The sequence below is a fragment of the Eurosta solidaginis genome, chromosome X (genome assembly GCF_040869045.1).
Source record: "Eurosta solidaginis isolate ZX-2024a chromosome X, ASM4086904v1, whole genome shotgun sequence".
NCBI lineage: Eukaryota > Metazoa > Arthropoda > Insecta > Diptera > Tephritidae > Eurosta > Eurosta solidaginis.
In genome coordinates this window covers 175,984,301-176,056,389 of record NC_090324.1, presented here as the reverse complement: position 1 = coordinate 176,056,389, position 72,089 = coordinate 175,984,301, and positions in this window count along the sequence as shown.

The following is a 72,089-nucleotide window of genomic DNA, read 5'->3' as shown; positions in this document are numbered from 1 at the left end:
CTAAACGACGTCCACCTATAGAACTATGGCCCACTCCCTTTTAAAATATACTCATTAGCAACTTTCATTTGATACCCATATCGTACAAACAAATTCTAGAGTCAGCCCTGGTCCACCTTTATGGCGATATCCCTAAACGGCGTCCACCTATAGAACTTAGGCCCACTCCCTTTTAAAATATACTCATTAGCACCTTTCATTTGACATCTATATCGTATTGGAGATTTCCTGGCGTGAATGTATTACTGCTGCCAAATAGTAACACATTAAGGCGATGTAGGGACTGAAATTCGCGAAGTCCTATATAAATAAATTTGTTTTTTCAAAAGAAATTTTTGTCCAGAAAAAAGATGTGGTGTGGCAACCGTGATCATGAAATAGTGACCAAGGCTGCCAAAATTTCGCCAAAAATTACGCATTTCCTTCTTCAAATACCAGAATGGTACACACTTTCATAATTTTCATAAGTTCCGGAGACAGAGCGGGGGGGGGGGGGAAGGCGGACGATCGCCCCCCTTGCCCTACCTCTCCCCTGAATCCGCCACTGCCCGGAGGCTCTATCCGCTGAACGCGCCGATGGCGGGGACGATGGCTGAGTAATTGTCGCAGTCGTCCTCAGCCAACCATATTATTCTTCCTTAAAAATGAATTTAAATGAATTTGTATTGAATTGTTGAATTTATATATATAACGTAGTTATAACTAGGCTATATACATGTAAATATGTATCCTACAATATGTATACTTGAAATCTTTATGCATCAAATTTGTATAGCAATTATAATACGTAAGAGTCATGACTTATATTCATCAGTTGGGGCAAGTCTTTTATATTTCGCCTCTCTGGCAACCCCAACGATGAGTTGATAGCTGATATGTACGTATGTACATATATATATATTCTCTTGTTTGTTGACATTTTGCAATCTTATTATTATTCGAAGAATTTAACCACCCCGGTTGTGACTTTGTTTTTATCTTCTTAAATTTTGTATATAAAGAAATTGAAATTATAAAAGAATACAATTTATCGAATACTTGCCAAATTTGTGAAATCGTCTTACTTAATTCGTTGGCATATAAGTAAGTTCCAATCGTGCCCACTTAAGCGAAATTTATAGAAACTCCGTTTCACATAAAGTGCCAAGGATTATAAAATCCGTGCATACCCATATAAGAGGTGAACGTTACATGATCCACCAAAAGATCGAGTGCCACCGCCATCACCACCATAGCCATCACCGCCGCATCCACAGCAGCCGTATCCGCAGCAGCCAACCACATTCAAAAAAGGAAGGTGGGGTATTTGCATCCGAAGCCCCTAAACAATACCTTTACCATTGTATGACCTTTGCGGATTTTCTTCGTTATCCTCTTGATTTAAGATGTCTCTATGTGCGTATTATTTCCCAAAAACAATTTATTATCAAGAATTCCTCCTTTACAAGCATTTTTAGAGCTGCGCGCAGGCGCGCAATTATACAACGTTATATACCAAATTTATATTAAATACGAAAAATAATCTAAAGCTATTTTCGGTGCACTCTATTAATACATACACACGCTTATATGCTAACATACATTTCCCTTTGTCCATTGCCATTCCTTCCGTTTGCGTGTATATACATATGCATAATTTCAGCGATTGCCGCGAATTTTGGATCGCTTGCTTTGCTGATCTCCGTGCATACAATTGTTGTTATTGTTGTAACAATAGAATTTACCATGATTGCATTCTTTGTATGATGACTCTTTTTTTAAACGGTTTTATTTAGCTTGACTTGACAGGCTTGGTGGGTTGGATGGCTGGCTGGCACGAATTTTGTAATTGAAATTTAAGTAACTTCCCGATACGCTACAAGGTTGAAACTTAGAATATGGTTCAGAACCCGACGACAATGCAATAATAAGAAAAAAATTGCCGCTAGGTGGCGCAAGGATCGAGATATTTACAAAAATCGTATTTGTGATGGGATCTGGCTCATATTTGGAACACATAATACATATAAGGATAGAAAGCGACCTATAAAAAAATCGCCGATAGGTGGCGCGAGGATCGATATATTCACAAAAATCCTTTTTGTGGTCCGATTTGGCTCATATTTGGAACACATAATACATACAAGAATAGAAAGCGACCTATGAAAAAAAATCGCCGCTAGGTGGCGCAAAGATCGAGATATTCAAAAAAATCGTATTTGTGGTCCTTATGTGGAACACAAAATACATGCACGAATAGAAAGCGACCTATGATGTCCGATTTGGCTCATATTTGGAACAAATATTACATACTGTCCAGTAGAAGTGACATCAAAATATTTTGGAGGAGGGACAAGCATACGTGGCGCAGAGTCGAGTAAAGTCTTTGGAAGGATTATGTATTGAGGAATTATATTGTAACAAATTGTCAGGAAAGAGTCCTTGTAATAATGAGTCACTAAATGGAATAAGAAATAATAGGCAATTAAATAAAGACTAAAAACTTGAAAATAATTAGGTAGGTCCTAGGTACTAGTCATCACACTCCTCATCAACCTAGGGCGTTGATCAGACAATTAAATAAAAGCGTTGGACGTGTCAAATTTCTATTGATAGTCATATATAAGACCAACTGAACCCTAATCAGATTATGCTACGCCTCACATTTTTAGAAATACGCCCAACACTTTTATTTAATTGTCTGATCAACGTCCTAAAATGATGAGGAATGTGATGACTAGTACCTACGACCTACCTAATTATTTTCTAGCTTTTAGTATTACTATTACTTCATGTAAGTATTGTTTTCAATAAAACCGTTTAACTTAAATTTTTTTAAATTATTTTATTAAGTTCTTTGACTTCAGTGTACTTATATATGATCCCACTAGTCTTTAAATCAGTGGTCACCAAAATTGAAACTGGGTTAGTAAGACTAAAATCATCATAGTGGTATATAAAAAATATTGCGGCTGAACGTATGCACGCATGTTTGTTAGCATAAAAAATATAATTCGTAAATATGTCATACAAATGCTACGATATTGCTTGAGTCTAACGAAAAATTTAAACAAACTAATTTGTTAACATTAAACCCATAAGACATTCTGCGCATGAGTAATTGTTTGCAAAATATATTTTTTGAAATGTGCAAATAAACAATAGGGTCCTCCGATATTGCTACTCTGCTTGTTCAGCGACGACTAAACGAAATAATAGTGGAGTTCAGTGTTTTGTGCAAATGGTCTAGCATCATTGTATTTGCAAACTGGTGTAGTATTTTTACACAAAATGCCAAAAAATTATACGGATATGCATTTGCTAAATCATGGCAAATATGCAACATCAAAAACTGTAGTTTATTTTTTCAATTTTGAATAGCAAATTAAAAACTGTCCAAACAAACCAAAATATGCAAAGAAAAAATTTAAAACGAAAAAAAGTTGCTCACGATCCGTAGCTTTTATTTGTTATAGCAACGTTTCCAACAACAAATACACAACATTCTGGACTCCCTTAATATGTGTGAAGTGAGCGCGAATAATTATTTCACTAGCTGGCGATCACTGCTTTAAATCAATGCTACATGAGGGTGTACCTGATTTTCATATGTATAATATATTGATAGCGAAATGAAAATATTTCATTTGAGTGTAACTATTATAAATTCAATTTGCATACATGTTTATAGGTAAATATGTGTGTATATATGTTTTTATCATTCATTATTCAGTTTATATGCAATTATCAAAATAATTCATCGTTATGAGGAAAAATATGTATACAAAAGTCCTCAATTTTGGGCCCTCAAAATGTGCATCACAGTATCGTTATAGTTGACAACCAGCAACAACTGTTAGTGCTGCTCCAAAACAATCCAATTTATTGCCAGATGAATAGCTGCGTAGTTTTTGATATTGTGCACGATCCTTGTAACTGCTTCTTATTAGTGAATGCCATATTACATCTAAAACTTTTTGATGATCTCGTGGTTGATGCCGTAATCCCAGCAGACTGCTAATATAACTGCAGTTTGTAGCATTTATGCATTATGCAATACATTTGCGGAATTATGCATTATGCACTTCTATGCCAATGCATTTTTTATGAACCTGCCACACTCAGTCATAGTGCAGTCATATTACAATATTGATCCACATAAATTATATTGACCCGACACAGCGGGAAGTCAAAATCAATTGAGTGCCGAATACGAAACCCATATCATTTCACGCAATCACAGTTTTGCTCAATTAGTCACACTGATCAATGCACGTGCCGATCGAAATCTCTAATTGTCAGTGTTAGTTTGTCAGTGTGAACCACCAAAATATTTACACACAACTATTTTATATTGTTTCCATAAATATGTCAATGAAGAAATCTGCTGACTTTGCATATCAGTATTAGAAATGTACATATTTTTAGTTTGTTAGTGTTAGCATAATTATGTATGTGTAGGTTAGGAAATTATGTATAAAAAGAGAAAGAATTTCTTCAATAAAATCAATTATTGTCAGACGCTCAAACTCGTTTATCTTTTCTATTAGTTCGAATATTTCATGGCGATCCTGCCAGTTCGATAATAAGCAAAAACATTTGCTGAACAAGCAAATATTGCTAAGACGATCTGAATGGAAGATCCTGCCAAGTTTTTATTTTTTTGCCGAAATTAAAATTAAATAGATCTCGCCAGATCCTGCTAAACATCTTGCGGATCCTGCAATAGTAAAAAGTAAAATTAACCAACATAAACCAGTTCTGAGAAAAAGGTGGTACAACTTTATAAACGGATCGAAGGCTAGAGGAGATTAGACGAGCACATCAATGCATCCACAAATAACCTTGGCACAATTTTATACACGGGTCGAAGACTAGAGGAGATTAGACGAGCGCATGCTGCTACAAATTCAGATATCAAAACAAAATCTTGAGGTCGTACAAAATTATTACGAGTATAAGGCGAAGTGGAATAAGCGGAATTAAATGACATGTTATAAACAGCAATATTCTGAAGGATCATCCAACTGGCAGCATGATTGGCGGAGAACAAGTCTTATAAGTATATTTAGAAACAAATTCGGCGGCCTTTGTGGACGCTAAACCATTAGCAAAAACGAAAGTCAGTATAATTAGTTACAGATTTTGTTTATTAATAGGTTTAATCTTCCAAATGAATGAATTAACAATGAAAATCCTTGTTTAATAGAAATAGCAAGGAAATTTAAATCATTTATTAGTTGCTAGAAACGATATATAAAAGAGATCACTACAAGTTTGCCTGGATCTCACCTAAGAAACCCTCACTATTAAAGAGGTCATAATTTTATATAATAGGAAAAACATGTTTACTTTAACCCCCGGTGGAATAGAAAATATTAATAGGAAAATATTTTTACTCTAACCCTCGGTAGAATAGGAAACTTAACTAATTAAGGAAAAAACCTGTCGTAAGATAAACAATAAGAATTTTTACCTTAACTTATATCCATAGAAAAAATTTCGATAGGAAAAATAGTTTTGCATTATTTTCTAAATACTGATAGGAACAATAAAATTAAGGAAATAGTAGTACATAAGAATAGGTCTAAAGAAATTTACGGCATCTTCTGATAACTTAAATCACTTAACACAAAGCAAATAATCTTAAAATAAGCAATCCAATTTATTCATCACACATTAGATATTTAAGCAATGAAAAAAAAAGAAGAAAATTTTTCTTTTCTCAGTTTCATGTTAGTATAAAATTATCATAAATACATAAACGTTTAAGAATAATTACTAAAGGCAAGCGGATTTTAGGCGGGTCGGCACATCTAAAATCCGGCTGTGTAAAATGAATATTAAATAAGAACTTATACAAAACATTATTCAAAGACAAAATGTAAATATAACAAAAGTATCAAGGTCAGCATATTAGAAACAAAGTACACAAACTCTTTCACTTTCATATCAAGAATGTCAAAATCATTCAAGATTCAAACAAATAGTCATATACAATTGTCCAGAATTATATACGCCTCTTTTTTCTGGTGTAGAATTTATGCATTATGCCCTCCTATGCAATATATTTGCGGCATTATGCATTATGAACTTCTATACCAATGCATTTTTTATGAACCTGCCACACACAGTCATAGTGCAGTCATATTACAATATTGATCCACATAAATTATATTGACCCGACACAGCGGGAAGTCAACATCAATTGAATTCCGAATACGAAACCCATATCATTTCACACATTTATAGTTTTGCTCAATTAGTCCCACTGATCAATTCACGTGCCGATCGGAATGTCTAATTGTCAGTGTTAGTTTGTCAGTGTGAACCACCAAAATATTTACACACAACTATTTTATATTGTTTCTATAAATAGGTCAATGAAGTAATCTGCTGACTTTGCATACCAGTATTAGAAATGTACATATTTTTCGTTTGTTAGTGTTAGCGTAATTATGCATGTGTAGGTTAGGAAATTATGTATAAAAAGAGAAAGAATTTCTTCAATAAAATCAATTATTGTCAGACGCTCAAACTCTACTATCTTTTCTATTAGTTCGAATTTTCAAGTGAGCTAATTTCGATCGATACAGGATCTGCATGTAATATGAAAAGAAATAACAAATAACTTTGTGGTCTGGCTACCATGAGCGATTGAATTATTGATCGATTTATTGAAAAAATTGGTTCTTATTTATACAGAATTATTCTAAACAATTCTTATATACTACAATACATATTTACACTAAATCTAAGCATAAACAAAATAGTGTGGGCAAAACCATAAGTATGTAGCGCAATGTATAAGCAATTAGTTGGGTCGAGTTGAGTGTTCTCTCGGCTAGAGCTGCATATATTACAAGCAAGTGGAGTTTATGTATATATGTATGTTGATACATTTCACCATTATTCGGGAGGATCCCAACAGCACCTGCACCACCAAATTAATGCTGACGGACTTCGAACGTACCCCAAGGACTTCGACATCAAAATTTTAGAAATAAGTTTTTAGAAAAAAAATTTTCTAAGCGGGATCGCCCCTCGACAGGGTTTGGCAAGCGCTCCGGGTGTATTTCTGCCATGAAAAGCTTTCAGTGAAAAGTCATCTGCCTTACAGATGCCGTTCGGAGTCGGCATAAAACATGTAGGTCCCGTCCGGCCAATTTGTAGGGAAAATCAAGAGGAGCACGACGCAAATTGGAAAAGAAGCTCGGCATTAGATTTCTGCGCCTTACATTTATTTTTAATTTTTTTATTTTTATATATTTTAATAATAAGCCACTATAAATTATTGTTTGTTATGTAAGCTAACACCAATATTCTGGCTTGCATTGACTGACAATTGTAATAAAAATGCTTTCTATAATTTTTAATGTTTCCATTAAAACTTAACTATTGCAATTGTCAGTCACTTCAAGCCAGCATATTAGTCTAACATAAAATTAATTAATATATAAGTACTTACATATGTTTGTGTTGAATTGTTGATATATTGTTTTATATTGTAAATTCAATCTTCCTCTTTCCTGACTTTGCGAATCGTTTTATAAATTTATCATTATCAACCGCGATGTCAATATGCGAATTTAAAAGAGCTAGGCCTGTTAATCGCTTCTCTTTTATTACACTAGCCAAACAGGTTTTAAGACGCCGAAGATTTGAAAAACTCCTTTCTGCGGTTGCGTTACTAACTGGAAGTGCAGCCAGAATACAGAGCAATTTGTGAACTAGTGGTAAACTAAGACCGATTTACAAAATTATAGATTTCTCTCCAAGATATCACATTGCAATTCATATTCAGGCGGCTTTTTGGCCGAAGTGTCAGCCGATATCAAAACTATGAAATAAAAGATTTATTTTTATGTGTGTATATCTTTTTTCATAGTAGGGCAATAGGATCACTTAACACACGTACTCAGATTTTTTAGCACAAAGAATTAATTATAACAGCATTTTAAGACGGAGCCAGACATTGCTAAATTGACAAATATCCGATTGAATGAGCAGGCCTGAACCGTGATAAAAAATAAATACAAACAAATATATACTTGGCACGATTTATCTCAGAAAATATTTTGGGCTGTGCTTCTCTTCAAGTTTGCATTTAGCCTCTTTTTAGTTTTTCCTACAAATATACGGGACAGGTCTTTAATTTTTTATGCCGACTCCGAACGGCACCTGGAAGGCAGATGAATTTTCACTTTTCGGAGTGTTTGCTAAACCACTGTCGAGGGGCGACCCCGCTTAGAAATGCTTTTTTGTAATTGAATTAATTTTTTTCTTAAATTTTTATGTTGCTTTTGCGCGGTTCTTGAATCCAGCACCCTCGGTGTGGTAGGCGGAGTACGCTACCACTACACCACGTCGCCGCCAGAGTCTTGAACCAGCAAAAGCAATAAATAAAGCTTAAATACTGGTTAAATAATTATAAGATGAAAATAACAAGTGTTCATTTTTTTGGGAAAACCTTAGTTTTTATTGATCTTAATGAGAAAGTTTATGTTTCATGACAAATTTACGCTTATTGTGAACCCTAAACAACCTGTTGTAAAGGATATCTTATTATTCCGTTTTCTCGGATCGTGTACTGAAAGCTCTTATATAGGTTTTGAAACATTATAAATGTGTCAATTAGGCTAATTCACGACCATTTTTATACTCAGTTGAGCAGAGCTCACAGAGTATATTAACTTTGATTGGATAACGGTTGGGTGTACAGGTATAAAGGAATCTAGATAGATATAGACTGCCATATATCAAAATCATCAGTATCGAAAAAAAATTTGATTGAGCCATGTCCGTCCGTCCGTCCGTCCGTTAACACGATAACTTGAGTAAATTTTGGAGTAAGGGCTCCGCCCTTTTTCATTTAATTTGTCTAGGATACTTTTAATGCCATAAGTCGAAGAAAAATTTACCAATTCTTGTGAAATTTGTTAGGGGCTCAAACTCTAGGACGGTAACTGTTCTCTGTGAAAAAGGGCGAAATCGGTTGAATCCACTCCCAGTTTTTATACACAGTCGACCGTCTGTTTTCCGCTCTGCCATTAACACGATAACTTGAGCAAAAATCGATATATCTTTACTAAACTCAGTTCACGTACTTATCTGAACTCACTTTGTATTGGTATAAAAATCCGACTATGACCACGCACACTTTTTCGATATTGAAAATTACGAAAAATGAAAAAAATGCCATAATTCTATACCAAATACGAAAAAAGGGATGAAACATGGTAATTGTATTGGTTTATTGACGCAGAATATAACTTTAGAAAAAACTATGTAAAACGGGTGTGAATCTTACCATATTAAGTAGAAGAAAATGAAAAAGTTCTGCAGGGCGAAATCAAAAGCCCTTGGAATCTCGGCAGGAATACTGTTCGTGGTATTACATATATAAATAAATTGACGGTACCCGGCAGATGATGTTCTGGGTCACCCTAGTCCACATATTGGTCGATATCTCGAAAACGCCTTCACATATACAACTACCAACACTCCCTTTTAAAACCCTCATTAATACCTTTAATTTGATACCCATATCGTACAAAACACATTATAGAGTCACCCATGGTCCACCTTTATGGCATCCACCTATAAAACTAAGCCCCACTCACTTTTAAAATACTCACTATCACCTTTCGTTTGATACCCATATTGTATAAACGCATTCTACAGTCAACCTTGTTCCACCTTTATAACGATATCACGAAAAGGCGTACACCTATAGAACTAAGGCCCACTCCCTTTTAAAATACTCATTAACACTTTTCATTTGATACCCATATCGTACAAACAAATTCTAAAGTCACCCCTGGTCCACCTTTATGGCGATATCTCGAAAAGGCGTCCACCTATAGAACTAAGGCCCACTCCCTTTTAAAATACTCATTAACACCTGTCATATGATACCCATGTCGTACAAGCAAATTCTAGAGTCACCCCTGGTCCACCTTTATGGCGATATCTCCAAAAGGCGTCCACCTATAGAACTTAGGCACACTCCCTTTTAAAATACTCATTAACACCTTTCATTTGATACCCATATCGTACAAACAAATTCTAGAGTCCTTTCTGGCGATATTTGGAAAAGGTGTCCACCTAAAGAACTAAGCCCATGCCCTTTTAAAATATACTCATTAACACCTTTCATTTGATACCTATATCGTACAAACAAATTCTAGAGTCCGCCCTGGTCCACCTTTATGGCGATATCCCTAAACGGCGTCCACCTATAGAACTATGGCCCACTCCCTCTTAAAATACTCTTGTATACCTTCCATTTGATACACATGCCATATAAACACATTCAAGGGTTACCCTAAGTTCATTTTCCTTCATGGTGATTTTCCCTTATTTGGTCTCCATAGCTCTCAGCTGAGTATGTAATGTTCGGTTACACTCGAACTTAGCCTTCCTTACTTGTTACTAGTTATCTCGGCTGAAAAATGCTAAAAGTTTATCCAATTAAGCAACTCTCCACATTGTTCATAAAGTGCGAGCCCTCGACTTTCCAAGAATTTCTGCTGCAATAACCGAATTTCGCACCAGAGGAAGATAGGTTCCATCAACTACTAAGAGCTGCCCAAAGAACTATAGGTTGATTTAATTTGACTAGTTTTTTATCTTTATGTAGAATTATGTATAGTATAGGTCAGAGCGTGCCACAATTCCCAAAATAATGGAGATTTCCTGGCGTGAATGTATTACTGCTGCCAAATAGTAACACATTAACGCGATGTAGGGACTGAAATTCGCGAAGGCCTATATAAATAATTTTTTTGTGACATTTTAAAAATATTGGTCCATTTGTTTTTTCAAAAGTAATTTTTGTACAGAAGAAAGATGTGGTGTGGCAACCGTGATCATGAAATAGTGACCAAGGCTGCCAAAAATTACGCATTTCCTTCCTCAAATACCAGAATGGTACACACTTTCATAATTTTCATAAGTTCCTGATCAGAGGGGGGGACGATCGCCACTGCCAGGAGGCTCTATCCGCTGAACGCGCCGAGGGCGGGACGATGGCTAAGTAACTGTCGCAGTCGTCCTCAGCCAACCATATTATTCTTTCTTAAAAATGAATTTAAAAGAATTTGTATCGAATTGTTGAATTTATATATATAACGTAGTTATAACTAGGCTATATACATGTAAATATGTATCCTACGATATGTATACTTGTAATCTTTATGCATCAAATATGTATAGCAATTATAATACGTAAGAGTCATGACTTATATACATCATTAAGGGGGCAAGTATTTTATATTGCATTTATATGCATTTTTTTATATGCATAATTTCAGCGATTGCCGCGAATTTTGGATCGCTTGCTTTGCTGAACTCCGTGCATACAATTGTTGTTATTGTTGTAACAATAGAATTTACCATGATTGCATTCTTTGTGTGATAGCTCTTTTTTAAACCGTTTTATTTAGCTTGACTTGGCAGGCTTGGTAGGTTGGATGGCTGGTTGGCACGAATTTTGTAATTGAAATTTAAGTAACTTCCGGATAAGCAAGGTTGAAACTTGGAATATGGTTCAGAACCCGACGACAATGCAATAATAAGAAAAAAATCGCCGCTAGGTGGCGCAAGGATCGAGATATTTACAAAAATCGTATTTGTGATGGGATCTGGCTCATATTTGGAACACATAATACATATAAGGATAGAAAGCGACCTATAAAAAATCGCCGGTAGGTGGCGCGAGGATCGAGATAAAATCCTTTCTGTGGTCCGATTTGGCTCATATTTGGAACACATAATACATACAAGAATAGAAAGGACCTATGAAGAAAACGCCGCTAGGTGGCGCAAAGATCAAGATATTAAAAAAAATCGTATTTGTGGTCCATATGTGGAACACATAATACATGCATGAATAGAAAGCGACCTATGATGTCCGATTTGGCTCATATTTGGAACAAATATTACATACAGTCAAGTAGAAGTGACATCAAAATATTTTGGAGGAGGGACAAGCATACGTGGCGCAGAGTCGAGTAAAGTCTTTGGAAGGAGTATGTATTGAGGACTTATAATGTAACAAATTGTCAGGAAAGAGTCCTTGTAATACTGAGTCACTAAATGAACTAAATGGAATAAGAAATAATAAAAAAAAAAAAAAATAAATAAGTGTAAGGCGCGATAACCTCCGAAGAGATCTAAGGCCGAGCTTCTCTTCCAATTTGCGTCGTGCTCCTCTTGATTTTTCCCTACAAATTGGCCGGACGGGACCTACATGTTTTATGCCGACTCCGAACGGCATCTGCAAGGCAGATGAGTTTTCACTGAGAGTTTTTCATGGCAGAAATACAATCGGAGCGCTTGCCAGACACTGCCGAGGGGCGACCCCGCTTAGAAAAATTTTCTTCTAATTGAAAAATCTTATTTCTAAAATTTTGATGTTGCTTTGCCCGGGAGTTGAACCCAGGGCATACGTTGTGATAGGCGGAGCACGCTACCATCACACCACGGTGGCCGCCACAATAAGAAATAATAGGCAATTAAATAAAGACTAAAAACTTGAATATAATTAGGTAGGTCCTAGGTACTAATCATCACACTAGGGCGTTGATCAGACAATTAAATAAAAGCGTTGGACGTGTCAAATTTCTATTGATAGTCCTATATAATACCAACTGAACCCTAATCAGATTATGCTAATCCTCTCATTTTTAGAAATTTCATGCGCCTAACGCTTTTATTTAATTGTCTGATCAACGCCCTAGATTGATGAGGAGTGCGATGACTAGTACCTAGGACCTACCTAATTATTTTCTAGCTTTTAGTATTACTATTACTTCGTGTAAGTATTGTTTTCAATAAAAGCGTTTAACTTAAATTTTTTTTAAATTATTTTATTAAGCTCTTTGACTTCAGTGTACTTATATATGATCCCACTAGTCTTTAAATCAGTGGTCACCAAATTGAAACTGTGACTGGGTTAGTAAGACTAAAATCATCATAGTGGTATATAAAAAATATTGCGGTACGACGTATGCACGCATGTTTGTTAGCACTCAAAAAATAATTCGTAAATATGTCATACAAATGCTACGTTATTGCTTGAGTCTAACGAAAAATTTAAACAAATTAATTTGTTAACAGTAAACCCATAAGTCATTCTGCGCATGAGTAATTGTTTGCAATTTTGAATAGCAAATTAAAAACTGTCCAAACAAACCAAAATATGCAAAGAAACAATTTAAAACGAAAAAAGTTTGCTCACGATCCGTAGCTTTCATTTGCTTTAGCAACGTTTCCAACACCAATACACAACATTCTGGACTCCCTTAATATGTGTGAAGTGAGCGCGAATAATTATTTCACTAGCTGGCGATCACTGCTTTAAATCAATGCTACATGAGGTTGTATCTGATTTTCATATGTATAATATATTGATAGCGAAATGAAAATATTTCATTTGAGTGTAACTATTATAAATTCAATTTGCATACATGTTTATAGGTAAATATCTGTATATATATGTTTTTATCATTCATTATTCAGTTTATATGCAATTATCAAAATAATTCATCGTTATGAAGAAAAATATGTATTCAAAAAGTCCTCAATTTTGGGCCCTCAAAATGTGCATCACAGTATCGTTATAGTTGACAACCAGCAATAACTGTTAGTGCTGCTCCAAAACAATCCAGTTTATTGCCAGATGAATAGCTGCGTAGTTTTTGATATTGTGCACGATCCTTGTAACTGCTTCTCATTAGTGAATGCCATATTACATCCAAAACTTTTTGATGATATCGTGGTTGATGCCATAATCCCAGCAGACTGCTAATATAACAGCAGTTTGTAGCATTTATGCATTATGCAATACATTTGCGGAATTATGCATTATGAACTTCTATGTCAATGCATTTTATATGAACCTGCCACACACAGTCATAGTGCAGTCATATTACAATATTGATCCACATAAATTATATTGACCCGACACAGCGGGAAGTCAACATCAATTGAGTGCCGAATACGAAACCCATATCATTTCACACATTCATAGTTTTGCTCAATTAGTCACACTGATCAATGCACGTGCCGATCGGAATGTCTGATTGTCAGTGTTAGTTTTTCAGTGTGAACCACCAAAATATTTACACACAACTATTTTATATTGTTTCCATAAATATGTCAATGAAGTAATCTGCTGACTTTGCATATCAGTATTAGAAATGTACATATTTTTAGTTTGCTAGTGTTAGCATAATTATGTATGTGTAGGTGTGTAGGTTAAGAAATTATGTATAAAAAGAGAAAGAATTTCTTCAATAAAATCAATTATTGTCAGACGGTCAAACTCGTTTATCTTTTCTATTAGTTCGAATATTTCATGGCGATCCTAACAGTTCGATAATAAGCATAAAAATTTGCTGAACAAGCAAATATTGCTAAGACGATCTGAATGGAAGATCCTGCCAAGTTTTTGTTTTTTTGCCGAAATTAAAAATAAATAGATCTCGCCAGATCCTGCTAAAGATCTTGCGGATCCTGCAATAGTAAAAAGTAAAATTAACCAACATAAACCAGTTCTGAGAAAAAGGTGGTACAATTTTATAAACGGATCGAAGGCTAGAGGAAATTAGACGAGCACATCAATGCATCCACAAATAAACTTGGCACAATTTTATACACGGGTCGAAGGCTAGAGGAGATTAGACGAGCGCATGCTACTACAAATTCAGGTATCAAAACAAAATCTTGAGGTCGTACAAAATTAATGCGAACACAAGGCGAAGTGGAATAAGCGGAATTAAATGACATGTTATAGACAGCAATATTCTGAAGGATCATCCAACTGGCAGCATGACTGACGGAGAACAAGTCTTATAAGTATATTTAGAAACAAATTGGGCGGCCTTTATGGACGCTAAACCATTTGCAAAAACGAAAGTCAGTATCATTAGTTACAGATTTTGTTTATTAATAGGTTTAATCTTCCAAATGAAATAAATTAACAATGAAAAATCTTTGTTCAATAGAAATAGCAAGGAAATTTAAATCATTTATTAGTTGCTAGAAACGATATATTAAAGAGATCACTACAAGTTTGCCTGGATCTCACCTAAGAAAACCTCACTATTAAAGAGGTCATAATTTTATATAATAGGAAAAACATGTTTAATTTAACCCCCGTGTAATAGAAAATATTAATAGGAAAATATTTTTACTCTCACCCTCGGTAGAATAGGAGACTTAACTAATTAGAGAAAAAGCCTGTCGTAAGAGAAACAATAAGAATTTTTACCTTAACTTATACACATAGAAAAAATTTCGATAGGAAAAATAGTTTTACATAATTTTCTAAATACAGATAGGAACAATAAAATTAAGGAAATAGTAATATACAAGAATAGGTCTAAACAAATTTAAAGCATCTTCTGATAACTTAAATCACTTAACACAAAGCAAATAATCTTAAAATAAGCATTCCAATTTATTCATCACACATTAGATATTTAAGCAATGAAAAAAAAGAAGAAAATTTTTTTTTCTCAGCTTCATGTTAGTATAAAATTATCATAAATACATAAACGTTAAAGAATAATTACTAAAGGCAAGCGGATTTTAGGCGGGTCGACACATCTAAAATCGGGCTGTGTAAAATAAATATTAAATAAGAACTTATACAAAACATTATTCAAAGACAAAATGTAAAAATAACAAAAGTATCAAGGTCAGCATATTAGAAACAAAGTACACAAACTCTTTCACTTTCATATCAAGAATGTCCACAATTATATACGCCTCTTTTTTCTAAGGCGGATGGTGTAGAATTTATGCATTATGCCCTCCTATGCAATATACTTGCGGCATTATGCATTATGAACTTCTATGCCAATGCATTTTTTATGAACCTTCCACACACAGTCATAGTGCAGTCATATTACAATATTGATTCACATAAATTATATTGACCCGACACAGCGGGAAGTCAACATCAATTGAATGCCGAATACGAAACCCATATCATTTCACACATTTATAGTTTTGCTCAATTAGTCCCACTGATCAATGCACGTGCCGATCGGAATGTCTAATTGTCAGTGTTAGTTTGTCAGTGTGAACCACCAAAATATTTACACACAACTATTTTATATTGTTTCTATAAATAGGTCATGAAGTAATCTGCTGACTTTGCATACCAGTATTAGAAATGTACATATTTTTAGTTTGTTAGTGTTAGCATAATTATGTATGTGTAGGTCAAGAAATTATGTATAAAAAGAGAAAGAATTTCTTCAATAAAATCAATTATTGTCAGACGCTCAAACTCTACTATCTTTTCTGCTAGTTCGAATATTTCAAGTGAGTTAATTTCGGTCGAGACAGGATCGGCATGTAATGTGAAAAGAAACAACAAATAACTTTGTGGTCTGGATACCATGAGCGATTGAATTATTGTTCGATTTATTGGAAAATTTGGTTTTTATTTATGTAAAATTATTCTAAACAATTCTTACATACTACAATACACATTTACACTAAATCTCAAACAAAATAGTGTGGGCACAAACATAAGTATGTAGCGCAATGTATAAGCAAATAGTTGGCTCGAGTTGAGTGTTCTCTTGGCTAGAGCTGCATACATTACAAGCAAGTGGAGTTTATGTATATATGTATGTTAATACATTTCACCATTAATCGGGAGGGTCCCAACCGCACCTGCACCACCAAATTAATGCTGACGGACTTCGAACCCCAAGGACTTCGAAATCAAAATTTTAGAAATAAGTTTTTAAAAAAAAAATTTTCTAAGCGGGATCGCCCCTCGGCAGTGTTTGGCAAGCGCCCCGGGTGTATTTCTGCCATAAAAAGCTCTCAGTGAAAAGTCATCTGCCTTGCAGATGCCGTTCGGTGTCGGCATAAAACATATAGGTCCCGTCCGGCCAATTTGTAGGGAAAATCAAGAGGAGCACGACGCAAATTGGAAGAGAAGCTCGGCATTAGATCTCTGCGGAGGTTATCGCGCCTTACATTTATTATTTATTTTTTTTATTTTTATATATTTTAATAATAAGCCATTATAAATAATTGTTTGTTATGTAAGCTAACACCAATATTCTGGCTTGCATTGACTGACAATTGTAATAAAAATTCTTTCTATAAATTTTAATGTTCCCATTAAAACTTAACTATTGCAATTGTCAGTAACTTCAAGCCAGCATATGAGTGTAACATAAAATTAATTAATATATAAGTACTTACATATGTTTGTGTTGAATTGTTGATAAATTTTTTATATTGTAAATTCAATCTTCCTCTTTCCTGACTTTGCGAATCGTTTTATAAATTTATCATTATCAACCGCGATGTCAATATGCGAATTTAAAAGAGCTAGGCCTGTTAATCGCTTCTCTTTTATTACACTACCCAAACAGGTTTTAAGACGCCGAAGATTTGAAAAACTCCTTTCTGCGGTTGCGTTACTAACAGGAAGTGCAGCCAGAACACAGAGAAATTTGTGAACTAGTGGTAAACTAAGACCGATTTACAAAATTATAGATTTCTCTCCAAGATATCACATTGCAATTCATATTCAGGCGGCTTTTTGTGCGAAATGTCAGCCGATATCAAAACTATGAAATAAAAGATTTATTTTTATGTGTGTATATCTTTTTTCATAGTAGGGCAATAGGATCACTTAACACACGTACTCAGATTTTTAGCACAAAGAATTAATTATAACAGCATTTTAAGACGGAGCCAGACATTGCTAAATTGACAAATAAACGATTGAATGAGCAGGCCTGAACCGTGATAAAAAATAAATAAAAACAAATATATACTTGGCACGATTTATCTCAGAAAATATTTTGGGCTGTGCTTCTCTTCAAGTTTGCATTTAGCCCCTTTTTAGTTTTTCCTACAAATATACGGGACAGGTCTTTAATTTTTTATGCCGACTCCGAACGGCACCTGGAAGGCAGATGAATTTTCACTTTTCGGAGTATTTGCTAAACCACTGTCGAGGGGCGACCCCGCTTAGAAATGCTTTTTTGTAATTGAATTAACTTTTTTCTTAAATTTTTATGTTGCTTTTGCGCGGTTCTTGAATCCAGCACCCTCGGTGTGGTAGGCGGAGTACGCTACCACTACACCACGGCACCGCCAGGGTCTTGAACCAGCAAAAGCAATAAGTAAAGCTTAAATACTGGTTAAATAATTATAAGATGAATATAACAACTGTTCATTTTTTTGGGAAAACCCTAATTTTTATTGATTAGAACAGTTTAGAATTGATATCCGGTTGCCTTCATCGAGTATGGGAGAGTGAGGATGGTAAATGCAAGAAGAAACTGATAGTTGTTCCCAGAAAGAGGATTCCTGACATGCTCAGCGAGCTGTATAATGGTCCAAGTGGAGGTCATCTTGGAATCACGAAGACGCTCGAGAAAATTAAGCAGAGATTCTATTGGGTTGGTTGCCGTCAGTCGGTCACCGAGTGGATTGCCAACTGCGAGGTTTGCAACACGAAAGTCATGGCCAGGTGAAGCAGTATATTTCAGGTGCACCATTTGAAAGGATGGCCATGGATGTCGCAGGTCCATTTCCTACTAGCAACCACGGAAACAAATACGTACTGGTGGTTATGGATTATTTCAGTAAATGGCCAGAGGTATACCCAATCCCAAACCAAGAAACAGAAACAGTAGCAGAAGTGGTTACCAACGAATTGGTTGCTTCCCAAGGCAGTCGGTTCTATGTACCGGAGCGACTCGGGATTTTTCCCGACCAAGGACTGTCATTACAGTGTGAACCCATCTAATTTGTTTCGTCCCTCCCACAAATTGTCATCCTCCCAGCAGCTCCTTGCAGCAGGACTGCTCCATATTCTCTTACTCCGGGAAGGCATCGAATCCAATCCGGGTCCGTCTCCTGACCCCGGTCCTGAGAAATGGTTTTGCTGCATCTGCCGGAAAAAAATCTTTTTAGGACGGTCATACTCTGTTCAGTGTGTCTCGTGCAAGGGATGGTTGCATCGAACAGGTTTTTCTGGGCTTGATCCCAAAACCCCACGTCCACGTAACTTTTATAAATCTTTTGTGGCTCCTTGCTGTTCACGCCCAAGGGAGTCTCGTAGTCTACGCATTAGCGCCCCCCCCCTCTACCTTCCAGCAGCCCCGCTGCTCAGCAAGCCACAACAAGTACCCGCTGCTGCTCGCGCCCCCCGGCGCCAAAAACTCAAACAGCTGATACCACTCATAACTACTACCTTCGTAGTAGAGTTGGTAGCAATGCTGAGCATCAGCCCCTGGCCCCGTCTTCTCCGCCCCTCTTTTCCGGCAGCAATCGTGCAGGTCAGGGAAACAGACTCTTAGTCCCTACCTCCGTTTGCACCGTCTGCCAGCACAGAATATATAGGTTTGCGACATCCGCCCAATGCAGCTCCTGCCTTGGGTGGTGCCACTTTCCTAGATGTTGTGGTCTCCGCGACGGCAACCCCCGACGGGTTTCATCGCGCCATGTTGCCAGGTCGCAAACTTAAATCATTCGGGTACCCCAATGCTTGCCCAAGGACGCCCAGTCCCAGGACCACAACAGCAATTGCGTCCGGGCCTTCCACAACCCAGGCGTAGTCACCCCTCACTTACCCCCAGAGTGGCGACGTCTCCCCTTATGCACTTCAGAATCCTGCAGTTAAACTGTAATGGACTAACTGGGAAGATTACGGAGATAGTCGATTTCATGAAGCGGCACAACATCCGTATTGCTGCGATTCAAGAGACTAAACTCACAGCAAGATCTGCATTGCAGACCTGCTCTGGATATAACGTCCACAGGAAAGACCGCGAGAGCGGAAATGGAGGCGTTCTCGCGTTTATCATACACCACTCTGTGCAATGTTATATATTTGATCCTGGCATCGAACGCAGGGAAAATGTCTTAGAACGTCAAGGCTATCTGTCCGGTCAGGCGATGCAAACCTAGAAATCATCAACATCTACATCCCTCCTGCCACCTGTTGCCCCAGTGGATACCACCGTAATATCAGGGCCTTACTCACTGGCAACAATCGCATTATCTTAGGTGATTTCAATGCCCATCATGATCTATGGCATTCAAACTTGCGGGCGGACAGTACAATAAACGGAGACGCCCCCACACGTATGGTAGGAAGCTGTCACAGCTCGCCAGATATCTCAATCGTGAGCGCAGAACTCGTAAACTGCGTCAACTGGCAGCCGATGCTAACATTAGCATCCGACCACCTGCCCATACTTATTCCGCTTGAGCGTACCGCCGACTTCATTGTCACTGAAAAACGCACTTTCATAAACTTCAAAAAAGGAAAGTGGGAAGAATATAAATCCTTTACAGACAGCCGCTTTGCTGCCCTCCCTATCCCGACTGATGCCCGCCAAGTGGAGCGTGCCTTCCGTAAGGTCATTAAATCCGCCTCGGCACATTTCATTCCCGCCGGGAGAATTCCCGAAATCCGGCCCACTTCCCGGCGGAGGCCGCAAACTTAGCGAGAGAACGTGACCTTATAAGACAGCTTAATCCAGGCGACCCCCAAATAAGGGATATAAACCACGGCATCAGATTGCTTGTGGATGAACACAAGCGGGCGAAATGGGAGGAGCACCTAAGAGGTTGTAACCTCTCTACCGGTGTGGGTAAACTTTGGTCCACCGTAAAGCCCTATCGAATCCGACTAAGCACAAAGACAAAGTTTCCATCGCAAAGTGCTGTCGGACACGAAAAAATGCGGGAGCGCTTTCTGCCGACAATATATAATGCATCCTACGGTCGGCAACGATAGACGGAGAGCCAATAGACATGCACATAAACACAAATTCAGCGCGTCACCAATCACCATCACCGCTAAAGGGATTGAGGACGCCATTGGTCGTGCTAAACCATCCAAAGCAGTGGCCCCAGACGGCATAGCCATGCCGATGCTTAAAAGCCTAGGGAAAGAGGGTGTCAAATATTTAGCGCATGTCTTCAATCTGTCTCTTTCCAACTTTGTCATACCTGAGAAATGGAAAATGGCCAAGGTGGTCCCGCTACTAAAGCCTGGGAAACCAGCTAACATAGGTGAGTCGTGTCGTCCGATATCTCTCCTATCGCCAGTGGCAAAGACGCTTGAAGCCATTTTGCTCCCTTATTTCCAAGCAAATTTGCAGCTAGCCCCTCATCAGCATGGCTTCAGAAAACTCCATAGCACTACCACCGCGCTAAATGCCATTAGCACCCAGATAAATTGCGGTTTAAATCAATACCCCCACCATAGAACAGTACTCGTAGCGCTAGACCTATCAAAAGCTTTCGATACGGTCAACCATGGCTCGTTACTGCAGGACCTGGAAGGGTCTACCCTTCCCCCATGTCTTAAAAGGTGGACCGCAAATTATCTGGGTGGTCGGCAGACATCGGTGCAATTTAGAAACGAAACATTAAAACCAAGGAGAATTAAACAAGGGGTGCCACAGGGTGGTGTCCTATCCCCACTTTTGTTTAATTTCTACATATCTAAGCTACCTTCACCACCGGAAGAAGTCACAATCGTTTCCTACGCCGATGACTGCACAATAATGGCCACAGGCCAGGCCCAAAAATCGATGCGCTATGCAATAAAATAAACCGCTACCTCCTTGATCTTTCCAGTTTTTTCGCCTCGCGAAACCTGGCATTATCACCGACTAAATCTTCCGCGACCTTATTTACAACATGGACGCCCCAAATGTCGACCATTTTGAACATCCACGTCGATAGCACTACGCTACCGACTGTCCTTCACCCCAAAATCTTGGGTGTGACGTTTGATCAGGATCTGCATTTTGGTGAGCACGCAGCCGCAATTGTTCCGAGAATTCAGAGCCGTAACAAAATCCTCAAATCCCTCGCTGGCAGTACTTGGGGAAAAGATAAAGAAACGCCCATGACTACATACAAATCAATTAGCCAGCCGATTACGTGCTATGCGTCACCCATATGGTCGCCAAGCCTAAAAATCACCCACTGGAAGAAACTACAGGCCTGCCAAAATACTGCTCTCAGAATCGCCACGGGCTGTCTTCTTATGTCCCCTGAACATCATCTGCATAATGAGGCGAGAATACTCCCCATCAGGGAAAGAAATAAGATGCTGACCAAACAGTTCCTGTTGAATACCCAGAAACCTGGGCATCCCAACAGACATCTGATTGATAAACCAGCACCGCCTAGGGGCTTAAGGAGTCATCTCTGTAAGCATTTTGAGGAAATACGGCACCTGAGAACCCAGCCGTATGAAGTGAAAAAACACAAGCAGGTCCTTGGCGAACTCCACAAACAGGCGTCGGACCTTTATACCGGGAATTGCCCGGTGAATCCAGTGCTTAACGAAAATTATCCAAAACTTGCGGAAGAGGAACGCATACTCCCCAGGGAAACGCGTGTCACTATTGCTCAACTTCGTTCTGGATACTGTAACAGGTTAAACTCTTACCTATCCAGAATCAACCCCGACATACAAAATGTATACCCCGCTTGCAACGTGTCCCCACATGACACCAACCATCTCAACAATTGTAATGTGGAACCAACGCCTCTAACACCCCTTTCCTTATTGCCCACCCCTGTTGAAACGGCTAGTTTCCTTGGACTCCCGTTAGAGGATATTGATGACAATTTGTGATCGGTCGCGGCTATCAGGTGGGGCGAGCATTGCCACAACAACAACAACAATGGTTTGCAAGGTATGGTGTACCAATGGCCAATGCAGGAACTTTGAATCAGCTGTGTTCCAAGAAATGTGAAAGAAGTTGCGCATTCGGAAAACATGGACAACGGCATTACATCCTCAGTCCGATGGTATGGTGGAACGTTTCAATAGACCATTGGAAGAGCATTTAAGGAAAGTAGTAGACAAGTACCATAAGGAGTGGGATACCCGCATACCATTATTCTTGATGGCTTACCGATCAGCAGTGCACGAAACCACGGGGAAAGCCCTGAAAAATTAATTTTTGGCAATGACCTTCGACTGCCAGCTGATTTGAGGTTTGGGATAGATGCCGATGCGGAAAGAAATGCCAAGAAACCCACTGGTGTCTTGGACGAAGAGCTGAGAGAGATACATGATCTTGTAAAGCAACGAGCAAAGATTATGAGTGACAAGATGAAAGCGAGATATGATAAAGCAATTAATTCGGAAGGGTTTCAGGAAGGAGATTTGGTGCTGTTATACAACCCACAACGAAAAAAAGGTTTGTCCCCGAAATTGCAGTGTAATTGGAATGGCCCATACAAAGTTGTAAAACGGACCAACGATGTAGTTTACCGCAGACAAACCATTGGCAAACCACGAACCAAAATGAAAGTGGTTCATTTGGAAAGGCTGGCAGCGTATAGATCGAGAGATTTGTCTGATCGGGACGATCAGACTTAGGTGGAGGGCAGTGTAACGAATGTTAGCAGCACTGAGCGATGCTCTTGTCTCTAAGCCGATGCTAAGCAGTGACGTGAATTCACATGCATAGATCAATCACTATTTATCTACATAAACGAAACAATAATTGCGTCTACACATATGTACCATGTACGTATACGAGCAGCGGAGAGTCAATACACAAACACATGCATATATCTGAGATACTCCTGAAAGTATGCAATGAGAAAAACTATAAAATTGTGCAATTGTAGTTACAGCTGAGAAGTTTGAGAGCTGCTGGACTAGTAGATTCTGGAAGCGCCTAGAAGATGCGAACGTTGAAAGCCAAGAGTATAAAAGGCGGCAATTGTAGAGGCGCTGGAATTCTGTTTGATTTGAGTTGTCAAGCAGTTTCGACTAAGACGCTATCTAGCGAGCAAGAGCAGTATTATTTTGAATAGCAGAGTTTCATTTGAGCTATCAATCAGTTTGGTTATTAAGCAAGCTATTCGTTGCACAGTTTGAGTGTTATTGAGAAGTACTTTAACAAAGGCCATTTTGCATTATTACATATTGGAGTTATTTATTCAACAGTTTAGTTATTTGAACTTAGCAGAGGATTGCAAATAAGAGGATTGCAAGTAAATTCGTTACAATATATATAACGTAGTTATAACTAGGCTATATACATGTAAATATGTATCCTACAATATGTATACTTGAAATCTTTATGCATCAAATATGTATAGCAATTATAATACGTAAGACTCATGACTTATATTCATCAGTTGGGGCAAGTCTTTTATATTTCGCCTCTCTGGCAACCCCAACGATGAGTTGATAGCTGACATGTACGTATGTACATATATATATTTTCTCATGTTTCTGGACATTCTTATTATTATTCGAAGAATTTAACTACCCCGGTTGTGACTTTGTTTTTATCTTCTTAAATTTTGTATATAAAGAAATTGAAATTATAAAAGAATACAATTTATCGAATATTCGCCAAATTTGTGAAATCGTCTTACTTAATTCGTTGGCATAGAAGTAAGTTCCAATCGTGCGCACTTAAGCGAAAGTTATAGAAACTCCGTTTCACATAAAGTGCCAAGGATTATAAAATCCGTGCATACCAATATAAGAGGTGAACGTTACATGATCCACCAAAAGATCGAGTGCCACCGCCATCGCCACCATAGCCATCACCGCCGCATCCACAGCAGCCGTATCCGCAGCAGCCAACCACATTCAAAAAAGGAAGGTGAGGTATTTGCATCCGAAGTCCCTAAACAATACCTTTACCATTGTATGACCTTTGCGGATTTTCTTCGTTATTCTCTTGATTTAAGATGTCTCTACGTGCGTGTTATTTCCCAAAAACAATGTATTATCAACAATTCCTCCTTTAAAAACATTTTTAGAGCTGCGCGCAGTTGCGCAATTATACAATGTTATATACCAAAGTTATATTAAATACGAAAAATAATCTAAAGCTATTTTCGTTGCACTCTATTAATACATACACACGCTTATATGCTAACATACATTTCCCTTTGTCCATTGCCATTCCTTCCGTTTGCGTGTATATACATATGCATAATTTCAGCGATTGCCGCGAATAATGGATCGCTTGCTTTGCTGATCTCCGTGCATACAATTGTTGTTATTGTTGTAACAATAGAATTTACCAAGCTTGCATTCTTTGTATGATGGCTCTTTTTTTAAACGGTTTTATTTAGCTTGACTTGACAGGCTTGGTGGGTTGGATGGCTGGTTGGCTGGCTGGCACGAATTTTGTAATTGAAATTTAAGTAACTTCCCGATAAGCTGCAAGGTTGAAACTTGGAATATGGTTCAAAACCCGACGACAGTGCAATAATAAGAAAAAATCGCCGCTAGGTGGCGCAAGGATCGAGATATTTACAAAAATCGTATTGTGATCCGATCTGGCAGATATTTGGAACACATAATACATATAAGGATAGAAAGCGACCTATAACAAATCGCCGATAGGTGGCGCGAAGATCGAGATATTCACAAAAATCGTATTTGTGGTTCATATGTGGAACACATAATACATGCATGAATAGAAAGCGACCTATTATGTCCGATTTGGCTAATATTTGGAACAAATATTACCTACAGTCCAGTAGAAGTGACATCAAAATATTTTGGAGGAGGCACAAGCATACGTGGCGCAGAGTCGAGTAAAGTCTCTGGAAGAATTATGTATTGAGGACTTATATTGAAACAAATTGTCAGGAAAGAGTCCTTGTAATAATGAGTCAATTAATGAACTAAATGGAATAAGAAATAATAGGCAATTAAACAAAAACTAAAAATAATTAGGTAGGTCCTAGGTACTAGTCATCACACTCCTCATCAATCTAGGGCGTTGATCAGACAATTAAATAAAAGCGTTGGACGTGTCAAATTTTTATTGATAGTCATATATAAGACCAACTGAACCCTAATCAGATTATGCTACGCCTCACATTTTTAGAAATTTCATGCGCCCAACGCTTTTATTTAATTGTCTGATCAACGCCCTAGATTGATGAGGAGTGGGACCTTCCTAATTATTTTCTAGATTTTAGTATTACTATTACTTCATGTAAGTATTGTTTTCAATAAAAGCGTTTAACTTAAATTTTTTTTAAATTATTTTGTTAAGTTCTTTGACTTCAGTGTACTTTTATATGATCCCACTAGTCTTTAAATCAGTGGTCACCAAAATTGAAACTGTGGCTGGGTTAGTAAGACTAAAATCATTATAGTGGTATATAAATAATATTGCGGTTGGACGTATGCACGCATGTTTGTTAGCACTCAAAAAATAATTCGTAAATATGTCATACAAATGCTACGTTATTGCTTGAGGCTAAAGAAAAGTTGAAACAAAATAATTTGTTAACATTAAACCCATAAGACATTCTGCGCATGAGTAATTGTTTGCAAAATATATTTTTTGAAATGTGCAAATAAACAATAGGGTCCTCCGATATTGCTACTCTGCTTGTTCAGCGACGACTAAACGAAATAATAGTGGAGTTCAGTGTTTTATGCAAATGGTCCAGCATCATTGTATTTGCAAACTGGTGTAGTATTTTTACACAAAATGCCAAAAAATTATACGGCTATGCATTTGCCAAGTCATGGCAAATATGCAACATCAAAAACTGTAGGTTATTTTTTCAATTTTGAATAGCAAATTAAAAACTGTCCAAACAAACCAAAATATGCAAAGAAAAAATTTAAAACGAAAAAAAAACTGCTCACGATCCGTAGCTTTCATTTGCTATAGCAACGTTTCCAACACCAAATACACAACATTCTGGACCCCTTAATATGTGTGAAGTGAGCGCGAATAATTATTTCACTAGCTGCCGATCACTGCTTTAAATCAATGCTACATGAGGGTGTACCTGATTTTCATATGTATAATATATTGATAGCGAAATGAAAATATTTCATTTGAGTGTAACTATTATAAATTCAATTTGCATACATGTTTATGGGTAAATATGTGTTTATATATGTTTTTATCATTCATTATTCAGTTTATATGCAATTATCAAAATATTTCATCGTTATGAGGAAAAATATGTATTCAAAAAGTCTTCAATTTTGGGCCCTCAAAATGTGCATCACAGTATCGTTATAGTTGACAACCAGCAACAACTGTTAGTGCTGCTCCAAAACAATCCAATTTATTGCCAGATGAATGGCTGCGTAGTTTTTGATATTGTGCACGATCCTTGTAACTGCTTCTTATTAGTGAATGCCATATTACATCCAAAACTTTTTGATGATCTCGTGGTTGATGCCATAATCCCAGCAGACTGCTAATATAACAGCAGTTTGTAGCATTTATTCATTATGCAATACATTTGCGGCATTATGCATTATGAACTTCTATGCCAATGCATTTTATATGAACCTGCCACACACAGTCATAGTGCAATCATATTACAATATTGATCCACATAAATTATATCGACCCGACACAGCGGGAAGTCAACATCAATTGAGTGCCGAATACGAAACCCATATCATTTCACACATTCATAGTTTTGCTCAATTAGTCACACTGATCAATGCACGTGCCGATCGGAATGTCTAATTATCAGTGTTAGTTTGTCTGTGTGAACCACCAAAATATTTACACACAACTATTTTATATTGTTTCCATAAATATGTCAATGAAGTGATCTGCTGACTTTGCATATCAGTATTAGAAATGTACTTATTTATAATTTGTTAGTGTTAGTATAATTATGTATGTGTAGGTGTGTAGGTTAAGAAATTATGCATAAAAAGAGAAAGAATTTCTTCAATAAAATCAATTATTGTCAGACGGTCAAACTCGTTTATCTTTTCTATTAGTTCGAATATTTGATGGCGATCCTCCCAGTTCGATAATAAGCATACAAAATTGCTGAACAAGCAAATATTGCTAAGACGATCTGAATGGAAGATCCTGCCAAGTTTTTATTTTTTTGCCGAAATTAAAATTAAATAGATCTCTCCAGATCCTGCTATAGATCTGGCGGATCCTGCAATAGTAAAAAGTAAAATTAACCAACATAAAACAGTTCTGAGAAAAAGGTGGTACAATTTTATAAACAGATCGAAGGATAGAGGAGATTAGACGAGCACATCAATGCATCCACAAATAAACTTGGCACAATTTTATACACGGGTCGAAGGCTAGATGAGATTAGACGAGCGCATGCTACTAAAAATTCAGATATCAAAACAAAACCTTGAGGTCGTACAAAGCTAATACGAGCATAAGGCGAAGTGGAATAAGCGGAATTAAATGACACGTTATAAACAGCAATATTCTGAAGGATCATCCAACTGGAAGCATGACTGGCGGAGAACAAGTCTTATAAGTATATTTAGAAACAAATTGGGTGGCCTTTATGGACGCTAAACCATTAGCAAAAACGAAAGTTTTTGCTTAGGATTTTTTTAATTAGGACTTATAATTAATTGAAAAAAATATAATGTAAAAATCTACGTCGTCAAAATTTAAAGTAAAGTGTTTATGAAAAAAAAGAAGTAGCAAGAAAATTAAAATTTCTTATTTGAAAAAAAAAAAAGAAACAAGTAAGGAAGGCTAAGTTCGGGTGTAACCGAACATTACATACTCAGTTGAGAGCTGTGGAAACAAAGTAAGGGAAAATCACCATGTTATAAAAAGAACCTAGGGTAACCCTGGAATGTGTTTGTATGACATGTGTATCAAATGGAAGGTATTAAGGATTATTTTAAGAGGAAGTGGGCCATAGTTCTATAGATGGACGCCATTTAGGGATAATGCCATAAAGGTGGACCAGGGGCGACTCTAGAATTTGTTTGTACGATATGGGTATCAAATGAAAGGTGTTAATGAGTATTTTAAAAGGGCGTGGGCCTTAGTTCTCTAGGTGGACGCCTTTTCGAAATATCGCCATAAAGGTGGACCAGGGGTGACTCTAGAATTTGTTTGTACGATATGGGTATCAAATGAAAGGTGTTAATGAGTATTTTAAAAGGGCGTGGGCCTTAGTTCTATAGGTGGACGCCTTTTCGAAATATCGCCATAAAGGTGGACCAGGGGCGACTCTAGAATTTGTTTGTACGATATGGGTATCAAATGAAAGGTGTTAATGAGTATTTTAAAAGGGCGTGGGCCTTAGTTCTATAGGTGGACGCCTTTTCAAAATATCGCCATAAAGGTGGACCAGGGGTGACTCTAGAATTTGTTTGTACGATATGGGTATCAAATGAAAGGTGTTAATGAGTATTTTAAAAGGGAGTGGGCCTTTGTTCTATAGGTGGACGCCTTTTCGAAATATCGCCATAAAGGTGGACCAGGGGCGACTCTAGAATTTATTTTGTACGATATGGGTATCAAAAAAAAGTATTAATGAGTATTTTAAAAGAGCGTGGGACAAAGTTCTATAGATGGACGCCTTTTCGAGATATCGCCATAAAGATGGACCAGGAGTGACTCTAGAATTTGTTTGTACGATATGAGTATCAAATGAAAGGTGTTAATGAGTATTTTAAGAGGGCGTGGGCCTTAGTTCTATATGTGGACGCCTTTTCGAGATATCGCCATAAACGTGGACCAGGAGTGACTCTAGAATTTGTTTGTACTATATGGGTATTAAATGAAAGGTGTTAATGAGTATTTAAAAGGGAGTGGGCTTTAGTTCTATAGGTGGACGCCTTTTCGGAATATCGTTATAAAAGTGGATCTGGGTTGACTCTAGAATGCGTTTGTACAATATGGGTGTCAAACGAAAAGTGTAATAAGTGTTTTAAAAGGGAGTGGGCCTTTGTTCTATGGGTGGACGCCTTTTCGGGATATCGCCATAAACGTGGACCAGGGTGACTCTAGAATGCGTTTGTACAATATGGGTATCAAATGAAAGGTGCTAATGAGTATTTTAAAAGGGTCTGGGCCTTAGTTCTATAGGTTGACGCCTTTTCGAGATATCGCCATAAAGGTGGAACAGGGGTGACTCTAGAATTTGTTTGTACGATATGGGTATCAAATGAAAGGTGTTAATGAGTATTTGAAAAGGGAGTGGGCCTTAGTTCTATAGGTGGATGCCTTTTGGAAATATCGTCATAAAGGTGGGCCAGGGGTGACTCTAGAACTTTTGTGAGGACCAAATAAATCCTCATTAATTTGGCCCACACAAAACGACCCCACAACATATTTGACACAACAAGTGGCCACAAAAGGCTCTAGCAACACGATCAACCAACAAGTCTCAGCAACACAACGAGCGGTCGCAACATTTAACAGCAACACGGCCAACCAACAAATCTCAGCAACACAACGAGCGCACGCAACCATTTGAGCTAGCAACACCAAACACAACAGCCATAAAAGGAGCGACACAGCAGCAAAGGAGTCAGTCAGCACGGAGCTGTGGTCGTGACCAGAGCTACTAGCGAAGTATATCCCTATTGCAGTTGACCTTCTCTATGCAATAGGAATCCACTTTATAGGAACGAGTCGTGGAATGATGATTGCGGTTGACCTTCTCTACGCATCACCCCCAAAGACCAAAGACCCCGCCACAGTAACGCGCAACCGCGACAGGTGACACCCGCTCACCTCCGTCAGTAGAAGTAAGCCGGCAGAGGCCGCAACAGAGCGGCAACGCACGCAAACTAGCGCAGAGCGCGGCAGCAAAGCGCAGCAGAGGTCCGCCGACGCACAACGTAACCAAAGTCAGTCAGCACGGAGCTGTGGTCGTGACCAGAGCTACTAGCGAAGTATATACCTATTGCAGTTGACCTTCTCTATGCAATAGGAATCCACTTCATAGGAGCGAGTCGTGGAATGGTGATTGCGGTTGACCTTCTCTACGCATCACCACAAAGACCAAAGGCCCCGCCACAGTAACGCGCAACCGCGACAGGTGACACCCGCTCACCTCCGTCAGTAGAAGTAAGCCGGCAGAGGCCGCAACAGAGCGGCAACGCACGCAAACCAGCGCAGAGCGCGGCAGCAAAGCGCAGCAGAGGTCCGCGCCCGCACAACGTAACCAGAGTCAGTCAGCACGGAGCTGTGGTCGTGACCAGAGCTACTAGCGAAGTATATCCCTATTGCAGTTGACCTTCTCTATGCAATAGGAATCCACTTCATAGGAGCGAGTCGTGGAATGGTGATTGCGGTTGACCTTCTCTACGCATCACCCCCAAAGACCAAAGGCCCCGCCACAGTAACGCGCAACCGCGACAGGTGACACCCGCTCACCTCCGTCAGTAGAAGTACGCCGGCAGAGGCCGCAACAGAGCGGCAACGCACGTAAACCAGCGCAGAGCGCGGCAGCAAAGCGCAGCAGAGGTCCGCCGACGCACAACGTAACCAGGGTAAAGGGCCCATTACTCATACTTAGCATAGACTTGACTTGACTTGAGAACTGTCACTTACAGTTCTGTTAAATGAACATTACATGTTACTGATTACTCAAAACTTGGCAACACTTAACTTGATTTAGAAGTCTGTGGAATTTGGATTTTCTATGTAAGTTCTAAATGACGTTTACATTTTGAGATGCCATTTGTTTGTTGCCATTTCATTTTGACATTTTTTCATACAAATTGACATTTATTTAAAATAAATTTCAAAGCTGATTATGATGCCAGATTGTATGCGTTAAGTATAGTATAATCGTGGCTAAGTTGCCAAGTTTACACCAAGTTAAGTCAAGTCTATGCTAAGTATCAGTAATGGACCCTTAAGCCAGCGCGAACCGCGGCAGCAGAGGTACGCCGACAGAGGTCACGTCAACGCGGCGATGCATAGCGCAGCCAGGCTAAGCCAGCGCCAAGCGCGGCGGCAGAGCGCAGCAGAGGTACACCGACAGAGTAATACAAGTAAGCGCCGACGTAGGGCGCGACAGAGCATCGCCCGGCAAATACGAGTAGACGCCGACGCAAGGCGTGGCAGAGAATCACCCAGCAACCAGCAATACAAATAGACGCCGACGCAAGGCGCAGCAGAGTAATACAAGTAAACGCCGACGTAAGGCGCGTCAAGGCACCGACGCCACATACTAACGGGATCCGTCTAACGGAACACGGCGACAGAGCATCGCCTCAGCAACACAAGTAGACGCCGACGTAAGGCGCGACAGAGCACCGCAGCAGAGAGAGACGCCGTCATAAGGCGCGTCTAGGCACCGACCCCACATACTAACGGGACCCAGCTAACGGAATACGGCCGGACCGCTAAGGCCCGCCACCGCAATCAAGGATACCGCAAGATAATCCAAGTAAAATTGAAAATGAAGTATACAAACACGTTTTATTTTATATTATAGAATTTAGAACCAATAAAGAGAGTGAAGTTTTTATATTAAATCGATCTGCAAGGTGCCCCTTTAATACAAATTTATTGTAAACGAACCCTGGGCACGGCGAGTATACCCCAGCAAATATCAAAGAAGCAACGGGGCACGAAAAAGCTTCGTTACAATTGGCGCCCGAGCAGGGACCCTGCAAATCGTTACCACGTCAGAAGGAACATTCCTGACGAGAAACCTAACCGTAAAATGGTCGACCAGATCGATACCACGTGGTTAGACACAATTTCAAAGGAACAGCTGATATCCATCACACAGGAATTGGGTATTGAGCACACAGGCACCACCCGGGAGATCCGAAAGCGCATAGCAGCTCTGGCTTCGAAAGCAAATGTTGACGCGGAAATCCACGAATTAACACCATTCGGTTGATGCCCATATTGTACAAACAAATTCTAGGGTCACCCCTGTTCCACCTTTGTGGCGATATCTCGAAATGGCTTCCACCTATGGATCTAAGGATTACTTCCTTTTAAAATACTCATTAACACCTTTAATTTGATACCCATATCGTACAAACGCATTCTAGAGTCAACCCTGATCCACCTTTATGGCTATATCCCTAAATGGCGTCCACCTATAGAACTATGGCCCACTCCCTCATAAAATACTCTTTAATGCCTTTCATTTGATACACATGTCATACAAACACATTCCAGGGTTTCCCTCGGTTCATTTTCCTACATGGTTATTTTCCCTTATGTTGTCACCATAGCTCTCAAGTGAGTATGTAATGTTCGGTTACACCCGAACTTTACCTTCCTTACTTGTTCTTCCCTACTCTTTGTTGTTGCTGCCTGTGCAGCAACCGGTAATACTGCAACATAAATCCCTTCTTGGGTGTTAATTGCCGCATAGTGTATATACATACATACATATGTACACACAGGGACATCATTTAATTGGCATAATCTGAAAAGAAAAGTAAATACAAGTTAGTCAAATTATACAATTAATAAATTACAAAATGCCTCTATGTTTACTTACCGGCATGTTTACTATGTAATTACATTTCGCTTTTGTCATTTACATGACATTTCATTTACGCGGTATGGTATTGCCATAGCGAACATTTTTATTTTTTTTTTTACACCAATATGGGTGTTTTAGTGGAACATGATCCGTTCCAATTTTTTTTCACTGTTTGTAATTACTGATTTCGCGAATACTTTATTGAAAAATATTGCCAAATAAGTACGAATTGCAAGAAAATTGTTCAAAACTCGAATGGTTTGAATTTTTTGGCAACAAACATTTTTTCAACTACCATATTTTTACCGAAATCCACAAATCTATTCAAATCAATTTGTTTTTTAACAATTTTTTATTAGAATTGCAATCGCGACAATCAAAAATGTAGTTACACAAACAAAAATAGTTACAAATGTATATTCTCGCACGGTGCGTGGAAGCACGGAGAATATATATATTTAAAGAAAAGAAATAAAAAGGCAAATGGTTGTATTAGTATGACGACAATAATTAGTTATATTTTGTGTTAAGTTGGTACAATATTTTACCTTTGGTATGTGGCGCGACGGCAGCAGTTGACCTTCTTCCTTCATGGTTGAAATTGAACAGAAAAATGGAAAGTGATCTCCGTGTTGTCGAACCGGAGATCGTGCGGGGATTTTCCAATGGATATTTGTTATCCGATGGAAAACTCAGTTACCCGTGTTAGTGTTGCATATATGTGAACATACATGAATGTGTATGCATGTGGGTGTGCAGTACATGAAAGTATGTATGAATGCATTTGCACTAAATAAATTATGTATTAGAGTGGCCGTGTTTGCAGTATAAAAATATTTAGGTCCTGACCTAAACATGCCGGCCCCCTTGCGGTAAGCAACATCTCAAAATGAGGGAAAGTCATGCTGAAGCGGTCACGCGCACGTATTATTTAAAACTAGATACAATATGTTTGTATTATTGAATGAAAATTTGTTGGCTGATCACGTCCGGACTTTTTTGCATATAGTAGCCGCTGTAGGAAAAAGAAGCAACATTTTAAGCTGAAAACAAGAACGGGTTATAATTCAACGCACATTATACAGTATACATATTTGGACTGTATTTATCTCTTTTGTGTTCCGAGATTTTTCGTAGTCTGGACGTCTCCGTTCCAGATTTCGACGAATGTAAATTAATTTTCCATCTGCACAAAGAGGCCAAGTCTCTGTTCCAGATTTGAACTTTATGAGGTTAAATGTTCTATCCAGACGAAAAGGACGTGTCTCCGTGCCAGATTGGATTTATTTGGTTATATTATATTTGAATTTTAATTTTTATACTCAGTTGAGCAGAGCTCACAGAGTATATTAAGTTTGATTGGATAACCGTTGGTTGTACATATATAAAGGAATCGAGATAGATATAGACTTCCATATATCAAAATAATCATGATCGAAAAAAAATTTGATTGAGCCATGTCCGTCCGTCCGTTAACACGATAACTTGAGTAAATTTTGAGGTATCTTGATGAAATTTGGGTTGTAGGTTCCTGAGTACTCATCTCAGATCGCTATTTAAAATGAACGATATCGGACTATAACCACGCCCACTTTTTCGATATCGAAAATTTCGAAAAACCGAAAAATTGCGATAATTAATTACAAAAGACAGATAAAGCGACGAAACTTGGTAGATGAGTTGAACTTATAACGCAGAATAGAAAATTAGGAAAATTTTGGCCAATGGGCGGGGCACCGCCCACTTTTAAAAGAAGGTAGTTTAAAACTTTTACAAGCTGTAATTTGGCAGTCGTTGAAGATATCATGATAAAATTTGGCAGCAACGTTACTCTTATTACTGTATGTATGCTTAATAAAAATTTGCAAAATCGGAGAAGGACCACAACCACTTAAAAAAAAACTTTTTTTAAAGCAAAATTTTAACAAAAAATTTAATATCTTTACAGTATATAAGTAAATTATGTCAACATTTAACTCCAGTAATGATATAGTGCAACAAAATACAAAAATAAAAGAAAATTTCAAAATGGGCGTGGCTCCACCCTTTTTCATTTAATTTGTCTAGGATACTTTTAACGCCATAAGTCGAACAAAAATTAACGAATCCTTTGGAAATTTGGTAGGGGCATAGATTTTATGACGTTAACTCTTTTCTGTGAAAATGGGCGAAATTGGTTGATGCCACGCCCAGTTTTTATACACAGTCGTCCGTCTGTCCTTCCGCATGGCCGTTAACACGATAACTTGAGCAAAAAGCGACATATCTTTAATGAACTTAGTTCACGCGCTTACTTGAACTCACTTTATCTTGGTATGAAAAATGAACGAAATCCGACTATGACCACGCCCACTTTTTCGATATCGAAAATTACGAAAAATGAAAAAATGCCATAATTCTATACCAAATACGAAAAAAGGGATGAAACATTGTAAGGTAATTGGATTGTTTTATTGAAGCGAAATATAACTTTAGAAAAAACTTTATAAAATGGTTGTGACACCTACCATTTTAAGTAGAAGAAAATGAAAAAGTTCTGCAGGGCGAAATAAAAAACCCTTAAAATCTTGGCAGGTATTATATATACAAAAAAATTAGCGGTATCCAACAGATGATGTTCTGGGTCACCCTGGTCCACATTTTGGTCGATATCTGGAAAACGCCTTCACATATACAACTACCACCACTCCCTTTTAAAACTCTCATTAATACATTTAATTTGATACCCATATCGTACAAACTCATTCTAGAGTCACCCCTGGCCCACCTTTATGGCGATATCTCGAAAAGGCTTCCACCTATAGAACTAAGGCCCACTCCCTTTTAAAATACTCATTAACTCCTTTCGTTTGATACCTATATTGCACAAACGAATTCTAGAGTCACCCCTGGTCCACCTTTATGGCGATATTTCGAAAATGCGCCCACCTATACAACAACCACCACTCCCTTTTAAAACCCTCATTAATACCTTTAATTTGATACCCATATCGTACAAACACATTCTAGAGTCACCCCTGGTCCACCTTTATGGCGATATTGCGAAACGGCGTACACCTATAGAACTAAAGCCCACTCCCTTTTAAAATACTCATTAACACCTTTCATTTGATACCCATATCGTACAAACATATTCTAAAGTCACCACTGGTCCACCTTTATGGCGATATCTCGAAAAGGCGAACACCTATAGAACGAAGGCCCACTCCCTTTTAAAAATACTCATTAACACCTTTCATTTGATGCCCGTATCGTACTAACAAAGTCTAGAGTCACCCCGGGTCCACCTTTATTGCGATACCTCGAAAAGGCGTCCACCTATAGAACTAAGGCCCACTCCCTTTTAAAATACTCATTAATTCCTTTCGTTTGATACCCATAATGCACAAACGAATTCTAGAGTCACCCCTGGCCCACCTTTATAGCGATATCTCGAAACGGCGTCCACCTATGGAACTAAGGATTACTCCCTTTTAAAATACTCATTAACACCTTTCTTTTGATACCCACATTGTACAAACGCATTCTAGAGTCACCCCTGGTCCACTTTTATGGCGATATCTCGAAAAGGCGACCACCTATATAACAACGACCACTCCCTTTTAAAACCCTCATTAATACCTTTAATTTGATACCCATATCGTACAAACACATTCTAGAGTCAACCCTGGTCCACCTTTATGACGATATTTCGAAACGGCATCCACCTATAGAACTAAGGCCCACTCCCTTTTAAAATACTCATTAACACCATTCGTTTGATGCCCATATTGTACAAACAAATTCTAGGGTCACCCCTGTTCCACCTTTGTGGCGATATCTCGAAACGGCGTCCACCTATGGAACTAAGGATTACTCCCATTTAAAATACTTATTAGCACCTTTAATTTGATACCCATATCGTACGAACGCATTCTAGAGTCAACCCTGATCCACCTTTATTAAAACAAGTAAGGAAGGTTAAGTTCGGGTGTAACCGAACATTACATACTCAGTTGAGAGCTATGGTGACAACATAAGGGAAAATAACCATGTAGGAAAATGAACCGAGGGAAACCCTGGAATGTGTTTGTATGACATGTGTATCGAATGAAAGGCATTAAAGAGTATTTTATGAGGGAGTGGGCCATAGTTCTATAGGTGAACGCCATTTAGGGATATAACCATAAAGATGGATCAGGTTTGACTCTAGAATGCGTTTGTACGATATGGGTATCAAATTAAAGGTGTTAATGAGTATTTTAAAAGGGAGTGGGCCTTATTTCTATAGGTGGATGCCGTTTCGAAATATCGTCATAAAGGTGGACCAGGGTTGACTCTACAATGTGTTTGTACGATATAGGTATCAAATTAAAGGTATTAATGAGGGTTTTAAAAGGGAGTGGTGGTTGTTGTATAGGTGGTCGCCTTTTCGAGATATCGCCATAAAGGTGGACCAGGGGTGACTCTAGAATGCGTTTGTACGATATGGGTATCAAATGAAAGGTGTTAATGAGTATTTTAAAAGGGAGTAATCCTTAGTTCCATAGGTGGACGCCGTTTAGAGATATCGCCATAAAGGTGGACCAGGGGTGACCCTAGAATTTGTTTGTACAATATGGGTATCAAAAGAGAGGTGTTAATAAGTATTTTAAAAAGGAGTAATCCTTAGTCCCATAGGTGGACGCCGTTTCGAGATATCGCCATAAAGGTGGACCAGGGGTGACCCTAGAATTTGTTTGTACAATATGGGCATCAAACGAAAGGTGTTAATGAGTATTTTAAAAGGGAGTGGGCCTTAGATCTATAGGTGGACGCCGTTTCGAAATATCGCCATAAAGGTGGAACAGGGGTGACCCTAGAATTTGCTTGTACAATATGGGCATCAAACGAATGGTGTTAATGAGTATTTCAAAAGGGAGTGGGCCTTAGTTCTATAGGTGGATGCCGTTTCGAAATATCGTCATAAAGGTGGACCAGGGTTGACTCTAGAATGTGTTTGTACGATATGGGTATCAAATTAAAGGTATTAATGAGGGTTTTAAAAGGAAGTGGTGGTTGTTGTATAGGTGGTCGCCTTTTCGAGATATCGCCATAAAGATGGACCAGGGGTGACTCTAGAATTTGTTTGTACAATATAGGTATCAAAAGAAAGGTGTTAATAAGTATTTTAAAAGGGAGTAATCCTTAGTTCCATAGGTGGACGCCGTTTCGAGATATCGCTATAAAGGTGGGCCAGGGGTGACTCTAGAATTCGTTTGTGCAATATGGGTATCAAACGAAAGGAGTTAATGAGTATTTTAAAAGGGAGTGGGCCTTAGTTCTATAGGTGAACGCCTTTTCGAGGTATCGCAATAAAGGTGGACCAGGGGTGACTCTAGACTTTGTTAGTACGATATGGGTATCAAATGAAAGGTGTTAATGAGTATTTTTAAAAGGGAGTGGGCCTTCCTTCTATAGGTGTTCGCCTTTTCGAGATATCGCCATAAAGGTGGACCAGGGGTGACTTTAGAATATGTTTGTACGATATGGGTATCAAATGAAAGGTGTTAATGAGTATTTTTAAAAGGGAGTGGGCCTTCGTTCTATAGGTGTTCGCCTTTTCGAGATATCGCCATAAAGGTGGACCAGGGGTGACTTTAGAATATGTTTGTACGATATGGGTATCAAATGAAAGGTGTTAATGAGTATTTTAAAAGGGAGTGGGCCTTAGTTCTATAGGTGGACGCCGTTTCAAAATATCGCCATAAAGGTGGACCAGGGGTGACCCTAGAATTTGTTTGTACAATATGGGCATCAAAGGAAAGGTGTTAATGAGTATTTTAAAAGGGAGTGGGCCTTAGATCTATAGGTCGACGCCGTTTCGAAATATCGCCATAAAGGTGGACCAGGGGTGACTCTAGAATGTGTTTGTACGATATGGGTATCAAATTAAAGGTATTAATGAGGGTTTTAAAAGGGAGTGGTGGTTGTTGTATAGGTGGTCGCCTTTTCGAGATATCGCCATAAAGATGGACCAGGGGTGACTCTAGAATGCGTTTGTACGATATGGGTATCAAATGAAAGGTGTTATTGAGTATTTTAAAAGGGAGTAATCCTTAGTTCCATAGGTGGACGCCGTTTCGAGATATCGCCATAAAGGTGGACCAGGGGTGACCCTAGAATTTGTTTGTACAATATGGGTATCAAAAGAAAGGTGTTAATAAGTATTTTAAAAAGGATTAATCCTTAGTCCCATAGGTGGACGCCGTTTCGAGATATCGCCATAAAGGTGGACCAGGGGTGACCCTGGAATTTGTTTGTACAATATGGGCATCAAACGAAAGGTGTTAATGAGTATTTTAAAAGGGAGTGGACCTTAGATCTATAGGTGGACGCCGTTTCGAAATATCGCCATAAAGGTGGACCAAGGGTGACTCTAGAATGTGTTTGTACGATATGGGTATCAAATTAAAGGTATTAATGAGGGTTTTAAAAGGGAGTGGTGGTTGTTGTATAGGTGGTCGCATTTTCGAAATATCGCCATAAATGTGGACCAGGGGTGGCTCTAGAATTTGTTTGTACAATATAGGTATCAAAAGAAAGGTGTTAATGAGTATTTTAAAAGGGATTAATCCTTAGTCCCATAGGTGGACGCCGTTTCGAGATATCGCCATAAAGGTGGACCAGGGGCGACCCTGGAATTTGTTTGTACAACATGGGCATCAAACGAAAGGTGTTAATGAGTATTTTAAAAGGGAGTGGGCCTTAGATCTATAGGTCGACGCCGTTTCGAAATATCGCCATAAAGGTGGACCAGGGGTGACTCTAGAATGTGTTTGTACGATATGGGTATCAAATTAAAGGTATTAATGAGGGTTTTAAAAGGGAGTGGTGGTTGTTGTATAGGTGGTCGCATTTTCGAAATATCGCTATAAATGTGGACCAGGGGTGGCTCTAGAATTTGTTTGTACAATATAGGTATCAAAAGAAAGGTGTTAATGAGTATTTTAAAAGGGATTAATCCTTAGTCCCATAGGTGGACGCCGTTTCGAGATATCGCCATAAAGGTGGACCAGGGGTGACCCTGGAATTTGTTTGTACAATATGGGCATCAAACGAAAGGTGTTAATGAGTATTTTAAAAGGGAGTGGACCTTAGATCTATAGGTGGACGCCGTTTCGAAATATCGCCATAAAGGTGGACCAAGGGTGACTCTAGAATGTGTTTGTACGATATGGGTATCAAATTAAAGGTATTAATGAGGGTTTTAAAAGGAAGTGGTGGTTGTTGTATAGGTGGTCGCCTTTTCGAGATATCGCCATAAAGATGGACCAGGGGTGACTCTAGAATGCGTTTGTACGATATGGGTATCAAATTAAAGGTATTAATGAGGGTTTTAAAAGGGAGTGGTGGTTGTTGTATAGGTGGTCGCATTTTCGAAATATCGCCATAAATGTGGACCAGGGGTGGCTCTAGAATTTGTTTGTACAATATTTTCCGATCCACTTCCAGATGGTTCCTAGTTCATTAATTGCCCTTTTAAATTTCCTTGGTTTAAGTCTATTCAAATAATCTTGTATTGATCTTAATTCATTATTGAGAATGGGCAAGAGGGGGTTTCCTTCGTTGATTTGTGGCCTAATGGTATGGCTAAGTTCATTTAGTGTCTTTTGGCATACGTCCAGATCTATTTTATGTATAATTTTGTAAGTTCCTGTTTGAATTTTGGTTTGTCCCGTATTAAATGTTGCAATTTGAGAGTTGGAGTAATCTATTATTTTAAAGTCCGCGTACACTAGGTGCACGAGAAGTCTGTAAGAGAGAATTTTGAAGGGGGAGTTTCTTATTTTACTAAAATCATATTAAGTCTTAATGTTACTCTTATGTATTATTCTTCCTTTTTCAGTAATTACTACACTAGATTTATCTTCTTTCACAATTTCCTTCCTATATCTAGCAGTGAGTTTTGATCCTATTCTTTTATTAATCCTAACATAAATTATGTCACCAGGGGTGTATGTCTTAATGGGTTTCCGTGTTTTATTATGGATTTCTAAATCCTTTTCTTGTCTTTTCCGAAGGGTTTCTATGTTTTCTCGCCGTGAATTCTCGTATTGTTCTGGGTCTATCGAGACTCGTCTACCGAAAAATGTTTCTATAGGTCGTTTTCCTGTTGCTGAGTGTATGGAGTAATTATATTCATATGTGCATCTATCTAATAGTTCTTGAAATGAACGATGGGTGCGTTCTGTTTGGAGGCAGCGCATAATTTGCGATAAGGTGGAATGAAACCTTTCCACTTTACCATTAACTGTGCTTGCGTATGGAGCTGTTTTAAAGATTTTAATTCCAAGTTGATCTTCTACCATGAATTGTATGGATAGTGAGTTTAGGGAATTTTCATTGTCGATAACTATTGTCTTAGGTACACCAAATGCGAAGAGTATTTGTCGCAAAGGTTCTCTGATATCTTCTATTGCCTTTGACTGTATTATTCTTACCTGGGCATATTTAGAAAATTTATCTACTGTTGTTAATACCAGGCGTTTCTCCGTATTATAGATATCTATGTGAACTATTTCACCAGGGTACTGGGGAATTGGGGTTTTAAGTAGATGTGGCTTATTAGGGTGACGGTCATATTTATTTTCTTTACAAACTTTGCACTGTTTAATTATATTTTCTATTCTTGCTGTCATTTTTGGGAAGTAATATTTTTGTATTAGTTGTTTTTTGTTTTCATCTCTAATTCTATGTGCTCGTGTGTGTTCTTTTAATATTTCCTCATTTTGAACATCCTAGTTTACTAAATCTTGTACTTTTGTTTGGGTATAGCGAATTTTGTAATTGGAAAAATGAAGGGGATAGATTTCCTGAATTTTTCCAATTATTTCTTCAGAGGTAAATAAGCCGTTTATCACTGAAGGATTTAGGTAACGTTTTAGTAGTGCTGCTAAATCGTCGGTTGAAAGGTGGGGTTTAGAAATTAAGTGTCTATGATAGGTCGGGAATGGTATTTTAAACTGATAGCTGTCTTCATCTCCTAGCGAGATCCAAATTTGGTTTTTGAAGGCATTTATGGGCCCTTCTACTGCTGTGATTAGGTTGTGCGATGAACTGTCGTCTGAGTGCGTCGCGACTGATAAAGAATTTACCTCAAATGGCCTTGATAATGTATCTGCAACTACAATGGCCTTTCCTGGTTTATATTGTATTTCATCGTTATATTCCTCTAGTATTGCTTTCCATCGTTTCAATTTAGAGTTAGTGTTCTTATTGCATAAGGCATAGGTGAGTGGCTGATGGTCAGTGTGTATAATAACTTTCGCTGTGCCGTATAGGTAATTTCTGAAGGAATTTAAAGCCCAAATTATTGCAAGCATTTCCTTTTCATTTACTGCATAATTTTCTTCAGCTTTGTTTAAAGTTCTTGAAATAAATGTGATCGGTTTGCCATTCTGTTCCAAAACTGCGCCTATGGCATATTGTGAGGCATCTGTAGTTAAGTCGAAACCTTTACTGTAATCGGGGTATTGTAGGATAACATCTTTGGATGTGAGGGTGGCTTTAATTTTATTGAATGCTTCTTTTGCTTTTTCATTCAAATTTATTAGAATTTTCCTTGAACTGCTTTTAGACATTCTTCCTTCCTCTCCTCGAAGTAGGGATGTCAGTGGTTTTGCTAATTTCGCATAATCTTGGATGAATCTTCTATAATATCCAGATAAACCCAAGAATGACCGTAAGTCTTTAATAGTTTTGGGGTAGGGGAAGTCTGTTATTGATTGTACTTTGGCTGGGTTTGTAGAGATTCCGTCAGAAGAGACGACAAATCCCAGGAATTCGACTTTCTTTTTGAAAAAGTCGCATTTGTCAATCTGGACTTTCATGTTTGCCTTGTTCAGAGTTTCGAAAATTGTGTCAATATGTTCAGCGTGCGTTTTTTCGTCCTCGTCCTGTCCGTTGAAAGATGGCAGGGACGTTCTTTAAGCCAAAAGGAAGTCTCGTGAACTCGTATTTTCCGTTGTTCACTGAAAAAGCTGTTTTTCCACGTCAGATTCCTTAAGAGGAATTTGATGGAAACCGCTTTTTAAGTCAATCACTGAGAAAATTCGATTCTTTCCTAATTGGGAAAGTACCTCGTTTATCTCGGGTATTGGGTACCTATCTGCGATTGTTACTTGATTAAGTTTCTTGTAATCAATGACCATTCGAAATTTTTTTTCCCCTGAGGCATCGTCCTTTTTAGGCACGACCCAGACGGGTGAGTTGTATGGGGATCTTGATTTGCGTATTATTCCGTCCTCTAGCAGTTTGTTTACCTGAGTTTCAACTTCCTGCTTAAGGCTCATGGGATATGGGTATGATTTTGAGTATATTGGTGTGTCAGAATTTGTGCGAATTTCGGCAACTACTTTTGTTGTATAAGTTAATTTTTCGTTTGGCTCTGAAAATAAATTACGGTGTTTCTGTGCTAATTGTCTAATTTCGTTTTTTTCTTCCGTGGTCATGTGTTGGTCCCGAATTTGTATTGTGTTAACATTTTGTACACTGTATTGTCTTAAAAAGATTTTTTTTATGTTTGCTATAACCATAAAATTTTCTTTTGTATGTATGACCGCTGAGAGTTCTTTTAGGCTGTCATTGCCTAGTATTGCATGAAAGGTTTTGAGAGTGGGTAGCAAGAAGAATTTAAGCTTGTAGTTTTCTAAGTTGAAGAGGTTGAGATATGTGTGGTGGGTAATTTTGATTTTTCCCCCGACAGAATTTGCAAAAAAGTGGTTGTCGTTTTCTATTGATTTTGTTATTAAGCTGGACTGCATATAATTTTTGTTAGATCCAGTGTCCACTAAAATGTTTAAAATTTCGCCGCTCTTCGTCCTGCATCTAAAGAAGGGTAACGAAGAGCTGTTCAATCTAAAAAATGTACATCACTCAGATCCTGCGGTTCTTCCTTTTCGTTGTTAAAGGTTGTGTTCTGATTGTGGTCGTTTGGATCTTCGTAGTATTGGTCTTGGTAGTATTGGTCATGGTAGTGTTGGTTATGGTAGTGTTGGCTATCCGTCGCTCCGTCGGTGTTTATGTGAAAGTTCCTTTGAATTTTGATAGGGGGATGGTTTATCATTGATGTATTAGGTGGCCGTTTGCCCATTTCTTGAGCTTTAGGGCGGTTCATATAATTTACCGCTCTTGTCCTGACGCTTTCGTATACGTCCATGAGTTGAGGTGGTTTAGGTGGTCTTGGAGGAGCGTGGTGTTGTTGGTTAAAAGGGTTTTGTGGTTGGTATCTATTTACATGGTTTGGGTTTTGGTTGGCGTATAGCTGATAGTTGGGAGGATTCAAATTTTGTTGATGATAGTTTTGTGGAATGGGATTTGATATGGGTCGAGGTAGGTGTGCTAGTTCGGGATAAAACCTTGATTGTGGTTGGAGTTGTTGGTAAGATTGCGGCTGGGGGTATTTTACCGTTAAGGGCTGCTGTCCTGGATACGGAGAATTAAAGCTTTGTTGACGGGAGTTAGACATCTGGTTGTTCGCGTGGTATGCCCTAAAGTTTTGGTTTTCGAGCTTCAAGCAAAGGTGTAAGGCTTCTGGGGAGATCACCCGAAAGTCCTCTGACGAAGGTGTCGAGGGCCTTAGCTCGGTAATTCTCAGTTAACAGGTGAACTGCTTCTTCACCTATCTCCATACAGCCTATTTTATTTAAAAGTAGTGATAGGTGTCCGTATACCTTCTGGCAGAACTCATTAATGGACATTCGTCCTTGTATGAGACATGTCATTTGGTACTCTAAAGTGCCTATGTCTCGTTTGTCGGCGTAGTGGGTAGTTAGACAGCGGGAAATTGCTGTCCAATCTAAAGGGGTGTTGTACGATTCTAAAGCTATGTCTGCCTTTCCAATTATCTTATTCTTAATAACATTCAAAATGCCGAAATATCTAGGTGTGCCCTTTGAGGGTTCATAAATTCTCAAAATTCTTTCAACACTCTTTTTCCAGGAGCTAAACTCTGAGGCATTTCCTGAGAATTCTCTTAATGAACGTACAACATCTGGAATCTTATCCATTTCACTCATATTATTTTGGAATTGGGCGTCTATAGTTTGATCAGTTATGATAGGATTTGTTGTGTTGTTAAGGACACTCTGTACTATATTAGGCACGCTTGCCTCTATGGCTAGGGATATCATGCTTTTTATCATATTGGCCAAGTCTGGTGAAATTTGGTTATTAGCGATTGGCGGTGCTGGTGGTGCAGCAGGAGGGTTAGCTCCAAGCATTGAGGGTCTAATCAAATTGTTTGGGTTTGACATTGTAAGGAATTTTTGATTTTTTTTCTTTCGGTAAGGGATTTGATTTTCTGGACTTCTTAAATCACAAAAAAAAAAATACGAATGTCTTGAAAAGGATTTTCCTAAATTTTTTCTTTTTTTTTTTTTTTTTTTATTTCCGCACTTTCACTTTTAAAATGAAATATCTAAGTTATTAAATTCTAAATTATTTAAATTTTTTGAGTGACTTCCACAATAAGTATTCGAATTTCGTAATTGTAATTTTTATGTAGTAATTTACTTCTCTTATTTTTTATAATTTTTAATTCCTATAAATCTTTTTGAAAGTTACTTATTTTTCAATATTTTTCTTTTTCCTTAAAAAAATTTTTTTCGCTCATTACTTTCTAAATTTTTCAAATATGCGTTTTTAAGATGAAATTTCAAAATTTAGTAGATTTGAATTTTTTTGTTATAAATATTTTTCTTAAATATATAAATATTTTCTTACATTAATTTCAGCTCCATCTCGATAAGTGTGTATTCTTCCCTTTTCCTGGCGGTACTCGTGGTACACTGGCTTATACCTTGTTGCTGGGGGTGGCTCCTTCGCTGGTATCGTCGGGGCGTCCGGGAAGTTTGTAAGTTTTCACTACCCCTTTCACGCCTCTTCTTATAGGTAACGTTTAGTAACACAGACTGGAATAGTTTTTCTTTCGTAGCACTTTATTATTTGTGGTACTTATTGAAAGTTTTTTTCTACCGGCTTTCTTTCTATTGTGGCACTTTTTGTATTGTGGCACTTTTTTTGAAAGTTAATGCTATACTGGTGGCACTTTTGGAATTTTTTGATAACAGTTTCCTTCGCGGCACTTTATTAAGCTTATTAACGATTTTCCAACACTATAAGTTTACCAAGCCAAGCCTTTTAGCTCGGGCGCCAATTATTGTATCCTTTATTAAGGTTACTAAAAAAATAATTTTTTTGGGTCTCAAGACCTTTATTATTATTTATTCACTAATTTAATTATTGGTCGTAAGACCTTACTTTGTTAATCACTAATTAAAACTAAACGTTTACAACTAACTGCTTACAACTGACTGACTTAAAAATGGTAAATTAGTTCTAAATATAACTTAATTCTACCTGTGCCAGCATTATTTCGTTCGGCGCGTGGCGGATGTTGTTCCCAATTCAATTCCGGACGTCAAGAGGAATTTTTACATACGCAATTTAGAGATAAATACTTATAATGCTTCTTTTTCCTTAAAAAAAATTTTTTCGCTCATTACTTTCTAAATTTTTCAAATATGCGTTTTTAAGATGAAATTTCAAAATTTAGTAGATTTGAATTTTTTTGTTATAAATATTTTTCTTAAATATATAAATATTTTCTTACATTAATTTCAGCTCCATCTCGATAAGTGTGTATTCTTCCCTTTTCCTGGCGGTACTCGTGGTACACTGGCTTATACCTTGTTGCTGGGGGTGGCTCCTTGGCTGGTATCGTCGGGGCGTCCGGGAAGTTTGTAAGTTTTCACTACCCCTTTCACGCCTCTTCTTATAGGTATCGTTTAGTAACACAGACTGGAATAGTTTTTCTTTCGTAGCACTTTATTATTTGTGGTACTTATTGAAAGTTTTTTTCTACCGGCTTTCTTTCTATTGTGGCACTTTTTGTATTGTGGCACTTTTTTTGAAAGTTAATGCTATACTGGTGGCACTTTTGGAATTTTTTAATAACAGTTTCCTTCGCGGCACTTTATTAAGCTTATTAACGATTTTCCAACACTATAAGTTTACCAAGCCAAGCTTTTAACTCGGGCGCCAATTATTGTATCCTTTATTAAGGTTACTAAAAAAATAATTTTTTTGGGTCTCAAGACCTTTATTATTATTTATTCACTAATTTAATTATTGGTCGTAAGACCTTACTTTGTTAATCACTAATTAAAACTAAACGTTTACAACTAACTGCTTACAACTGACTGACTTAAAAATGGTAAATTAGTTCTAAATATAACTTAATTCTACCTGTGCCAGCATTATTTCGTTCGGCGCGTGGCGGATGTTGTTCCCAATTCAATTCCGGATGTCAAGAGGAATTTTTACATACGCAATTTAGAGATAAATACTTATAATGCGATATATGGGTAGAATAATACAGTTAAATGTAAGGTACCTTAAGTAAATACATACAATAAGTAAAATTTATTGTTGCAGGATAACTGTCCACCTGCGCGTGGACAAGTATAAAAGGGCGACAAATTTCGCGAATTTAAGCAGTAGCCAGCTAGGTATAGTAGCCTGCTAACACCTTGTTTAGCGGTAAATGGGACTCATGGGATTTTTCCATCTCACGAGTTCTTTATTTTAGCAACTTTGGGGGTTTTTCCAACCCCATCGTTAGAGGGATTGTGGTGGTTTTTCCACCTCCACAACCTTCAGGAAGAGCAGGGTATTCTTAAGTTATATACTCGGTGGGGGTTTTACCAACTCCACCGACTGGGAAGGAAGTGGTGGTTCTCCACCTCCGCTTTCTTTACGAAGTAGTCTGAGATTTTTAGTTTTAGCGTAGTCCCGGTGGTGGTTTTCCCAACCCCATCGGCGTAGAGCCGACGGTGGATTCCCACCTCCGTCGCCATAGCTTTAAGGGTAGTTTGATATTTCGGAATAAAGAATTTATAACGTTTTTTTTAACAACAAACGGAATCTTTCTCTTTAAAAGGAGACGATAGGGATTCTTCTCTAATTCCACAGGGATCCTGGACGGCCTAAGCATACCCCGGCGCAAGGAAAAGTCCGTCACAAATGGCGCCCGAGCAGGGACCCTGAATACATAGACTCATGGTAAACAAGTAACAACACGAAGATAACCACACAGAGGATTTCGAGACACAAATCACAGAGGATTGCGAGATACAAAACATCCATAGGAAAGGCCCGGAGATAAAGCAAAATAACTAGCAGGCATGGTGAAGGTAACTTGGGTGTATTACCTCAATCGTGAGGAACTTCTCAAATACGCATCCGAGTTTGGGCTGGAAGACAGCGGAACGGTAGAAGAGCTACGCAAGCGCCTAGCAGGCTTCATGCAGACGAAAGGTACCGACACAAAATTCCAGGAACGATTCACAGAATTAGCCCTACAGCACGTCCGCCCAGGAATCACGGTAAGACCACCAACTCCGATAGAAAACGCCGAGCAAACATCGCCAGGCGGCAACTCACAGGAAAATGTCAACGAAACAACCAGGCACGAAGAGGGGTCACGAACACCGCCATACGCGATGTACCAACCAGCATCACATACAAATCTAATGGACCGAGTACGTAAGTGGGGTCTGAATTATGACGGTGGTAAGGACCCGCTATGTTTTATTGAACGGGTGGAGGAGCTGGCCGACAGTTACGAAGTTGGTCGCGATTCCATCCCACGAGCGTTACCTGAGTTGCTGAAGGACAAGGCCTTGGTGTGGTACCGGAACAACAACAGGCAGTGGCAAGAGTGGGAAGCCTTCAAGAAGGACTTTCTAAAATTTTTCCTGAGCTCGAGGTATTTCGAGAAGCTAGATGACGAGATCCGTCAGCGTACGCAGCGTGCAGGTGAGCAGTTTAAAGATTACGTTTTATCGTTACAGGCACTCATGCGTCACGCTGACTACAACGGCGAGCAGAAGCTGAACCGGATTTACAGAAATTGTCGACGAGAGTACCAGCTTTACATCAAACGGAGCGGGTTCACCAGCTTAGAGGAACTGGTAAGCATGGCCGGGGACTACGAGAACATCATACCGGAGAAAGAACCGCTGAGGCCGGCGGCGAAACCTTTTGTGCCGCGACGGCCAACCGAGCATTATCAATATATACACGAAGATTAGAAGAAAGGAGATCGGAGAACGGAGGCGCAACGACAAGCGAGCACGCCAGAGCATGCGACGACACCACACAAGGGCCCATCGATCCACGGAACGCATGCAGGCGATGCGGGGAAAGCGGACACTACGCACATGGGTGTCGAAACGAATGAAGGGATTTCTGCTGGAAGTGTGGCCGAGTAGGTATACTAACGCGTGACTGCTGTCGTGGACAGCAGGGAAACGGGCAGAGACCCCATTGGTATCGAGGGGTGGCGTCTCAACAAACCCAACCTCGTACTCAGTAAGTACATTTAGGCAGACCCAAGGGCGAATCTCGCCTGCAGTAACCCTGGATGGAGAAGAAGTCATGGCATCAGTAGATACGGGGGCGACACGAAGTTTCATCAGCGAGAAGACAGCGGCGAAAATAGACGCACGGAAGCTCAAGAAGATACAGACACGAGTGGTGATGGGCGATGGTAGCGCAGCATGGATAGCGGAGGCAGTGGACGCAGAGGTAAAACTGGGGGATCAAGTGCATCAGAGTGAGTTGTTAGTTCTGCCTGGGTTAGTCGACAGCGTGGTGATCAGGACATATTATCTGGCAAAGGCTAAATTTGAGCTGAGGTGTGGCAACGAAACAATGACGTTACGAGCAGAAGAGATAGCACAGGAGATGGTAACGTGTACAACCATGATGGAGTACGAACGTAGCGCAAGTATCGATAAAGACGTGAGGAGTTACGTTGCGGTGAGTACGTTTCTAAAGCGTGAATTACAGATTTTCGAAGAGATGACAGGAGTATCCAACATTGCCACACATAAGATAGTGATGCGAGATGACCGTCCAATCAAACAGCGGTATTTCCCTAAGAACCCAAAGATGCAGGAGATCATAAACAAGGAGGTAGACGAGATGATAGAGAAGGGTTGCATCGAACCATCTCACAGCCCACACAGTGCACCAATAGTTCTTACCCGGAAGAAGAACGGCAAATGGAGACTCTGCGTTGACTATCGGCAGCTCAACGCTCGCTCAGTGCCAGATGCGTACCCACTCCCAAGAATACAGCATATCTTAGATAGGCTACGTAGTGCGCGTTTTATCAGCAGTCTGGACCTCAAAAATGGTTATTGGCAAATCCCGATGGAAGAAGATAGCAAGCAGTATACAGCATTCCCGTGCCCGGCCGAAGGTTGTATCAATGGAAAGTGATGCCGTTCGGTCTACATTCCGCTCCGGCTACGTTTCAGCGAGCACTCGACCGTGTTATTGGCCCAGAGTTGGAACCAAATGCGTTTGCCTACCTGGATGATAACATCATCACCAGCACAACCTTGGACGAGCACATAAAGCACCTAGGAGAGGTATTTTGGCGGCTACGGAGGGCGAATCTGAAGATCAACCCAGAGAAATGTGAGTTTTTTAAGAAAAGTTTGAAATATCTAGGCCACGTCGTCAGCAAGGAAGGAATACACACGGATCTCGATAAAGTTGCGGCTATCAAGGAGCTGACACCACCACACAACATACGAGAATTAAGGCGATTTCTGGGGATAGTTTCTTGGTCCGGAGGTTCGTACCCGACTTTTCACAAGTTGCGCACACACTGACGTCAATGTTGAAGAAGGGAAGTTGGTGGAAATGGTACGAAGAACAACAAGCGGCATTCGAAGCGTCGAAGAATGCACTAATACAAGCACCGGTACTAGCTTGCCCAGATTTTACTAAAAGATTTCGATTACAGACGGACGCGAGCGATTATGGTCTCGGAGCAGTTCTCACACAGGTGTTGGATGACGAAGAGCGAGTAATAGCGTATGCTAGCCGCCGGCTGAATAAAGCCGAGACGAACTACTCACCAACTGAGAAGGAATGTTTAGCAATCGTGTGGGCAATAAGGAAAATGAGACCATATTTAGAAGGGTACAATTTCACGGTTATCTCCGCTCACCTGGCTTTGAAATGGTTCAACGCGATCGAAAGTCCGTCAGGCCAGATCGCTAGATGGGCGCTCGAGTTACAGCAGTATTCGTTCGACGTGCAGTATAGGAAGGGCAAGATGAACGTGGTCGCAGATGCACTGTCGAGGCAGCCACTGGAGGAACAGCTGGGTAGCCTTACGACACATGAAGAAAGTTTGACTTGCAAGTGGTACACGTCAAAGATGGCTGAAGTAACGAGGACACCAGAGAAGTTTCCCAAATACGTCATAGAGGAAGGAAGACTATACAGACGAATTGGAAGTCAAATGGATGGTGAGGATGCGGTACCGTGGAAGTTATGCGTACCGAAATCGGAGAAGCGAAGAGTGCTTAACCAGATTCACGACACACCAAGCGCAGGGCACATGGGGATACGGAAATCCATCGCGCGTGCAATGATGCAGTATTACTGGCCTGGGATGTTCAGGGACGTACGGAAGTACGTGCAAAAATGCCACGCATGCCAAGTCTACAAACCCAGCCAGCAACAATCTGCAGGTAAGATGCTCACGCAGATTTCAGATGAACCTTTTGCTACCGTTTGTGCAGATTTCGTTGGACCACTCCCTCGTTCGAAGCATGGTAATACGATGGCATTAGTTTTCGTGGATAAATTCTCGAAATGGGTAGAGATCATAGCAATTCGGAAGGCGACGACGGAGAATGTGATCAGAGGTATGAGGGAGAGGATTTTGGCCCGATTTGGTGCGCCAAAAATTCTAATCACAGACAATGGAGCACAGTTCACAAGCAGGAATTTCAAGAAGTTTTTACAAGAAGCTGGCATAAAGCACCAGCTATCGGCACCGTACACACCGCAAGAGAACCCGGCGGAGAGAGCGAATCGTAACATCAAGAGCATGATAGCACAATTCACTGGGAAGGAGCATAAGACATGGGATGAGTTGTTGCCAGAGATGACACTAGCACTGAATACGAGCGTATGCGAGTCAACAGGCTACAGTCCAGCATTCGTGGTACAGGGTAGGGAACCGAGGATCCCCAACGCCCTCTACGATGAGCAAACACTTGGCACAGGCGAGGAGAAGGTGGCTCTCAGTGAAAAGATGGCGAAAATGCGAGAGGTATATCAGATGGCACGTCGTGGACAACAGCAAGCATCAGCGGAGCAGGCAAGGCATTATAATTTACGTAGGAGACAATGGCAACCAGCGGTGGGCGACTTGGTACTAGTAAAAGAGCATAAGCTGTCCAAGGCAGTGGACAATTTCGCAGCAAAGTTAGCACCAAGATAAAGTGGGCCTCATCGTGTAACGAACTTCTTATCCCAGGTGATCGTCGAGCTAGGAATAGTGCATAACGGAAAAAGGAGGACGGCACACATAAGCGAGCTAAAAGCATACCATCAAGCGACAGTCGAAGAAGAAGCAAGTCCAGAAACAGAAAGAAGAATACGTTCACCCCGCGAACGTGGTAAGTCAAAAGCGCCCCGCCAAGCCCCGAATGGGGGCTTCACCGAAAAGGGGAACAAACGAGACGACCGACGACGATTGCAACAACATAACACGCACCATCATCAGCATCGTGTAGTAGAACCTCGAACCAACATTCCAGCGAGATATCCACCGAGGAACATACAGAGCAACTGGCCGTAGTAAGAGCAACACTACGCGCGTCAACATCGCAAACAGTCCAGGTCACGGAAGAAGATAAGATGGATTACAGCACGGTAGCGACGTGTGGTTCACTAGCACTCGCCAATTCAGGTGCAAATGATTTCGGAATCGAACGCGCAGACATAATCAACAACCAACAGGTGGTCGATGAAGACCGGAGTGGGTGGCACACAGCACGAGCGCAAGCCCCAATCCTAGACAACGGGATCCTGACGGCGATGAACTACGCCAACCACGTAGCCAGCCAGTGCTATAACCTGATGACCGAATTCTGCATAACATATCATTTTAGAACAAGGCCCAGATCGCGAGAGATTACCCCATAAAGAATGCAAGCATTGACCGATACGAGAAATTGAATTTTACAAGGGTCGAATTTATCAGGTGCCAATCACGAGGACAGGCCTAGTCACAGTAACTCTGATTGCGGCAGGTGAGGGGAGAGTGTGAGGACCCAAATCCTCCGGATTTGGAGCCCACACATTCGAACCTATACATATTTGCCACAACTTATTTGAACATTTATAAATCGCATTTGAATTACAAACTATACATCATTTTTTCGAAAGGCCCTAATGTATATTACAATGAATTTATACATATAGCATGTAAAACATACAAAACAGAATTATATAAATTAAATTTACATATACAAAATAATCATTTTTGAATCACCCTAATATACATATAAACATTCATGACAACATCTAATTTCTTCGTTTAAATAATTGTCTCTGCCCGCATACGGTAAATATTTTGGTTGAACATTATAATTTCCACAGATAACCCATAACCGGCTGGAATTTTAAATAATGCTGGGAATACAGCAATGCAATAAGCAACACACATAAGCTCCCATTGCAAGAACACCAAAAACGTACAAACATGCGTATACCAAGCCATTGCGACCAAGCACAGCAGGCATTGGAGCGAACCGTCAGGGCGGACATCGCACAAAGAGGAAACGAAAAAATGCAATGTGCTAGGAAGACGTCACGTTAGCATACCAACAACACAGCGTGGGTACTAGACACAAGTTACCTACGAAGGGCAACCAACTCGTCGACAACAACAAGACCCAATAAGCAGGCAGCAGAGGGAAATCAAAAGTAACTATGCTAGCTAACTGGAGATGCGTACCAACGAACTCACATGTTGGGGGGGGGGGGGGGGGGGGGGGGGGCAGTACAAGAGGAATTTTTACATACGCAATCTAGAGATAAATACTTATAATGCGATATATGGGTAGAATAATACAGTTAAATGTAAGGTACCTTAAGTAAATACATACAATAAGTAAAATTTATTGTTGCAGGATAACTGTCCACCTGCGCGTAGACAAGTATAAAAGGGCGACAAATATCGCGAATTTAAGCAGTAGCCAGCTAGGTATAGTAGCCTGCTAACGCCTTGTTTAGCGGTGAATGGGACTCCTGGAATTTTTCCATCTCACGAGTTCTTTATTTTAGCAACTTTGGGGGTTTTTCCAACCCCATCGTTAGAGGGATTGTGGTGGTTTTTCCACCTCCGCAACCTTCAGGAAGAGCAGGGTATTCTTAAGTTATATACTCGGTGGGGGTTTTACCAACACCACCGATTGGGAGGAAGTGGTGGTTCTCCACCTCCGCTTTCTTTACGAAGTAGTCTGAGATTTTTAGTTTAAGCGTAGTCCTGGTGGGGGTTTTCCCAACCCCATCGGCGTAGAGCCGACGGTGGTTTCCCACCTCCGTTAAGGGTAGTTTGATATTTTGGAATAAAGAATTTATAACGTTTTTTTTTAACAACAAACGGGATCTTTCTCTTTAAAAGGAGACGATAGGGATTCTTCTCTAATTCCACAGGGATCCTGGACGGACTGAGCATACCCCGGCGCAAGGAAAAGTCCGTCACAACTTTGTTAGTACGATATGGGTATCAAATGAAAGATGTTAATGAGTATTTTTAAAAGGGAGTGGGCATTCGTTCTATAGGTGTTCGCCTTTTCGAGATATCGCCATAAGGGTGGACCAGGGGTGAATTTAGAATATTTTTGTACGATATGGGTATCAAATGAAAGGTGTTAATGAGTATTTTAAAAGGGAGTGGGCCTTAGTTCTATAGGTGGACGCCGTTTCGAAATATCGCCATAAAGGTGAACCAGGGGTGACTCTAGAATGTGTTTGTACGATATGGGTATCAAATTAAAGGTATTAATGAGGGTTTTGAAAGGGAATGGTGGTTGTTGTATAGGTGGTCGCATTTTCGAAATATCGCCATAAAGGTGGATCAGGGGTGACTCTAGAATTTGTTTGTACAATATGGGTATCAAAAGAAAGGTGTTAACGAGTATTTTAAAAGGGAGTAATCCTCAGTTCCATAGGTGGACGCCGTTTCGAGATATCGCCATAAAGGTGGGCCAGGGGTGATTCTAGAATTCGTTTGTGCAATATGGGTATCAAACGAAAGGAATTAATGAGTATTTTAAAAGGGAGTGGGCCTTAGTTATATAGGTGGACGCCTTTTCGAGGTATCGCAATAAAGGTGGACCAGGGGTGACTCTAGACTTTGTTAGTACGATATGGGTATCAAATGAAAGGTGTTAATGAGTATTTTTAAAAGGGAGTGGGCCTTCGTTCTATAGGTGTTCGCCATTTCGAGATATCGCCATAAAGGTGGACCAGGGGTGACTTTAGAATATGTTTGTACGATATGGGTATCAAATGAAAGGTATTAATGAGGGTTTTAAAAGGGAATGGTGGTTGTTGTATAGGTGGTCGCATTTTCGAAATATCGCCATAAAGGTGGACCAGGGGTGACTCTAGAATTTGTTTGTACAATATGGGTATCAAAAGAAAGGTGTTAATGAGTATTTTAAAAGGGAGTAATCCTTACTTCCATAGGTCGACGCCGTTTCGAGATATCGCCATAAAGGTGGGCCAGGGGTGACTCTAGAATGAGTTTGTACGATATGGGTATCAAATTAAAGGTATTAATGAGGGTTTTAAAAGGGAGTGGTGGTTGTTGTATATGTGGTCGCATTTTCGAAATATCGCCAAAAAGGTGGACCAGGGGTGACTCTAAAATTTGTTTGTACAATATGGGTATCAAAAGAAAGGTGTTAATGAGTATTTTAAAAGGGAGTAATCCTTAGTTCCATAGGTGGACGCCGTTTCGAGATATCGCCATGAAGGTGGGCCAGGGGTGACTATAGAATTCGTTTGTGCAATATGGGTATCAAACGAAAGGAGTTAATGAGTATTTTAAAAGGGAGTGGGCCTTAGTTCTATAGGTGGACGCCGTTTCGAAATATCGCCATAAAGGTGGACCAGGGGTGACTCTAGAATGTGTTTGTGCGATATGGGTATCAAATTAAAGGTATTAATGAGAGTTTTAAAAGGGAGTGGTGGTAGTTGTATATATGAAGGCGTTTTCCAGATATCGACCAAAATCTGGACCAGGGTGACCCAGAACATCATCTGTTGGATACCGCTAATTTATTTATATATGTAATACCTGTCAAGTTATATTTCGCTTCAATAAAACAATCCAATTAACTTACCATGTTTCATCCCTTTTTTCGTATTTGGTATAGAATTATGGCATTTTTTCATTTTTCGTAATTTTCGATATCGAAAAAGTGGGCGTGGTCATAGTCGGATTTCGTTCATTTTTCATACCAAGATAAAGTGAGTTCAAGTAAGCACGTGAACTAAGTTCATTAAAGATATGTCGATTTTTGCTCAAGTTATCGTGTTAACGGCCATGCGGAAGGACAGACGGACGACTGTGTATAAAAACTGGGCGTGGCATCAACCGATTTCGCTCATTTTTACAGAAAAGAGTTAACGTCATAAAATCTATGCCCCTACCAAATTTCAAAAGGATTGGTTAATTTTTGTTCGACTTATGGCGTTAAAAGTATCCTAGACAAATTAAATGAAAAAGGGGGGAGCCACGCCCATTTTGAAATTTTCTTTTATTTTTGTATTTTGTTGCACTATATCATTACTGGAGTTGAATGTTGACATAATTTACTTATATACTGTAAAAATATTAAATTTTTTGTTAAAATTTTACTTTAAAAAATTTTTTTTTAAAGTGGGCGTGGTCCTTCTCCGATTTTGCTAATTTTTATTAAGCGTACATATAGTAATAGGAGTAACGTTCCTGCCAAATTTCATCATGATATCTTCAACGACTGCCAAATTACAGCTTGCAAAAATTTTAAATTACCTTCTTTTAAAAGTGGGCGGTGCCACGCCCATTGTCCAAAATTTTACTAATTTTCTATTCTGCGTCATAAGCTCAACTCGTCTACCAAGTTTCGTCGCTTTATCTGTCTTTTGTAATGAATTATCGCAATTTTTCGGTTTTTCGAAATTTTCGATATCGAAAAAGTGGGCGTGGTTATAGTCCGATATCGTTCATTTTAAATACCGATAAGTGCGCAGGAACCTACATACCAAATTTCATCAAGATACCTCAAAATTTACTCAAGTTATCGTGTTAACGGACGGACGGACATGGCTCAATCAAATTTTTTTTCGATCCTGATTATTTTGATATATGGAAGTCTATATCTATCTCGATTCCTTTATATATGTACAACCAACCGTTATCCAATCAAACTTAATATACTCTGTAAGCTCTACTCAACTGAGTATAAACAAGTAAGGAAGGTTAAGTTCGGGTGTAACCGAACATTACATACTCAGTTGAGAGCTATGGTGACAACATAAGGGAAAATAACCATGTAGGAAAATGAACCGAGGGAAACCCTGGAATGTGTTTGTATGACATGTGTATCAAATGAAAAGCATTAAAGAGTATTTTATGAGGGAGTGGGCCATAGTTTTATAGGTGGACGCCATTAAGGGATATAGCCATAAAGGTGGATCAGGGTTGACTCTAGAATGCGTTTGTACGATATGGGTATCAAATTAAAGGTGTTAATGAGTATTTTAAAAGGGAGTAATCCTTAGTTCCATAGGTGGACGCCGTTTCGAGATATCGCCACACAGGTGGAACAGGGGTGACCCTAGAATTTGTTTGTACAATATGGGCATCCAACGAATGGTGTTAATGAGTATTTTAAAAGGGAGTGGGCCTTAGTTCTATAGGTGGATGCCGTTTCGAAATATCGTCATAAATGTGGACCAGGGTTGACTCTAGGATGTGTTTGTACGATATGGGTATCAAATTAAAGGTATTAATGAGGGTTTTAAAAGGGAGTGGTGGTTGTTGTATAGGTGGTCGCCTTTTCGAGATGTCGCCATTAAGGTGGACCAGGGGTGACTCTAGAATGCGTTTGTACGATATGGGTATCAAATGAAAGGTGTTAATGAGTATTTTAAAATGGAGTAATCCTTAGTTCCATAGGTGGACGCCGTTTCGAGATATCGCCATAAAGGTGGACCAGGGGTGACCCTAGAATTTGTTTGTACAATATGGGTATCAAAAGAAAGGTGTTAATAAGTATTTTAAAGGGAGTAATCCTTAGTCCCATAGGTGGACGCCGTTTCGAGATATCGCCATAAAGGTGGACCAGGGGTGACCCTAGAATTTGTTTGTACAATATGGGCATCAAACGAAAGGTGTTAATGAGTATTTTAAAAGGGAGTGGGCCTTAGATCTATAGGTGGACGCCGTTTCGAAATATCGCCATAAAGGTGGACCAGGGGTGACTCTAGAATGTGTCTGTACGATATGGGTGTCAAATTAAAGGTATTAATGAGGGTTTTAAAAGGGAGTGGTGGTTGTTGTATAGGTGGTCGCATTTTCGAAATATCGCCATAAAGGTGGACCAGGGGTGACTCTAGAATTTCTTTGTACAATATGGGTATCAAAAGAAAGGTGTTAATGAGAATTTTAAAAGGGAGTAATCCTTAGTTCCATAGGTGGACGCTGTTTCGAGATATCGCCATAAAGGTGGGCCAGGGGTGACTCTAGAATTCGTTTGTGCAATATGGGTATCAAACGAAAGGAATTAATGAGTATTTTAAAAGGGAGTGGGCCTTAGTTCTATAGGTGGACGCCTTTTCGAGGTATGGCAATAAAGGTGGACCAGGGGTGACTCTAGACTTTGTTAGTACGATATGGGTATCAAGTGAAAGGTATTAATGAGTATTTTTAAAAGGGAGTGGGCCTTCGTTCTATAGGTGTTCGCCTTTTCGAGATATCGCCATAAAGGTGGACCAGGGGTGACTCTAGAATTTCTTTGTACAATATGGGTATCAAAAGAAAGGTGTTAATGAGAATTTTAAAAGGGAGTAATCCTTAGTTCCATAGGTGGACGCCGTTTCGAGATATCGCCATAAAGGTGGTCCAGGGGTGACTCTAGAATTCGTTTTTGCAATATGGGTATCAAACGAAAGGAATTAATGAGTATTTTAAAAGGGAGTGGGCCTTAGTTCTATAGGTGGACGCCTTTTCGAGGTATCGCAATAAAGGTGGACCAGGGGTGACTCTAGACTTTGTTAGTACGATATGGGTATCAAGTGAAAGGTGTTAATGAGTATTTTTAAAAGGGAGTGGGCCTTCGTTCTATAGGTGTTCGCCTTTTCGAGATATCGCCATAAAGGTGGACCAGGGGTGACTTTAGAATATGTTTGTACGATATGGGTATCAAATGAAAGGTGTTAATGAGTATTTTAAAAGGGAGTGGGCCTTAGTTCTATAGGTGGACGCCGTTTCGAAATATCGCCATAAAGGTGTACCAGGGGTGGCTCTAGAATGTGTTTGTACGATATGGGTATCAAATTAAAGGTATTAATGAGGGTTTTAAAAGGGAGTGGTGGTTGTTGTATAGGTGGTCGCATTTTCGAAATATCGCCATAAAGGTGGACCAGGGGTGACTCTAGAATTTGTTTGTACAATATGGGTATCAAAAGAACGGTGTTAATGAGTATTTTAAAAGGGAGTCATCCTTAGTTCCATAGGTGGACGCCGTTTCGAGATATTGCCATAAAGGTGGGCCAGGGGTGACTCTAGAATTCGTTTGTGCAATATGGGTATCAAACGAAAGGAGTTAATGAGTATTTTAAAAGGGAGTGGGCCTTAGTTCTATAGGTGGACGCCTTTTCGAGGTATCGCAATAAAGGTGGACCAGAGGTGACTCTAGACTTTGTTAGTACGATATGGGTATCAAATGAAAGGTGTTAATGAGTATTTTTGAAAGGGAGTGGGCCTTCGTTCTATAGGTGTTCGCCTTTTCGAGATATCGCCATAGAGGTGGACCAGGGGTGACTTTAGAATATGTTTGTACGATATGGGTATCAAATGAAAGGTGTTAATGAGTATTGTTTGGGGGGATAGCGACGAAAGAAAGCGCCGGTACGAACACACGAATTGGACGAGTTGATCAAGCAGCGAACCACAAAGAAAAAAGAACAATGAATTAGAATACAATTCAAGGATTGTTTATTTGCATAAAAATAAGAGGTAAATTACATATATAGGAGGATATATATGAATTTATGCAAATATATACAATAATTAAATAAAGGTAAGAAGTAAAATAATGAAAGGAAGAAAAAGTACCTTGTAATGTTGATGACGACTGGAAGCACAGCGGTTGGTGGATAGCCAAAGACTGTCTTCTCAAGTCGTACATCAATTTGTTCTCACTGCTTTCGCAAATTCTCACCGGTGCATTTCCCGGCACGAGTAGTTTTGCAGCATACGGCTGCATCGAGAAATGTCCAGTGATTCCCAACTATTGCAAGCCTTTTGGCTTCAACATTGCCGCCAGCCTTGCAATACTGAGGAATTGCAAATGACTTGGAGATAAACGTTGGTAATCTATGTATGTACAAGATTCGTTCTAAATGTAGTAGCTCTCAATTTACAATATAATGCTTAACTCTATGAATTCAAACATGCGTGTAAAGGAAATAAATTTTTGAGCTTTTATTTATAAATGTGTATAACTGCGTATGCTTTAGGAATTCAATATGTTATAGTATATTCTTACATCTAGTCCTCAGTAAGGAGGCGCCTTCATAAATTTGTAAACGGTACCCAGTAGGGGGTAGGTTTGTCTTAAAGGGCACATGGGCCAGAAAGGACCCAACCGAATATTGAGTTCTGGGCAGTAGGATACCCAGAATACGCTATGACCTCGGTACGCATTATATTATTATGTAGATCGCCGCCGAAGATTACGGCTACCGCGGACGAGGGATGAAAGTTCGGATCGGCTAATAGTAGGTTAACGAATTTGTCTCGCGTCGTTTGGCTGAGGTGGCGGACAGGGGTTTTCAACCCGACCTCCGCGACGACCCTGGCAGCAAACGAGAACTGCACGTATGCGAATTTGTAACCCGGCCCAAGCACCATTCATTGGGTGGTATATTTTCGTGACATACAACTACTAAATCATCAATCGCGATATCTCTCTTGGGGAACTTCCACTTATAACGTTTGTGGAGTTCTTTTAAGTATTCCTCCTTCCATCGAAGGGCATGCTGTTGGCTCAAATCTTTTAACTTCTGCCACCGATTAATTAGCGATGTGGGATTGGCTTCAATGGATGGTTCTGCGGGCGAGAGGATGGGACCTACCGTGAGAAAATGACCAGGTGTTAAGGCCGCAGAGTCCGATACTTCAGTGGAATTTGGCGATAGTGGTCGAGAGTTAAGGCAAGCTTCTATGCGACATAACAGAGTCACCTGAGAACCCAGCCGTATGAAGCGGAAAAACACAAGCAGGTCCTTGGTGAACTCCATAGACAGGCGTCGGACCTTTATGTCGGGAATTGCCCGGTGAATCCAGTACTTGAAGAAAAATATCCAGAACTCGCAGAAGAGGAACGCATACTCCCCAGGGAAACGCGTGTCACTCTTGCTCAACTTCGTTCTGGATACTGTAACAGGTTAAACTCTTACCTATCCAGAATCAACCCCGACATACAAAATGTATGCCCTGCTTGCAATGTGTCCCCACATGACACCAACCATCTCTTTAATTGTAATGTGGAACCAACGCCTCTAACACCCCTTTCCTTATGGTCCACCCCTGTTGAAACGGCAAGTTTCCTTGGACTCCCGTTAGAGGATATTGATGACAATTTGTGATCAGTCGCGGCTATTAGGTGGGGCGAGCATTGCTACAACAACAACAACAACAACATAACAGAGTTTGGAACTCTTCGAATGTGAATTTCTGAGACGCAGCGACTCTTCGGAAATGGAATTTAAAACTTTTAACCATAGCCCACCCATGTGAGGAGCGCCCGCCGGTATAAAGTACCACGGCACCTCTTGATGACTATAGAGGTTACACAAGGATTCCTGAGATGAGGTTAAAAATTGCTTAAAATCCTGTTTCAGGCTGGTTGACGTGCCAACGAAGTTTGTCCCATTATCCGAAAAGATATTTTTTGGACAACTTCTGCGGGAAGTGAACCTAGAAAAGGCCCGGAGAAAGGCTTCTGTGGAGAGATCACTGGCCGCTTCCAAATGAATTGCTTTTGTAGAAAAGCAAATGAAAATGCACACATATCCTTTGGTCACTTTATACGATCGTCCGGAATACGTCTTAATGTCGAATGGACCCGCAAAATCGACCCCAGTGTTTTCGAACGGTCTGGAGAGAGTTGTCCTTTCCTCTGGAAGAGCAGCCATGATTTGACTTTGGTCTCGTTGTCTATGCAGAACGCAAGGTTTGCAATGATAAATCGTAGTCCTGATTAGATTTTTGGCTTGCGGAATCCAATACTGCTGACGAAGTAACCGTAGTGTCAGTTGATTACCTCCGTGAAGGGAAATGCAATGTAGAAAGTAAACTAGCAATTTGGAAAACGAACAGTTGTACGGAAGTAGAATTGGATGTTTTTCGTTGTAGGGTATGATCGGCGAGTTTGCTAACCGGCCGTTGACTCGTATTACACCCGGACTGTCAAAAAATGGATTCAAGGTCAAAATTTTACTTTTCGAGTTAATAGGAATTTTGGAAGTTAGATTGCGATGCTCTTCTGGGAAACAATTCATCTGAGCAAGAGTAATTAGCCGTCTACGCGTTTTTGAGATTTCCTCTCCCGAGATGATAAGATATGGATACAAATGGAACCGACGCGTGTGTGTACAAGTCCGATGGTAAAATCTCATGACGTAGGAAAGCACCCGAAGTGCTCGCGGAAACGAAGAAAACCTTGCGAGAAGGTCCTCATATTTGGATACGACTGAAGTGTGCGCCTTCACTCCCCTCGCTTCGAGGGTTAAGTCCTCGGTTTCAGGATAGTACGATGGCCATTGCCCCGCATCCTTTATCAGCCACGGAGGGTCATGCCACCATTGCTGATTTTCTCGCAAGTCCACGGGGTAGGCTCCTCTGCTACCAAGATCTGCAGGATTCTCCTTTGAGTCCACATGATTCCAATGATCAACCTCGACTAGTTCCTGTATCTTTGCCACTCGATTAGCGACAAAGGTGGTCCAAGAGCTAGGTCGCTTTTTAAGCCACGCTAGCACGATAGTTGAATCTGTCCAACAGAAGATATTTTCCGGTTTAAATGGAAGTTCGCTGAGGAGAGTTTGAAAAATTTCGGCGATGAGAAGAGCACCACATAGCTCCAATCGAGGTAGAGAAATCGTTTTGATTGGTGCAACTTTGGTTTTTGCAAATAAAAGGTGAGAAGAAGTGATTTTTGCGGTTTCCACTCTCAAGTATATCACCCCCGCGTATGCCTTTTCCGAGGCGTCGCAAAAGGCATGAATTTGGAAGGGCGATTGTTCGTTGTATTCCACCCATCGTGGAATTTGTATCTCCTCGACATATCTATAGTTTTCCAAAAAGGTTTTCCATTGGGAAAGAGTTTGAAGCTTTAAAGGCTGATCCCACAAGGTATCATCTGACCAAATTTGCTGCATGACTATCTTTGCTAATACTACTACTGGTGCTAGCCAACCGGCTGGATAAAAAAGCTTTGCTATGATCGAGAGCGCTTCACGCTTGGTATAGTTGTCTTTCATAGGAGGGGTATGAACTTGGAAGAAAAACTGATCTGACTTAGCATTCCATCGTATACCTAAAGCTTTTGTAGTGCTAGTTTCCTCTAATTCTAAGAAATCTTTATCTAATAAATGGTCTCGCGGAAGATCTACCAAAGTTTCCCTTGAATTTGACGACCACTTTCTTAGAGACAAACCTGCACTACCTAGTGTTTCAATTAGCTCATTTCGTGCTCTTAGCGCTGTAGATACGTCATGAAAGCCTGCTAGTACATCGTCTACATGCATTGACTTTCGAAGGATTTGAGCTGCTAATGGATGAGAATCTTGGTTATCCTGGGCCAGTTGGTGAAGCGTCCTAATTGCTAAGTAAGGCGCGCAATTGACCCCAAAGGTTACCGTTTTTAATTGAAAGTCCCTTATGTTACCTTGTGGATCCTCTCTAAAAAGGATTCTTTGATAAGGCCTATGCGCTGGATTTATCAGAATCTGACGATACATCTTCTGTATATCACTGTTGAGAACGAACTTATACATTCTCCATCGAATGATTAAAAGTGTTAAATCCGCTTGAAGAGCGGGACCTACATGCAGAATATCATTTAATGACACTCCATTGGATGTTTTGCTAGAAGCATTAAAGACTACTCGCAACTTCGTTGAAGTGATTTCAGGCTTTAATACCGCGTATCTCCCCTCCGCGTTCCGTATGTTGGTCTTTGCGTATAGCTCCACACAAAATGAATCCTCTGCCGTTTGAAGGTTTCTTTTAGGAACTTCCTCTAATTCCCAAAACTTACGCAATTGGTTATCTAGTGGTATGTCCTCTCCCATTGAGACTTTGGTGGCAAAGCAAGAGACGTGTGCAGCGGAAGATGCTCCGGTGATGATCCACCCAAACACGGTCTCTTGGGACAGTAAATTTTTATGGACATTGCGCTTTACCCCATTTAACATGACTTTGGGATACAAGTCTCCTCCTATGAGAACGTCTACCGGACTGCTTTGTAGGAAATTCGGATCTGCCAAGGTTACTTTGGGGATTTGTTTTAAAATCTCTTCGTTTATTGAAGTTGAGGGTAAGTTGCCAGTGATCTTTGGTAAAACATACGCGGTGGCTTCTATCAAAAGATTTGGGTCACGGGGTGAGCCCAAAATGAAGAAACAACTCTTCGAGGAATTATTACAAACTTTTTGATTTAGTCCCGAAATAACCGCGTTTGTTTTTGAGGATGGAAGCTTTAGAAGCTTGCGAAGTCGCTCCGAAATGAAGGATGCTTCCGCAGCTGAGTCAATCAATGCCCGAGCGACATATGTTGACCCCAAGTGACAAATGTGAACCATTGCGGTTCCGAGAAGAGCTGAGGATAAGCTTGACGATTTCAAGGTTTTTTCATCTGGAGATGAGTTTCTATTGGATGGTGTGGACTGTAGATTGGTGTGGAATGCTTGTGAAGCAGTTGCTACGGTGGAGTCTTTGGAAGGTTGGGTGTTAGAAGGGACTCTGTGCAGAAGAGTATGGTGTCTACTTTTGCACTTGAACACGAGTAGGAACTTTTACAGTCCTTTAATGGGTGGCCTTTTCCCAGACAATTGAAGCAGCAATTATGCTTTTTAACTTGCGCAAACCTGTCATTCACGGCTAGAGCTAAAAATTTGGTACAAAGTCGTAAAGGATGTTGTTGCTTAGGACATAATATACAATTTGATGAGGTGACTTTAGTTGCGAGTGCCACCTTCTTTGGATTTGCTGGATTATGTGACTGTGACGAAATTTTTTGTTGTTGGTTCGTTGAAGACGCTGAACACTTCACATCCACTATCGATTCCAAAGTCCTATATCGCATGGTGAGGAAGGAATCCATTTGACTCCACTTCGGTATAGCTGTTTTGTCTACTAAAGATTGTTCCCAATCGACAAGTGTGGTTTCTGGGAGATGGTTGGAACATATGAAAATAAGAATTGGATCCCAATTTTCAATGTTGACCTCGTGCATTTTCATCGCGGACAAGCATCCATTAATGCTCCGCTGTAGCTCTTTCAGAGCTGAAGCGCTTTCAGTCCGAATGACTGGAAGCGAGAAGAGCACCTTCAAGTGGCTATTAATTAACACCCGCTTATTTTCATACGCCGCTTTTAAATTGGACCATGCCATATTAAAATCCTGATTGGTTAGTGGGGCTTTGCTGACGATTTCATTTGCTTCGCCACTTGTCTTTTTAAGAAGATGAAACAGTTTTTCAACGTCACTGAGTCGCCCGTTATTTATATAAATCGCGGTAAAAAGATCCCGAAAGGATGGCCACGACACATAGTCCCCATGAAAAATGTCTGTGTCACATGGCGGTAAGCGTAAATTATTCGAGGAGTTGGCTACTTGGGCAAGGGTCTGGGAAGGTGCCTGGATAGGTACGACGGTTGCTTTCTGAATGCATTCAATAATGCGTGCTGAACAAGACATATAATCCTTAAAGGTTGCAGATTGTTTGGCTTTTACAGCTTCTAACTCGTCCTGATCAGTCAGCGAGTATACACATTTTTGGTACGCTTCCTTTGTTCTGGACCAAATGTCCAATACTTCTGCTTTTAAAATGTCTAGGGAAGCCACTGGATGTTCTTTTAACGTTGATTCATAGTATTCTGCGTTGAATCTGACGACCTGATCTGAGCATCTGGTGAAAAAGTTCAAAGCCACCTTTGCACTTCGAAGTAAAATGATTTACGTTCAATGAAAATTCAGATTGAAAAAAAGTACTAAATATTCCTCAAAACCCGCGTAAGTTATAATGGTAATGAGCTTAAAATGTGACCCGTATGAAGGGAATGATAAACGCTACCAAATTATAAGCAAAACTCTAAGTGCTTCTAATGGAACCAGTACTACACCACAAGTGACTACTGGGCTGATGCAAATTTTTTCGTACCAGGAAATTTACTACTGTGATATGCGTTCCAGTGTAAATGGTCGTTTAGTGTGCAACTGATATTGCGAGAGCGGCAAATAACAAAGCGAAGTCAATGTTAACAAGTGTTTGTAGTCAAAGTAGTCTAAATCAAAAAGTTTGAATCGGACAAAGCTAATAAAAATTAGTATTTGTGATTAAGGAATCTTATTGGAAAATTAATAGCAGAGTACAAAGAAAATTAGTTGCTTCTACTGCTGTAGTTTTTACGATGTTTTTAAGACCTTTAATCACTAGAAAATTCTAACAATACTCACGCTTGAGTTATATTGAGTTAGACCACTTTGACCAAAAGGAACAAGCAATTAATTTTGCGCCTATTGTTTGTGCACTGAGCAGACGTATGTATGTATGTATGTATATGCAAATATGTATCGGCACGAGTAGTTTTGCAGCATATGGCTGCATCGAGAAATGTCCAGTGATTCCCAACTATTGCAAGCCTTTTGGCTTCAACAAGTATTTTAAAAGGGAGTGGGCCTTAGTTCTATAGCTGGACGCCGTTTCGAAATATCGCCATAAAGGTGGACCAGGGGTGACTCTAGAATGTGTTTGTACGATATGCGTATCAAATTAAAGGTATTAATGAGGGTTTTAAAAGGGAGTGGTGGTTGTTGTATAGGTGGTCGCATTTTCGAAATATCGCCATAAAGGTGGACCAAGGGTGACTCTAGAATTTGTTTGTACAATATGGGTATCCAAAGAAACGTGCTAGTGAGTATTTTAAAAGGGAGTAATCCTTAGTTCCATAGGTGGACGCCGTTTCGAGATATCGCCATAAAGGTGGGCCAGGGGTGACCCTGGAATTTGTTTGTACAATATGGGCATCAAACGAAAGGTGTTAATGAGTATTTTAAAAGGGAGTGGACCTTAGATCTATAGGTGGACGCCGTTTCGAAATATCGCCATAAAGGTGGACCAGGGGTGACTCTAGAATGTGTTTGTACGATATGCGTATCAAATTAAAGGTATTAATGAGGGTTTTAAAAGGGAGTGGTGGTTGTTGTATAGGTGGTCGCATTTTCGAAATATCGCCATAAAGGTGGACCAGGGGTGACTCTAGAATTTGTTTGTACAATATGGGTATCCAAAGAAAGGTGCTAGTGAGTATTTTAAATGGGAGTAATCCTTAGTTCCATAGGTGGACGCCGTTTCGAGATATCGCCATAAAGGTGGGCCAGGGGTGACTCTAGAATTCGTTTGTGCAATATGGGTATCAAACGAAAGGAGTTAATGCGCATTTTAAAAGGGAGTGGGCCTTAGTTCTATAGGTGGACGCCTTTTCGAGATATCGCCATAAAGGTGGACCAGGGGTGACTCTAGAATGAGTTTGTACGATATGGGTATCAAATTAAAGGTATTAATGAGAGTTTTAAAAGGGAGTGGTGGTAGTTGTATATGTGAAGGCGTTTTCCAGATATCGACCAAAATGTAGACCAGGGTGACCCAGAACATCATCTGTTGGATACTGCTAATTTATTTATATATGTAATACCTGCCAAGATTTTAAGGGTTTTTCTATTTCGCCCTGCAGAACTTTTTCATTTTCTTCTACTTAATGTGGTAGTTGTCACAACCATTTTATAAAGTTTTTTCTAAAGTTATATTTCGCTTCAATAAAACAATCCAATTACCTTACCATGTTTCATCCCTTTTTTCGTATTTGGTATAGAATTATGGCATTTCGTTCATTTTTCATACCAAGATAAAGTAAGTTCAAGTAAGCACGTGAACTAAGTTCATTAAAGATATGTCGATTTTTGCTCAAGTTACCGTGTTAACGGTCATGCGGAAGGACAGACGGACGACTGTGTATAAAAACTGGGCGTGGCATCAACCGATTTCGCCCATTTTCACAGAAAAGAGTTAACGTCATAAAATCTATGCCCCTACCAAATTTCAAAAGGATTGGTTAATTTTTGTTCGACTTATGGCGTTAAAAGTATCCTAGACAAATTAAATGAAAAAGGGCGGAGCCACGCCCATTTTGAAATTTTCTTTTATTTTTGTATTTTGTTGCACCATATCATTACTGGAGTTGAATGTTGACATAATTTACTTATATACTGTAAAGATATTAAATTGTTTGTTAAAATTTTACTTAAAAAAATTTTTATTTTTAAAGTGGGCGTGGTCCTTGTCCAATTTTGCTAATTTTTATTAAGCGTACATATAGTACTAGGAGTAACGTTCCTGCCAAATTTCATCATGATATCTTCAACGACTGCCAAATTACAGCTTCCAAAATTTTAAATTACCTTCTTTTAAAAGTGGGCGGTGCCACGCCCATTGTCCAAAATTTTACTAATTTTCTATTCTGCGTCATAAGTTCAACTCATCTACCAAGTTTCGTCGCTTTATCTGTCTTTTGTAATGAATTATCGCAATTTTTCGGTTTTTCGAAATTTTCGATATCGAAAAAGTGGGCGTGGTTATAGTCCGATATCGTTCAATTTAAATAGCGATCTGAGATGAGCGCTCAGGAAACTACATACCAAATTTCCTCAAGATACCTCAAAATTTACTCAAGTTATCGTGTTAACGGACGGACGCACGGACGGACGTCTATATGGAAGTCTATATCTATCTCGATTCCTTTATATATGTACAACCAACCGTTATCCAATCAAACTTAATATACTCTGTGAGCTCTGCTCAACTGAGTATAAAAATTGATTTTGGTTAGGTGGCGAACGCTGAATGGCATACATATGTATATGAAATTCTTTATATTCGTATTGACCCTCACCCATCATAGCGACATCCCAGAATCCTTGATACCGACTTTGAATCATTTTCATTTGCTGGTGAAACCTTTCGCCATGCTCGTCACTTTCGTCGCCAAGATTTTTCGGGAAAGAATTTAAATGGGAGTGTAGAAAATGAATTTTTAAAGACATATTTAGTCCTGAAAGAAAATAAAAAGTATATTAGATAAATACATAAGTGACACATTAGTATATAATTTTCTTAGGCTGGATTTATCTTCCAATTCAGAACAAATTTTTTGTTTACATTTTTCTCGTTCTTGTTTGTTCCGAACTGGACGATGAATTCAGATTTAGGGCTATATATTCTCATTTAATTTAAAAATTTTCATTCAAATTTTTGTTTATCGGGCAGATAGGTTTTAGAGTTAACTGAGAAAACGATTTACCCATTTCCGCATAGTTTTTGATTAAGTCGTTCACTACTATCTCGTAGTTAGGACTTTTTTGTTCGCCTAAAAGGAAGTAACGACCTTTTCAAAAGAATCCCTCGCTGCTGCCTCCACTGATGACAATAGTTCTTTGAATTGGTTATTGGTCATCATTTTCCTTATTTGCGGTCCCACAAAAATCCCTTCCTTTATTTTTGCTTCTGAAATCTCTGAAAAGATTGTCTTCAAATGATGAAAAGCTTCGCCTTCTTTGTCCAAAGCCTTGACGAAGTTTTTGATAAGGCCGAGCTTTATGTGGAGCGGAGGTAGAAATATTTTTTGCTTCTTTATAAGTGGGGAGTATTTTATGGTATCCACCCCAACTTGAAACTCGATTCGTTCTGGTCAATCCTTTATGATGCAGTGGTCTTGACGAGATCGGCTATCCCATTTGCATAGAAAGCAACAGTATTTTTTGTATCCACTTTGTAGACCACATATCATTCCAACGACTTTAAGATCGGCACATATTTTCTAATCATGTTCTTCGTATTTGATTAATTTGAGCAATTTTTGCATTATCTCATACGTTTCCTTCGTATTTACTACATGCGCGATCGGGATTTTTGCCAATATGCAATAATACAGCATTTAAACTTAATTTGTTGCCGCTTATGAACAATTGCCACTCTTTTGAATCATTTGGTTCACCAAACTGTTTGAATGTACCTTCAATGTCTTTGCAGTAACAAACATTGTCCGCCTTCGTATATTACTGGGAAAATTGTTCGTGACGAGTTTAATATTGTAACGAATTTAGTGCAATTCCGCTTATTTGCAACCTTCTGCTAACGTTCGAATCACTAAACTGTTGAATAAATAACTCCAATGTTCAATAATGCAAAATGGTTTTTATTAGACTACTTTCGCAATAACACTTCTCCTTCTCGACAGATAGCGTGCTTAAATCAAACTGAATGCTGATTGCTCCTCTTGCGCTCTTTTATACTCTGCGCTGTGTCGTTCGCATACTTCTAGGCGTTTCTATTTCTAGAATCTTCTATAAAATTACCAGCTATAACTACAGATGCACGTTCATAACTTCTTATATGCGCGTGTATATGTGAGTGCTACTTGCACAGATGATTGCCTACTTTTGGGAGTATCTCAGATATATGCATGTGTTTGTGCGTTTCTCTCTCCGCTGCTTTTACGGATATATTGGTAGACATAATGATTGATTTGTTGATGTGCATACAAGTCACTGCTTTGTATCGGCTTAGAGATGATAGTGTCCCCTAGTGTTGCTAATATTCGTCACACTGCCCTCCACCTAATTCTGATCGTCCCGATCAGACAATTCTCTCGATCTAATTGCTGCCAGCCTTTCCAAATGAACCACTTTCATTTTGTTTCGTGGTTTGTCAATGGTTGCATGCGGTACACTACATCGTTGATCCGTTTTACAACTTTGTATGGGCCTTCACAATTACACTGCAATTTCGGGGACAAACCTTTTTTTTTGTTGTGGGTTGTATAACAGCACCAAATCTCCTTCCTGAAAACCTTCCGAATTAAGTGCTTCATCGTACCTGGCTTTCATCTTGTCACTCATAATTTTTGCTCGTTGCCTTACAAGATCGTGTATCTCTCTCAGCTTTTCTTCCAAGACACCAATGGATTTCTTGACATTTCTCTCCGCATTGGCATCTATACCAAACTTCAAATCAGCTGGCAGGCGAAGGTCATTGCGAAAAATTACCTTTGCGGGAGTTTGGCCCGTTGTCTCATGCACTGCCGATCGGTAAGCCACCAAGAATAATGATATGTGTGTATCACACTCCTTACGGTACTTGTCTATTACTTTACTTAAATGCTCCTCCAAGGATTTATTGAAACGGTCCACCATACCATCGGACTGAGGATTCAATGCAGTTGTCCGTGTTTTTCGAATGCGCAATGATTTACACATTTCCCGGAACACAGCTGATTCGAAATTCCTGCCTTGGTCAGAATGTAACTCCATTGGTACACCATACCTTGCAACCCAATTGTTTATAAACACTTCTACTACGGTTTCCGCATCTTGATTTGGGATTTGGTATACCCTGGCCAT